This window comes from Cydia splendana, chromosome 1 (assembly GCF_910591565.1).
Source record: "Cydia splendana chromosome 1, ilCydSple1.2, whole genome shotgun sequence".
Taxonomy (NCBI): Eukaryota; Metazoa; Arthropoda; class Insecta; order Lepidoptera; family Tortricidae; genus Cydia; species Cydia splendana.
The window spans coordinates 8,947,334-9,019,422 of NC_085960.1; the positions used below are offsets into that span (position 1 = coordinate 8,947,334).

The 72,089-nt window shown below is 39.7% G+C and overlaps 9 protein-coding genes across 10 annotated transcripts; 4 read left to right on the forward strand and 5 right to left on the reverse strand.

Moving 5' to 3' along the window:
* Nucleotides 1–2,612: 2,612 nt before the first annotated feature.
* On the forward strand, nt 2,613–3,721 carry LOC134790435 (cuticle protein 7-like). The gene is made up of 2 exons (XM_063761220.1): nt 2,613–2,788; nt 3,138–3,721. The coding sequence occupies exons 1-2, from the start codon at nt 2,774–2,776 to the stop codon at nt 3,681–3,683; spliced, it is 561 nt and encodes a 186-aa protein (XP_063617290.1). The 5' UTR covers nt 2,613–2,773; the 3' UTR covers nt 3,684–3,721.
* Nucleotides 3,722–7,881: 4,160 nt separating this feature from the next.
* Nucleotides 7,882–9,614, reverse strand: LOC134794904 (cytochrome c oxidase subunit 5B, mitochondrial-like). 2 transcript variants are annotated; one of them, XM_063766859.1, is made up of 3 exons: nt 9,482–9,614; nt 8,762–8,931; nt 7,882–8,091 (listed from the first exon to the last, which is right to left on the reverse strand). In XM_063766859.1, the coding sequence occupies exons 2-3, from the start codon at nt 8,922–8,924 to the stop codon at nt 7,910–7,912; spliced, it is 345 nt and encodes a 114-aa protein (XP_063622929.1). In that variant the 5' UTR covers nt 8,925–8,931; nt 9,482–9,614; the 3' UTR covers nt 7,882–7,909. The 2 variants fall into 2 exon arrangements, with proteins under 2 accessions (XP_063622929.1, XP_063622863.1); XM_063766793.1 differs by having other exon boundaries at nt 9,489–9,594.
* Nucleotides 9,615–10,106: 492 nt separating this feature from the next.
* On the forward strand, nt 10,107–11,387 carry LOC134796147 (larval cuticle protein A2B-like). The gene is made up of 2 exons (XM_063768123.1): nt 10,107–10,208; nt 10,747–11,387. The coding sequence occupies exons 1-2, from the start codon at nt 10,197–10,199 to the stop codon at nt 11,314–11,316; spliced, it is 582 nt and encodes a 193-aa protein (XP_063624193.1). The 5' UTR covers nt 10,107–10,196; the 3' UTR covers nt 11,317–11,387.
* Nucleotides 11,388–22,863: 11,476 nt separating this feature from the next.
* Nucleotides 22,864–24,837, forward strand: LOC134796084 (larval cuticle protein A3A-like). Its single transcript, XM_063768024.1, has 2 exons — nt 22,864–22,948; nt 24,123–24,837. The coding sequence occupies exons 1-2, from the start codon at nt 22,937–22,939 to the stop codon at nt 24,774–24,776; spliced, it is 666 nt and encodes a 221-aa protein (XP_063624094.1). The 5' UTR covers nt 22,864–22,936; the 3' UTR covers nt 24,777–24,837.
* Nucleotides 24,838–25,518: 681 nt separating this feature from the next.
* Nucleotides 25,519–27,453, forward strand: LOC134795126 (outer dynein arm-docking complex subunit 4-like). The gene has a single exon (XM_063766962.1). It carries the CDS (start codon nt 25,644–25,646, stop codon nt 27,435–27,437), a length of 1,794 nt encoding a protein of 597 aa, XP_063623032.1. The 5' UTR covers nt 25,519–25,643; the 3' UTR covers nt 27,438–27,453.
* A 900-nt stretch (nt 27,454–28,353) lies between these two features.
* Nucleotides 28,354–29,749, reverse strand: LOC134796112 (larval cuticle protein A3A-like). Its single transcript, XM_063768075.1, has 2 exons — nt 29,519–29,749; nt 28,354–29,043 (listed from the first exon to the last, which is right to left on the reverse strand). Exons 1-2 carry the CDS (start codon nt 29,528–29,530, stop codon nt 28,441–28,443), a joined length of 615 nt encoding a protein of 204 aa, XP_063624145.1. The 5' UTR covers nt 29,531–29,749; the 3' UTR covers nt 28,354–28,440.
* Nucleotides 29,750–35,811: 6,062 nt separating this feature from the next.
* On the reverse strand, nt 35,812–41,408 carry LOC134796188 (larval cuticle protein A2B-like). Its single transcript, XM_063768185.1, has 2 exons — nt 41,331–41,408; nt 35,812–36,329 (listed from the first exon to the last, which is right to left on the reverse strand). The coding sequence occupies exons 1-2, from the start codon at nt 41,340–41,342 to the stop codon at nt 35,892–35,894; spliced, it is 450 nt and encodes a 149-aa protein (XP_063624255.1). The 5' UTR covers nt 41,343–41,408; the 3' UTR covers nt 35,812–35,891.
* Nucleotides 41,409–44,874: 3,466 nt separating this feature from the next.
* Nucleotides 44,875–46,321, reverse strand: LOC134795896 (cuticle protein 18.6-like). The gene is made up of 2 exons (XM_063767830.1): nt 46,158–46,321; nt 44,875–45,891 (listed from the first exon to the last, which is right to left on the reverse strand). Exons 1-2 carry the CDS (start codon nt 46,167–46,169, stop codon nt 44,962–44,964), a joined length of 942 nt encoding a protein of 313 aa, XP_063623900.1. The 5' UTR covers nt 46,170–46,321; the 3' UTR covers nt 44,875–44,961.
* A 20,374-nt stretch (nt 46,322–66,695) lies between these two features.
* On the reverse strand, nt 66,696–67,625 carry LOC134806063 (uncharacterized). The gene has a single exon (XM_063779357.1). It carries the CDS (start codon nt 67,623–67,625, stop codon nt 66,696–66,698), a length of 930 nt encoding a protein of 309 aa, XP_063635427.1.
* Nucleotides 67,626–72,089: the final 4,464 nt, after the last annotated feature.

The following is a 72,089-nucleotide window of genomic DNA, read 5'->3' on the forward strand; positions in this document are numbered from 1 at the left end:
TGTATACTGTTAGAACCTAAAACAAATAAGTACCTAATTAAAGTACCGGCCAATAATATATCACCTCCATGCTTTTACGGTATAACTTTTTTTATATTTGTGAGTGACTTCCACAGCTTTAGGTAGTTTAGTAGTATTCCTTGTCCAGTGATGAGAAAAATTGGTCTATGTAATGATTTTTTCATAGAGGTTTTTTGTTTTAATGTATGGTCAACTTCATTATTTTTAAAGAGCTTTTTTAGTAATATGCTGAGTCTCTTATTGTAGTTCACAGTATTTCAGTATTCATAATATCTTATACCTTTAAACGAGCAATTCTTGTATATTTATTTATTTATATGTATATATATTTCGGGGATATCGGAAACGGCTCCAACGATTTCGATGAAATTTGCTATATGGGGGTTTTCGGGGGCGAAAAATCAATTTAGCTAGGTCTCATCTCTGGAAAAACACGCATTTTTGAGTTTTTATATGTTTTCCGAGCAAAGCTCGGTCTCTCAGATATTATTTATATAAAATGACTAGTAAAATATGAAATCTACAAACTAACCTACTACAAGTTCATACAAAAACACACAAAGGTGATATGTTATTGACCGGTACTGTAAATCTAATTTTGTCAAGTAGATTTTCCCCCTTAGGTTCGGAGGTTAGGATATGAATGTTGAAGTAAATAGTAGCTTAAGTAACCTCTGTTAGTAGGTTAGTAGCATAAGTAAGAGATTGTACAACAGATATCTTAACATACTAACTTTTACATATAGTAATGAGGCCGGTACCTAGTATTGAAGAGTTTAGTAGCATTGTCATTAAGACGTCTGTTTTACATAGAATCAATGATTTCAAATATAATAGGGTCTATGCATAGAATACATATTAACTTTATAAGAAACCCTGCAATTTTATAGCTTTACCTTTGAGATGTTTTGGTAGGTAACCCATCACCGTTTTGAAGCTCGGCGTTAAATTCGGCACATAAGTAAATGCACTGCACACTCCTTACGCACTCTGTAAATATGCCGAAACTCTTCGTCCGTCATATCAAATGGGCTGCAAGTGTTTCTTAAAGCTGTTTACGATATTTTTCTTCAACAGCAGCCGCGAGTAGGAATAATAAAATTTGACTTCCCTGCGAAGAAAATATTGACAATATTATATACAGCGGAACATTGTAACTAATAACTCTCAATATAATCATAGAAAAACTGATATTTACCTGTAATTTATACCTTAAAATATGATTATTCACTACTTTTGCTTTCACGACAAGGCTTATCGTCATCTAAGAAGCACGTAGTTAAAATTAACTAAGTTGAACTGTCAAAATGGGATAATCTGTCAAATTATCCACATCTTATCCAACGACCATGTTATGCAAATTGTCTTCTATCATCTACCGCTGTCAAATGTGGATAACTCCATATATCGTCTGCAACCATAGTATGGACGATAAAACCGACGATAACGGCCGTTTTATCCACACCTATTGCGTGATAACTACCTTGTCGTACAACCTTGCTAAGCCCGCAGTTCACACTTTTGACTGCGACATATATATGTATATGTTGTTGTCAGTTATCGGTGAGGCGCCAGGATTAAGGACACAATCAAGAACTCGGTTTTAAGAACTGTAAAATATATAGTATATATTTTTTTCATTATCGACCTTATTGTGTTCGTCTTAGACATTATGTTAGGTACCTAAGTATAAGCTTGCGTCGCGGGTGTCTTATTTCGGAAAGGTGCCGGGAAACGGATCTGTCGCCCAATGCCACTAGTGCTACAAGATACCGACAACTATAGCTAATGAATAATAATATGGTACTTATTTATGTAATGAATATGTAAATTAGTGCAGATAGGCACAGATCATATCGCTTTGTATTGTATTGTAATGGCGTATTTAAAATATTACGCGGTGCTATTTGGATGACGAATTAAAATGGCGAATAAAAAAATTACTTACGCTAATCTATTTAGTACCTGACCGACGAAAAAAGGAAATGTTTGTCTACCTTCTGGACGATTGGACTTATGATTATTTGATTAATCAAATTTAAATTAATGAATACACGAAACGAAACAAAGACGTCTGATAACAGTGATAACCTGATTCCACGATGTTTGAAATAAAGGAAAAATGGGGCATTATCTATGAAAAGGGACCTTATTGTCGATGGCGCTTACGCCGCACAGGGTCGCGCGGCATTGTATTAATATCGGAGCATCGTTGATAATGGCGTAAGCGCCATCGACAATAAGGTCCCTTTTCATAGATAACGTCACAAATGGCTACATTCCCTGGCTTAGGTTAGACTCAAATTCGCGACTCCAGGACACGCGTCCGACGCTCTACCAACTCAAATACCTGAGCTCGAGAGCCGAGTTTGAGTCCAGGCTAGTGTTCAATTAACTTTGAACACCTCGCCCGCTTAGCAACTTCTGCTGCTGGCTTTACTTACCAACTTTTTTGAGCCTGTATTTCCTGCAGGTATACCGTTCTGTATAAACCAACACGAGCGACTACGAAAATGTTGTCGCAACCCTCTAATTATTGGTTACACAAGCTGGGACTCCACGGGTAAAAGATAAAAGCTCTATGTGTTATATTCACGATCGCGACAGACACGGCTCGTTCGACAATCCGGAACGTTCGAGTGAATGCACTGCAATGCTATAAATACGAGCTGTGACTTGACTGCGATTTACTTCGAACTGCCTCCAAGCCCATTGCTGACGGAACCGCGGATAACACACAGAGACACCTGCTATGTACGCGTACGGGGTAAATGAAAAGTTACAAAATTCTTATTTATTTCATGACAATGAGAAGGGTTTATGATTTTAGGAGTCTTTATATAGTCTTTATATAAGTATGTACCGACTTATATCTGAGGGTATGTTTTTAACTTTTTACCGTAACGTCAAAACCACTCAGCCGGATTCATGTGCTTATAATCACTATAATCAGTGCTCATTGGAAAAAATTGGTTAGCCTTTTAATATACGTCGGTCAACATTATTTTTATGTACTTTCATATGACTAAGAATTAATTCTTATTGTTAAGCTGACTTTCTTTACCCCATTTACTCACTCTAGATACGCGGCTTAAGCATTTTATTTGTAATTGCAGCCGTTGCTGTGCCTTTTCCCCATGGCCGTGGTCAGTATCGTGGTAAAAGACTCACCCCAACCAAACGAATATAAATATTCATATGAAATTGAAGACCCAACTACCGGAGACACCAAGAGCCAGTACGAGGTGCGGCGCGGAGACGTGGTCAGCGGCTCCTACTCCGTCGTCGATCCGGATGGGACCCGGCGAACTGTCAAGTACACTGCGGACCCGAAACACGGCTTCATAGCTGTCATTCACAGGGAAGCAGCAGCCGCACCGCCTCCGCCATATCTACCGCAATCGTACACTTATCAGGACATCGAGCCTCAACATCGCGTCCCACCGCCGTACGACAACGACGATCTCGTTGTGAAATCCCCGCCGCCTATTGGACCGGTTCTTTATACCAAACTGTACACCGAATTGTCGTATCCTAAAACAAATTACGAAGACAAACCGGCCTTCTATTTCACTCCCGCGAATGAAATCAAATCTGATCGTGAGAGTTTCGCACAAGGACAGTACTTTCAGCCGGCTACCGGTTTTAAAGACTATATTTAGATTAATTAGTATACCGACCGATGTACCTGTTATTTTATTTTACTGTGAACGTTTTTCCTATGATTGTGATAACTGTAGCAATAAGTGTGTTGAATAAATTATTGATAATTTAAGAGAGATAATGGCGGTACCTAATTATATAAGTTCATAAACAATATTTTTTCTTATATATTTTTTGTAGTTCTGTGTTTCTACATAAATAAATGAATAAAACCCACAGCATAATATAGAAATAAAATTGATTGATTAAGAAAAAATAAAACAGATTTCTTTAGGTAAGTATGTTATCTTTGTTAGTATGTATATTATATATGTACAGCAGGTTATAAGAACTGTATATACATGACCAGTAATATGGATTTATGTATCTTTTATTTCATGGATAGGATAACTAAAGTGTGCTTCAATTATATAAGTAAAAAAATAAATATTAAAAGGAAAAACATACAAACTAGAACGGTATGGCAGTTATAGAAAGAATCTATAATCTATTCCTAAATAACACAAAGAAGTTAAAATATTCATAGAGTTAGGTAGGTATGTAAGTATACCTATATGTATCGACATTTTTCCCTTGACCAAGACCACAACACCGACAAAGTAACGAATTTGCTTAAAAGCCGGTATTAAATAACATTGGTAATAATGATAACTGAGTTGCAAGTTAAGTGTTATGTGGTTCCGGAGCAGGCGGTTGCAGCGCCGCGGTTCAAGGTCGGCAAAGTGGAGCGAGCGGCACTAAGCCACTTACTACAGCGACATAATAGGGCTCAGCAAGGGATTTGTCAACATTTAAGATGTCTTGGATTTGTATGCATTTCAATAGCATTATGTTTCTAGTAGTGTTCTGTATATGTGCCTGTAAATAACTAGCGACCCGCCCCGGCTTCGCATGGTAGGTAGGTAACCCGTACCTACACACAACCTTAAGGGGCTACCCGAGGTTTTCATCGATTTTTGACAAGTTTTGAATCGTATCTCCTTTTTTTGCGCTACAGATAGAATTATAAGACAATCGGTTATCGGTTCTTCAAACTTTTCTCTCCGTTTTGGTCTACCGGATTTTGAAAGAAATTAATACTTATTTTTTTATGAAATTTTTAAACATTGACTAAAAAAACACTTTTTTAGTATCTAGTTTGCTGTGAAGGATGTTATATATACAAAATCTACATATTTGAGTTCGTCTTTGACGTCTCGAAAAATCTGTCTAGGGTTTTAATTTTAAACTAATTAACACAAACGTTATGGCCAGAAAACCAGTTTTTTTGCCTAAAATTGTTCAAGTTTGATGCCTAATATCTCGAAAACAATGAACTTGTAAATATGGGATACTATATTGCTTAAAGCCGTTGCTGTTAATATGATAAGCTACAAAAAACATTAGAAAACTAAGGGATTCAGATCGAAGGTCAATGGCGTGGGGTAGCCCCTTAACGAATTATACGAGTACGTCCAGTACTTACACCCAAACCTTCCTCTAGAATCACTCCTTTGATAGTTGAAAACGGTTTAGTGATACGACAGATCGATGAGAGTAACGTATTCATCGATACACCTCATAAGTACCTATACCTACCAGGCACATCGTAAAGTAGGTAGCACGATGATGATGTTAGCTGCGTTTACTGCGCGTAATAGTAGAAGAGCCGGCCGCAAATTTTCTAACCGACTTGATACCACGATGAAATGCACAATGGTTTCCCATAAAAGTGATGCTAAGACCGAATTCGATAGTCTGCCACGGCGGAACTTGCCGAAAGTACGAAAAAGAAGGCCACTTCCGGTGCGAAAAAGGGGGCTGATTTAACCCATCTGATACCGAAATAATAGTTATGGCAGCAGTTAGAAATTTACATGTAGACACATAAAAGCGAAGTCTGCCAGTATTTTTTTTGCCGGAAGTGCTTGGCAGACGCTCTCAAAGGTGGCCACCAGGACCCCTAATTTAACCCATCTGATACCACCATGAAACCAATTCCAGTCGGTAGGTATGAACCCTCATGTCAGGAATAAATAAGTCGGCCAAGGCTTTTCCTGCCGAAACACCTTGGCAGACGAGATTATGTGAGCAAGGTAACCATCGGTTACCCTACACTAACCCATCTGATACCACCATGAAACCAATCCCAGTCGGTAGGTATGACCCCCGATTTTAGGAATATATAAGTCTGCCAAGGTTTTTCCTGCCGAAACACCTTGGCAGACGAGATTATAAGCAAGATGACCATCGGTTACCGTACACTAACTCATCTGATACCACGATGAAACCAATTCCAGTCGGTAGGTATAAACCCTCATTTCAGGAATATATAAGTCTGCCAGGGCTTTTCCTGCCGAAACACCTTGGCAGACGAGATTGTGTTAGCAAGGTGTACATCAGTTACCCTACATCAACCCATCTGATACCACCATGAAACCAATTCCAGTCGGTAGGTATGAACCCCCATTTTAGGAATATTTATAAGTCTGCCAAGGCTTTTCCTGCCGAAACACCTTGGCAGACGAAATTATAAGCAAGATGACCATCGGTTACCGTACACTAACCCATCTGATACCACCATGAAACCAATTCCAGTCGGTAGGTATGAACCCTCATTTCAGGAATATATAAGTCTGCCAAGGCCTTTCCTGCCGAAACACCTTGGCAGACGAGATTATGTGAGCAAGATGTACATCAGTTACATGAAACCAATTCCAATCAGTAGGTATGAACCCACATTTCAGGAATATATAAGTCTGCCAAGGCTAGGTCTTCCTCATCTGATACCTTGTTTGACAAGTCCAGTCTGCCAAGACCTTGGCAGACTTATATATTCCTGAAATGCGGGTTCATACCTACTGACTGGAATTGGTTTCATGTAAGTAACTGATGTACATCTTGCTAACATAATCTCGTCTGCCAAGGTGTTTCGGCAGGAAAGGCCTTGGCAGACTTATATATTCCTGAAATGAGGGTTCACACCTACCGACTGGAATTGGTTTCATGGTGGTATCAGATGGGTTAGTGTACGGTAACCGATGGTCATCTTGCTTATAATCTCGTCTGCCAAGGTGTTTCGGCAGGAAAAGCCTTGGCAGACTTATATATTCCTGAAATGGGGGTTCATACCTACCGACTGGAATTGGTTTCATGATGGTATCAGATGGGTTGATGTAGGGTAACTGATGTACACCTTGCTAACATAATCTCGTCTGCCAAGGTGTTTCGGCAGGAAAAGCCCTGGCAGACTTATATATTCCTGAAATGAGGGTTTATACCTACCGACTGGAATTGGTTTCATCGTGGTATCAGATGGGTTAGTGTACGGTAACCGATGGTCATCTTGCTTATAATCTCGTCTGCCAAGGTGTTTCGGCAGGAAAAACCTTGGCAGACTTATATATTCCTAAAATCGGGGGTCATACCTACCGACTGGGATTGGTTTCATGGTGGTATCAGATGGGTTAGTGTAGTGTAACCGATGGTTACCTTGCTCACATAATCTCGTCTGCCAAGGTGTTTCGGCAGGAAAAGCCTTGGCAGACTTATATATTCCTGACATGAGGGTTCATACCTACCGACTGGAATTGGTTTCATGGTGGTATCAGATGGGTTAAATTAGGGGTCCTGGTGGCCACCTTTGAGAGCGTCTGCCAAGTACTTCCGGCAAAAAAAATACTGGCAGACTTCGCTTTTCTGTGTCTACATGTAAATTTCTAACTGCTGCCATAACTATTATTTCGGTATCAGATGGGTTAAATCAGCCCCCTTTTTCGCACCGGAAGTGGCCTTATTTTTCGTACTTTCGGCAAGTTCCGCCGTGGCAGACTATCGAATTCGGACTTAGCATCACTTTTGTGGGAAACCATTGTGCATTTCATCGTGGTATCAAGTCGGTTAGAAAATTTGCGGCCGGCTCTTCTACCATAACATGTCGGCGTCACGAAAAATGCATTTCTTATGACTGTAAGGTTTAATTTATTTTTTTATTTATTTAATTAGGTAGGGAAAGTAAATATTATAGGTACCCTAATTCTTAACGTTTTCATTTGCTATAACTTTGGACACCCTATTTATTCGATTGCCTATAAGTCGCTAGACAAATAAAAACAATAAACGATGAGGTTTAAACGATAAAGCGGGTGGTGATGGTGCAGGTGTATTATATAGTGTATAGATGTATAAAAAAAAAGCATTACTTAATCAAATTTAAAGGCTTTATGTTTATTGTTCTACGTATACATCACGTGACGATGGGCGCGATGGGGCAGAGCTCGAACCAGTAGCCGCAGGCGCAGCGCTTGGGCTCCGACGCGTGCAGCCACATCCACTCGATGTGGTACGTGTCCGGGTGGCACTTGCAGCCCACCAGGCGCTGGCAGAACGCGCTGGGCACGAGGTTCGGACGCTCGCGAGTTCCCGGACCTAAGCAAATTATATACACTTATTAAGTAAGACAATATATCGGCCACAAGTTTCGTCTACAATCGGCACAAACCTTGTCAAGACCGCAAGCTATTTGTACCCTAAACAAAAACTAAATCGGCAACAACCTTTATCAAAGTTCTTACATACCCCCATCACCACTCTGCTCCACAAAATAATAAAAATAATAATTTATTTAGCCTATATACGTCCCACTGCTGGGCACAGGCCTCCTCTCAAGCATGAGAGGGTTTGGGCTATAGTCCCCACGCTGGCCCAATGCGGGTTGGGGACTCCACAAAAATAATATAAATTCAGTTATAGTGGTTATGGTAGTCACGATCCGTACATGAGGATTAGTTATGGAAGAAGATTCAGTAAAAGAAGCGCTAGTAAGTTAAGTGATAATGAAGTATTGTCTGTTTCCCCAGTAGTATATAGTCTTATAGGTATTATACTTTAGATATTGTGCTAAAAAAAACTCTTTACACGAGCAGGTAATCCAGGCCCACTCCAGATAATTGCTGATTACTCTATGTAGTCTCGTAGTCTGCTGTCATGCCTCTTTCTTTAATCAACTGTTTTTTCTGAACTGTATAGATGAGTGTCCCATATGTCTAGGTCAGTCAAGCAGTAAATTGAATAGATCGATGACGATAATGATACCTACCTCTTTTAAAGCTCAAGATACGGAAAGGGTCACATTCGCCCGCGAGGTGGGCGAGAAGTTCCCTCTTCTCCAGCCCTGTGACGAGGTCGATAGGGTCGTGGAATGCAGAGTACAAGCGTGTGCCCGCGCACCGTAGCGGCAGCACACGGCTTAACTTCAACATCACGTCTCTGAAATGATTTGGTTATCACACTGATGCTCCGGTGTGTGACGGAGGCAGCGCTATGCACGTGGCTCATTTCTCAGCAATCTTATGCCCTGGCTATACCTATTCGCAAATTCCCAGGAGATTCCGCTTAAGCTGTTTTGGTTGTAGATGGAACTTGGCACGGGTTACACAGTCACCAAAAATGAGATGCTGCCATGCCTACCATGAAAGTCTCTCCTTTACACATCTGAGCCATGAAAATAAGTCCATACCTCATATCGTACCCAGCATAACATAAGGGTTCATACTTGTAGCTGGTTATCACAAGCTAGAAAAGCCTGTCGTTTAACTACGATAGGTACCATTTTTGCTTATTGATAGATTGTTAGGTTAAATAAGCAATAGAGGTTGGACCCCTAAAAGATATAATGGTAAGGTCGGTAATGGTATGGTAAGGTAATGCTAAAGAATAGCTAAATATAGCAATCTTATTTTATACGAATTTTGAAGCAGAGCATCTTAAATTTCAGTAATCCTTCTGACACCCTTCATGCGCCACGAGTTATGCTTACTTTTTACGTGTAATTTGTTTCTTAATCTGAAGCCAAATATCACGCTTAAAACAGTTAATTATTTTTGCAAATATTTTCGGTTGTAATCACATCAAATTATATCTGACAATAATGACGTACCTACCTAATAAAATGACACAATTATATTTTTTTAAGTGTCGTAAAATTTCATTAAAATTTACACGACAGTAGTTGTTGTTCCTTGTTTAAAACCTATTTTCTCCAAAAACTCAGTGAACGTGTTAAATATTTAAAATATTGGTTATCAGTTATCATAACTTTTTGTTCTTCCCTTAAGAAACCGTGAATCATTAGAATACATCCCGGCGATTTGAGAACAGTCTCCTTTTCTCTGGAACCACATAATTAAATTATTGTTTTGGTCAACGATTACATGACAAAGCAAGGACGAGCCGCCCAAAGAAAGCCGCCCGCCATGCAAGTGATCTTTCCAACTACGAAATCCATCAAAGATTGATCTTATTTAAATATAATACTGCCTGATTCAGAATACTACCATATCAAAGGAGCTCATACCAAGATGTTCAAATTGAGCAACTCTTTAATGCAACCGGTTTATACCAAGTCATACACGGCACAATGATATAATGCAACGCCTCAGGCGTTTGGACGGCATATAAAAAGTCCGCAAGATTCAAGTGCGGTACATTCAACTTGAGGTTTACTCACGGTGAAGTCACGCATCTCATCTAGAATGGCTTTCAAGGTACGAGCGAACTTTTAGCGTGTTGTCAATTAACGTCAACCACCTTGAATTAACATCCTCCAACTTTAATTGATTGATCGAGCTTTAATTGATTTGGATATTTCATATAATTAACATAAAAGTATCTAATTGGTTTATGCATTACTAAACTAAAAACTCCAAAAATTTAATTATTCCAGGATGGTGCCATATTATGCTGGCACTCACCCTATACTTTGTTACTATTCTTCTTCCTCGCGCTATCCCGGCATTTTTGCCACGGCTCATGGGAGCCTGGGTTCCGCTTAACAACTAATCCCAAGAATTGACGTAGGCACTAGTTTTTACGAAAGCGCCTGCCATCTGACATTCCAACCCAGAGGGTAAACTAGGCCTTATTGGGATTAGTCCCTATACTCTATTATTGTTATACTTTATTCCTTATTTTACTGATTTTCCAGTCGTAAATATACCTACCTACACTATCCTTACCTTCATGTAAATATATAAACTAGTTCAAACGTGCATTACTTAGGTACTTATTTATTGTACATTTCAGCTGGTAGTGCTGGTGTGTGCGATCGCGTCTGTACGTGCGGGAGTGGTTGCCCCCGCCGTGTACTCGCACGCCGCCCCCGTGGCCTACGCCGCTGCACCCGTGGTGCACGCCGCCCCGGTCGCGCACGCCGCCCCAGTAGCCTACCACGCCGCCCCCGTCGCCTACGCCGCACCCGTCACCAAGGTCGTTGAAGACTTCAACGCGCACCCGCAGTACAGCTTCGCGTACGACGTTCAGGACGGACTTACCGGCGACTCCAAGACCCAACACGAGTCTCGTGACGGCGACGTGGTCAAGGGCTCCTACTCCGTTGTGGACCCCGATGGCACCAAGCGCACCGTTGAATATACCGCTGATGATCACAACGGCTTCAACGCGGTCGTGCACAAGGAGCCACTCGCCGTCAAAGTAGCCGCCCCCGTGGTCGCTAAACTCGCCGCCCCGGTAGCCTACCACGCCGCCCCCGTCGCTCACGCCGCCCCCGTCGTGCACGCCGGCCCCGTCGTGCACGCCGGCCCTGTGGTGCACGCTGCTCCCGTAGCTTATTCCGCCCCTGTTTACCATCACTAAATTAGAACAAACCCTAGTCATTTTTATTTATTGTCAAAAGCAACCATGACATGAAAATAAAGTACTCTTTTATATCACTGTTTTATATTTATTCTATTTAGGCTTTAATTAGGTATACTTATGGAAATATCTTCTTCTTAATATCATAAGGAACTACAATCGCCTCGCGATTGATTATAGGTAAATCACGAGTACATAGCGAGAATCATGGGCGTAGTGAGGGATTCTAATGCATGAAATGGATAAACTTTGGTCTCGTGAGGTTCAAATAAGGTTGTAAAATACAAAAAAAGACTATATAAAATCAACACTATATTTTACAATAACACAATTTAAATACAAGAAATACCATTAATACCCCCAAAAATGAACACATGGGGGATGTTAATTATAAGATGTAATGTTTTGAAATATGTTTCCCGCCGAGTTTGTTGACGGTCCCATATTGGGATACCCTCCTCCAATTGAGGGGGGGATTTAAACCTTCTCGAGGCAGAGGTGTAGGGTTGGAGCCGGTGTAGCTTTATTTGACGTTCATAAGCGCATTGTAATATGCCTACTTGAATTATTAACTATCATATTCGTATTAGTGGTATTTCTAACTTTTTTACCGTGAGTACAAAAAATATGAAAATTTCAAAGTAAAAAATTTGATGATTGTTTTTGGAAGGAGCCACACATCCAATACAAATCCATACTAATATTATAAATACGAAAGTGTGTGTGTCTGTCTGTCTGTCTTTCAGTCTGTCTGTTACCTCTTCACGCTTAAACCACTGAACGGATTTAGTTTAAAACCATATCCATACTAATATTATAAATGCGAAAGTGTGTCTGTCTGTCTGTCTGTCTGTTACCTCCTCTTCACGCTTAAACCGCTGAACGGATTTAATTTAAAGGCATAGAGATAGTTTGAGTCCCGGGGAAGGACATATAGTATTTCCTACTTTTCGCACTTGTATCGTAATGTAGAGTCGGACCAAGAAAAGTCTGAAGCAGTTTTGATAGCCTCCACGCAGTGCAAGTGTTATTTATACGTCATAATATCATAGAAGTTTGACGTTTAAAATAACACTTGCACTGCGTGGGCTATCAAATCCGCTGCAGAGTTTTCTTGATCCGAATCTACCTACTATTTCATCACACTTGCGCAGTAAGCGTGCTATTACGAGTCTGCAACGGGAGTTAAAGTCTATTTCACTCCTACGGGAGGCTTACAGTTTTTTAACCGACTTCAATTTCATAGAAGGAGGAGGTTCTGTATTCGGTTGTGACTATTTTTTTTTTGTACGTTCACCGATTACTCCGACATCCGTAGTCCGATTTCAGTAATTCTTTTTTTGTTTGAAAGGAGCTACCTCCGAGTTGGTCCCATTTTAATTTGGTTCTGTTCTGATGATGGGATCCATGAGGAATTGAGGGAACTCCTCAATTTTTAAAGGCACATGCATGGTGTTTTGGGCGTTTTCTTAAGCAACTCGAGCATTTTCTCCCGAAAACCACCAATTTGATGAAGTAGACTTGATGATGATGATTATTTTGATGATAATGATGATGATTTTTTTTAAATGTAAGTATGTTCAGCGATTACTCCGGCACCTGTGATCCGATTTGAGTAATTCTTTTTTGTTTCGAAGAAGTTACGTCCAAGGTGTTTCCGTATTATTTGTGGTTCTGGTCTGATGATGGAATCCATGAGGAATTGAGGGAACTCCTCAATTTTTAAAGGCACGTGTTAAGTGATTTCGGGGTTTTCTAAAGTAACTCGAGCATTTGCTTCCGAAAACCACCAATTTGATGTACTGCAACTGTAGCATTACCACGAGTTTAACATTGACATATTCGCTAACGTCTTATGCATCTAAATGTAACTTTTTATGCATCTCGCTCACACTAAGGTTAGTACGAACGAGATGCATATGAAGTAAGTTACACACATGTTAGCGAATATATCAATGTCAAACTCGTGGTAAGCTGGTAAGGCTACTGATCGGGGGTTAGGGTTAGGTGTTAAGGGGTCAGGGATTAAGGGGTCGGGGAATGGCGGTTGAAGGGTTGCTGGTTCAGGATCGAGGGGTTCCTGGATCAGGGGTTGATGTGCTGTGAGGTTGAGTGATCGGGGGGCTGAGGGATTGGGTCAGTGGCGGGGCGGGCGGATCGATTTAGTTGACAGGAATTATAATTTCCCAGACGGACTCGAGAAAATTTCTGATTACATATTTCTACACGAATTTTGTGTTAAACATGATCTTGTTTTTCATTCATGCGTCGCGCTCTTAACAATGCGTTAAAACTAAAAATGGTAAAATAAAAACTTTTTACAAAAAAAATTAAACCGACTTCAAAAAGGATGAAATAAAATATTATCCTTTTTTATGTCTATGCGTTACCAACTGATATGTTTGAAGTCGGTGCCAAGCCAAGTAGTAACAATACCAGTCAAAAATAATCAGCCTTATGGCTATAAATCCCATTAGAACTGTACTAATAACTATTATAAATGTGTAAGGAATTCTGTCTGCCTCTTTGTCGCCGTCTAAACAACTGAACCGCTTTAGGTGAAATTTGGCAAGAAGGTAAATTCCTTGAATTGTTTTATATTTTGAAATGTAGTCCTTTGGATAGAGGACGGGAAATAACTCAGTCCCAATCCCACACTTGCGTGCTATAGACTGTTCGAGCATTATAGTTCAGTGAAATTAGCTAAAATTACGGCATAATTAATAGAAGACTTTTTTTAATTGGGATATGTACGTTGTCGACCGAGGTTATTTTTCATCAACCCTCCCCTCCCCTCCCCCCTCTGCGTCACCCCCCCACACCCCCGCAAAGGGTCCAAAACCTAGTTTTTCTCAATTTTGAAGAAATCCGTTCAAGATACAGAAAAAGGGTGTAGGAACGAAGTGATCCTTATTAAATTTTCTATTTATCTCTTATACACACTATATTGCTATCACTTATAGTTTTTGCGCAATACGTCACGGAAGATGCTATTTTTAGCATTTTCAGTGTTTTTTTTCTTCTAATGACTTTTCTCAAATAACACTTACGATATCTTTCACGCTTTTAGGGTTCCGTACCTCAAAAGGAAAAACCGGAACCCTTATAAGATCACTCGTGCGTCTGTCTGTCTGTCCGACCATTCCCCCCCCCCCCCCCTTTATCTCTGAAATTACTGGGCCTAAAATTTTGAAAAAATACACAAAATAGTACTTTACCTATAGATAATAGGAAAACCTATTAGAAATGTGCAGTCAAGCGTAAGTCGGACTTATGTACGGAACCCTTGGAACGCGAGTTCGACTCGCACTTGACCGGTTTTTTTATTTAAGTAAATAGTTAATATGTTATTTAAAATGGGTATTATTTATTGAAAGAGTTTGTGTATCAGGGAACCTTGTTCACAAGGGACGGTAAGCATGATAAAGACATTGAAAGGAGAGTGAATGCTGGAAAACGTATGAATGGGGCACTTAACGCTTTTATGAGCAGCCAGAAGGTGTCGCAAAAAGCACGGTTGGCTGTTCATAGAGGGGTGTTGGTGCCTACACTTATGTATGGTAGCGAAAGTTGGGTATGGCAGAAGAGGCATCAGAGCCAAGTGAATGCAGTGGAAATGAGAGCGCCGAGAAGTATGTGTGTGGTGTGAGATTGCAAGATAGAATTAGGAACAGTGTGATAAGGGAAAAGTGTGGACTGAATGTTGATGTAGTGACTAAAATTGAGAAAGGTATTTTGAGATGATTTGGACATGTGGAAAGAATGAGTGAAAGAAGGCTAATTAGAGAGTGTATAAGGGAGAAGTGGAAGTGGGAGTTGGAAGGGGTCGACCTCGGCGGATTTTCTCTGATCAGATCGGGGAAATCCTGAATATAAAGGCCAGGTCAAGAGCACCCTAAACCGGCGAGCGTATATGAGGAATTTAATGAAAACGAAGGAAGCGAAAGAGGTATGTCAGGATCGTAGCAAGTGGAAAACCGTGGTATCTGCCTACTCCTCCGGGAAATAGGCGTGATTATGTATGCATGTGTTATTTATTATTAAACTAATTCATTTGAAGATCCTATGTCATTAATAAAATACATCGCCTTCAAATATTTTTAATGTCAGCTAATATCGTTATTAACCACTTGTCTGTATATGAAACGGATCCTGACCGAAATTTATAGGTACCTACAGCACAACCGAGGGTGAACCCACGATTTTTGATCACCACACACATCTTCTTCCTCGCGTTAGTTGTCGCTTTTCGGTGAAGGAAATCATCGTGAGGAAACCGGACTAATCCCAGTAAGGCCTAGTTTCCCTCTGGGTTGGAAGGTCAGATGGCAGTCGCTTTCTTAAAAAGTAGTGTCTACGTCAAATCATGGGATTAGTTGCCAGCGCACCCCAGGCTCCCATGAGCTGTGGCAAAATGCCGGTGGTGGTCAAAAATCGTGGGTTCACCCTCGTTTGTGTTGTATAAAATTCGGTCAGCGGGCGCAGCACGGTTCCATTTTTATCGCCTATCACTATGCGCGTCCCTTTCGCACTTACATACTTGTTAGAGCGTGACAGGCATGGTGTGGCAACATAGAGGTACAATAATAGAGAGGAAACGGGGGAGGGGCCAAATGACCGAACGAGATACACTTATAGAACTTTCAGTAGGAGTAGCAAGAAAGCGGTACTGCTTTGCTTGTCCTTGTCACAGTCTCACTTTTTGTTTGTTCCCCACCATAAATTTAGTATGGGTTATGGTGGGCAACAAATAAAAAAATTCATTTCATTTCATTTCATTTCAATAACCCGACCGAAATACGTAGATTATTGTTTTTGGTATATTGTCAGGAATGTTAAAATGTGTTTTTAATATTGTCGCATTGCGTATATTTTGTCCCTCACGGAGGCACGCGCACATCACTTCTATAGGCTACCTTCTATGTGAGGCAAGCTATAAAAACGCGACCGTGCGATCTGTTTCACAGTCAAGTGGTTAATAGTAACGATCTTCGGTGAGCTTAAAAATGTTTGAAAACGATGTATGTTCAAAATGGCATAGCATCGTCAAATGAAGGAGTTTAATAATAAATAATACACCATTTTAAAGAACATATTAACTTTTTATTTAAATTAAACAAAATTTGGCGATATCGTAAGTATATTTTGAGAAAAGATATCTTACAAAAGAAAAAAAACGTAAATTCTAAAAAAATTGCATACATGGTGACAGATTTCACAAAATCTATAAGTGATAGCACTATAGTGTGTATAAGAGATAAATAGCAAATTTACTAAGGATCACTTCGTTCCTACTCACTTTTGCTATATCTTGAACGGTTTTCTTAAAAATTTTGAAAAACCGCGTTTCGGGCCCTTTGCGCGGGTGTGGGGGGGTGACGCAGAGGGGGGAGGGTTGGGGAGGGTTGATGAAAAATAACTTCGGTCCGTAACGTACATATCCCAATTGAAAAAAGTCTTCTATTAATTATGCCAAGTTTTCCATATATTTTTTTCCAGAAGCAACGTACTATTAGTAAGAAATGCTCTTTAAAAAATACGACGGCAAAAAAATGCATATATATGTCGAATACCGATGGTCCTAAAAGGCGGTGGGCGCGTGGGGTAGTATCTCGATGTATTACTTCACAGCTAAACCAGTATGCTACCATGCTACCGGTGCATGAAATAAACCTTAGGACTCGTTAACCATACTAGTGCCTACTATATTTCAGAACTAAATGATGAAAATAACTAATTGCTATTAGAATGTTGACTGGTTAAATTGAGAATGAAAAGATCACATGAAACCGTTCAAATCTTTATTCAAGTCAAGCTAGGCCGGCTCCAACCCTACGCCTCTAACATGAGAAGATTTAGCCCTATATGGGACCGGCAACAAACTCAGAGGGACAAATCTTTTCAAAACAAGTTAAAACAACACATAACACATCATTTCTTTATTTCACAAAAGTAAGCTTCTAATGAAACATAAGAAATCAAAATAACACTTGAAATAAAACACTTAGCTAAATGGTTAAAGAACGCGGGATTCTATAAGCTATCAGAATAATCCTTCAGGTATAAACCTTCAGGAACGTAGCGAGTTAGGCACGAGGTTGGCTAACGAGTACGTCCGATCTCTAGCGCGGGCCGATCAAGAAGAACTACCAGCGGCGGAGCCTCTCCGCTCCCGCCTCAGCCAAGTTGGCAAACCTGCTCGACCAGTCTACCAACATACCGACAAAAACGCCAACTCGTGCCTACGCTCACTCGAGAGAAACCTCTCGACGTTCCAAAGCCTTCTACCTGTCATCTCAGTTCAACAACACGCCAATAGATGGCGTTACTCTCTACGCAACTTTATTTCAACAATGCGCCAATAGACGGAGTTACTCTCTACACAACTTTATTTATTTTGTTACAACCAAATAATACGTAGCTCAACATTGCTAATCGATTTTATACAGGCGTCTAAAAGAATGAACTATAACGCTGCAATACGTCTTTCTGGTGTCAGGGTCCGACATATATATATATATATATATATTTACACTAATGTGCCGACATACATGGTACGGACTGCGCCAAGAAGGTTTGATCGTGTGTTCTTAGCTCCAGTCGACGTCAATGATATGTTATGTTTACACTTTTGCACCTTACTTCTTTGTAATAAGGCGAAAAGAGTAAACATATTTTTAACGTCGACTGTACCTACAGAAAGTACGTTCATTGTCGTCGTGTAAGGCAATCTAACGTAGGTAAATCCTTATCGAATCGCACCAAAGTCATGGTATGCTTCAAAATTTGGCTTGGCACCGACTTCAAACATATCAGTTGGTAACGCATAGACATAAAAAAGGATAATATTTTATTTCATCCTTTTTGAAGTCGGTTTAATTTTTTTTGTTAAAAGTTTTTATTTATTATTAATTATGTCACTAACTCATATACGAACCAACCAACTAGGTTCAACATACTTGTTAAAAGAAAACACTTTATTGTACAATTAAAATAATGAACTCAAAAAATGCACAGATTATCAGTTATATCTTTACTATGGTTGACAAATAGTAGTATAGAAGTTAGACCAAGAAAAGTCTGCAGCGAGTTTGATAACCCACGCAGTGGAAGTGTTATTTTAAACGTCAAATGTCTATGAAGTTATGACGTATAAATATAAATAACACTTGCACTGTGTGGGCTATCAAAATCGCTGCAGAATTTTCTTGGTCTAAATCTATTCGCAATTCGGACTGTATCTTGCAATTTTTTTTTTTACAGAAAAAAGTTGTCGATTGAAGTGTCAGTTGATGTTCGTCGTTATTTCCATATTATTTTACAGAAATTTATTTCGTTATGTATTGTGATTTGTGTTTGATTGCGGTATTTAAACTTAATTGTTAGAATATCTTAAGAAAAAATTAGTGAATAAGTGATAAAGAAGGATTTACCCACATTTTTCAGGTTCGGGTTGTCTAATATGTTCTCACTTCTGAGGTGAAAACTTGTATGTACTGTACAACACGACATCAAAGTTATTTACATCTCGTACGCTTTTGAGTCCCTTACTACGCTCAAGATTCTAAATTAGATATTATAGAATTTTTCGCTTGCACGCGACTCAAAATAAGCACTCGAAGAAAATCAAACTTTGATCTCTTGTTGTACAAATAACTATTAACAACAAGTCTCTATTTAAATTATCAAAGAGAATAGAGTGTATAGAGAGTTATAGTCATAGTACTTACATTTTGTAATCACAGTAAATTTACTGCCAATAAGCGGTGGTGGCCGAGAAGATATGACCGACTTTCAATCCGGAGGTCGCGGGTTCAAATCCTGGTTCGTACCAATGAGTTATCATTTGATATTTTCCACTAGCTTTTACGTGAAGGAAAACATCGTGAGGAAACCTGCATACATCTGCGAAGAAATTCAAAGGATATGAACTTATATTCCCGTTACTGGCTACATGCCCATCCTTCGCCCAATACTGGTACTTTCTTGGACCCGGCCTCCCTTAGACTGGCGACTGGTTTGCGACTCGGGGTTTCGGTGTGTACGCCACACATATGCTCTTGTGGCACGGACGTGGACCGACTGGGACACCATGGATTATCTTGTCAAAAAAGTGCAGGCCGTTTTTCGAGACATGCGTCGCTTAATGACATAGTCCGTCGGTCTCTTGCCATCATCAATGTGCCTGCTCTTCTTGAGCCGACTGGCATTATCAGAGATGATGGCAAGAGGCCCGATGGAGTGTCCTTAGTTCCTTGGAGCTTGGGACGGATGTTGGTGTGGGATGCCACCTGCGTAGACACACTGGCACCGTCCCACCTCCAACGGACTACTGAAAAAGCGGGCGGAGCGGCGGAAAGCGCCGAAATTCTAAAACGTAACAAATATAAGAGCCTCGGTAGAGAGTACCATTTTGTACCATTTGGAGTTGAAACTCTAGGTCCATGGGGTCCCAGCGCGCATAAGTTGTTCGCAGAAATCGCGAAGCGTCTGGTTGACGTAACTGGTGACCGAAGAGCTGGCGGCTACCTCGCACAACGTATCAGCATTGCGATACAGCGAGGAAATGCCGCCAGCATCCTTGGTACAATGCCTCAAGGGCCTATTTTAGATTTAAGCTAGTTATTAATTGCGTTTAGTAGTACCACTGTGTATATATTGTAAGCAAAAATTAAATGTAAGATATCAAACAAAATCAAACCAAATCAAATCCAAATGAATGTTACTTATTAAATATTGATCATCCAAAATCATCATTTAAAAGTCAATTCTACCACCAAACATAAGAAAACCACTCAACATTTGCATTTGATTACTTTGCCTCACATGTGAATAAAATGCAACTTTGCTATTAGTCCGTGGCGCTCACGACAAAAAAGTGGGATATACGGCAAATGATGATGATGATGATGGAATTGCCTTTTGCAGAGTTGCTCCTTTTGACTCACAGATTGATTTAGGAAGGGGAGCCAACCGGATTTTTGAAACAAAATATTGATTTAAGGGGGGTGCCCTCCGAAATTTGTAAAAAAAATTGTTGGCTATGTGCGCAAGTTTGGTGTCATTTTCGGGTAAATCAAGGATGCTAAATTCATTTTCACATCACCTAATCAGAAAATGGATTTTTCTTCCCTGCTAGGAGGGATCAAAGTGGCACTTTTCTGTTCAACGACATTTCATTGCCAGTATAAAATATTAATATAATTAACTATGAACATCGTATGTTGTACAGCCTGGCAAAAAAGAGTAGAAATTAAAAAAGTGGCAACACTGTAGTGTCAACAGTAAAGGCCGTAACACACTATCGCACCGCACCGCGACCTTGGTGCGTCGCACCCATAAGTGAGAGCGAGAAAGAGATATCTGTTTCTCGCTCTCACTTATGTGTGCGACGCACCAAGGTCGCGTTGCGGTGCGATAGTGTGTTACCACTTTAAGATTTTTTTTATTTTCCTCATAGTTGATGTGAAAAGCAGTATGTGTCACACGGTATCAAAATTATTTCTTCTTGGGCGTTAACACTTGAACCCCTCATTACGCTCAGGATTCTACGTTCGGGATTCTAAAGTAGAATCCATCGCTTCATTCAGGATTCAATGTACGCCCTTGACGGAAATATATCATTTTGATCCCTTGTAACACAAACTACTATTCTGATATTTAATTTATACGGTTTCATATAAATAATTTGAAAAAAATGAAAAATAAAATTTTTCTATTTTTTTTTCGAATAAATGCCATAATTTTTCTTATTTTTATATATACACAAAAAAAAAATGATGAAAAAGCCCTACTATTCCTCGTTATAAAAAGTATCACATGGCATATTTATGTCTAAAAACATAGAGAAAAAAAAATGAAATGTATACCTACTTTCGACCACCAGCTCACTGAATAGTATACAAAGATATGAGTTACAGCTATGATAATTACGGCGTTTGATATATGATGATGAGATATAGATTTTTGGTGCGGTGTGCTTAAAAGGGTGGGGATGATTTGTCCTATACAATCAGAAATTTATGAAAGCATCTGTTTAGGTTTCTGCATTAAGTTTGGTGTCATTATCGAGTAAATTAAAAGAAAAAAAAAGAGAAATGGACTAATAGTTACATTATTTCGTATTTAAAAGATTTTACTGCCTAATATATTTGTAAACACTCTTTAACATTGCTTATGCTCGGTGCACAACGTAATCCGATTTAAGGGACATAGCTATACGGAGGAAAATAATTTAAATATTAGTCAATATTTACATTATTAATTTGTATTTTGAATATTTAATTACCTAAATGATTTCTGTCTTTTGATTTACTCGAAAATGTCATCAAACTTATTGCAGAAACTTAAAACAGGTGCTTGCGTAAATTTATGATTGTATGGGACAAATCACCCCACCTTTCATCCCGACTGTATCAAAAATCAAGGTGGATCTCCTTCCTAAAATGATCTAAGGGTTCTAAGGACTCACTATGTATAATAAAAAGGGATCTCATCATCATCAAACGCCATAAATTGCTTAGCTGTATCTCACATCGTTGTATCTTGTTCAATGAGTAGTCGAAAGTAGATCTACATTAAATTTTTTTTGGTCACATTAATGTAAATAAATAAATAAATGTTATAAGGACATTCTTACACAAATTGACTAAGTCCCACGGTAAGCTCACGAAGGCTTGTGTTGTGGGTACTCAGACAACGATAAATTTAATATAATATACAAATACTTAAATACATAGAAAACACCCATGACTTAGGAACTAATATCTGTGCTTATCACACAAATAAATGCCCTTACCGGGATTCGAACCCAGGACCATCGGCTTCACAGGCAGGGTCACTACCCACTAGGCCAGACCGGTCGTCAAAAAAAATATCGTAAAATAAATATGCCATATGTATAAGTACTTTTTATAACGAGAAATAGTAGGGCTTTATTTTTTGTGTGCATATTAAAATAAGAAAAATATCGGCTTTTATTCGGAAAAAAATAAAATAGAAAATTTTTATTTTTCATTTTTTTTCAAATTATTTATATGAAACCGTTTAAATTAAATATCCGAAACGAATTTAGCATCCTTGAGTTACACGAAAATGATACCAAACTTGACCACATAGCAAAACTTTATTTTTTACAAATTTTGGGAGGCACCCCCCCTTAAGAAAAAATTTTGCATCAAAAATTCAATCGGCTCCCCTTCGTCAATAAATCTGTGAGTCAAAAGGAGCAACTCTGCAAAAGGAAATTCCATCATCATCATTTGCCGTATAATTAAGTGAACACCAGGGACTATATCAGTTTTTGAAGTGCAAAGTAAGCCTTTCCGGGCTGGTGTGGTGAAATACTAATTACACCCTCTTAAAATAATGATCTCTCTCTGTGTGAACACTGCATTTCATAACGGTGTTGGCCCGTGCTCAAGTAAACGGCCGAATTTTCCGCCATTGACAAATTGCAGCTCATTTCCAATTGCGTGCACATCCATAGTGATGCGCACACATAATACTAAGTGCGAACTTGAGCTGTGTCACAACCCGTGGTCAGTATATATATACTGTGCTGTATTCCTGGGGATCATAGTCGCACTTGACTGCACTCGACAACCCATCCCCAACAACAATGGCCTTTAAGGTAACTTTTAACTTCTACGGCCTCTTCTTCCAACCCATCTATTATATTCAAGTTCATTTTTGTTAAGTTAGAAAAACACTTATAAAGTAGTAGAGTATGTGCGGAAAGAGAAGAGTTGTGTGGAATGTATGGGCCCAATACATTCCACGACTCTTCTCTTTCCGAACAGACCCTAGTGTTAATTTTTTTCTGTGTCAATAAATTTATTTCGCCGTATACAATTAGGGCCGGTACAGATGGACTGCACCCGACTGTAACTTGTATGAGAGCTGCAGGCCGACGTTGCAGTTGGCGCGCTGTCGGCTTGCATATCCCATACAAATTGCAATCGGGTTGCAGTCCGTCTGTATCGGCCCTTAGACAAATAGACATGGAGATGGAGAATTAATTGTTTTTTTCTGTAATGAGAATAGTTTTTGGCGACACCCTCGCTATCAGCTGTTTGTATTTAAGTAGTAAGTACCTTATGTTTTTAAGACCCGATGTCTTTCCTTCCGGAGCTTTGCAATCCCCATGGGGTTCGCGATATACACCAATTGTAAGGCGTTGGCGAATTTTCTTCTTTGCGATGAAAGGAAAAGGAGGAAATGAGTCTTTTTCTCATTTTACTAATATTTTATAAAATCAAAACTTACGATTACGAAACGATGAGATAAGTAAGATAAAATATGAAATCATAAATCAACAAGGACGTATCCTGTTATCATATGGCATTAATCTCATTGTGATGCAGCGGGCAGCGTCCAGCGTCCTTGACGGCCGGTATCCTCGGCTTGTTAGTAATTTCTCCGCGAAGCCTTACGCAACCGCTCTAGTCTCGCCCTCGCTAAACCGTGTCACTGTTTCAAGTACAACTATTATGACTTAAATTAACTCAGGTGTCAGGCATGCGGAGGATCTTTAAATAAATATTCCGAACGAGCCATTCCTGTCATGATATCTTAAATCACTTAGGTGCTTACTTTAGGCTTTAGGTACCTATTTCACATATATAAGTATTCGGGAAATCAACATTATTGAATTTTAGTTTACCCATTGTATTGTAATTAAAGCATTTTGATTTGCATACCTACATTTTATCACGTTACTTGCCTATTACCTACGTTTTAATAAACAATTAATGTCTGGTAAAGCATATATGATTTACATAGCTAAAACTAAATTTTAATTACAGTTGGTCGTCTTCTCCTGCCTTGTAGCCTGCGCTAAGGCTAGCGTGGCCCCAGTAGCAGTAGCTGCTCCCCTCGCAGCGGCGCCCGTGGTCGCTGCGGCGCCAGTAGCGGCGCGACTCGAGGAATTCGACCCTCTGCCGCAGTACCGCTTCGGATACGATGTGGCGGACTCACTCACCGGCGATTACAAGAGCCAGACGGAGCAGCGCGACGGCGACCTGGTGCAGGGCCAGTACTCGCTGGTCGACTCGGATGGCACGCGTCGCGTCGTAGATTACTCGGCCGACTCAGTAAACGGGTTCAACGCTGTCGTGCGCAAGGAACCGCTCGTAGCCGCTGCGCCCGCTGTTGTCGCGGAACCCGGCGTCGTGCCCGCGCGCTTCGCCGCTGCTCCAGTGGTAGCCCAGCCCGCCTACGCCCGCTACGCTGTCGCCCCTGCCGCTTACACTGCTCCCGTCGCGAGAGTAGCCGCTTACACCGCCCCTGTGCCTGCCGCTTACACCGCGTCTGTGGCTGCCGCGTACACCGCGCCTGTGGCTGCTGCTTACACCGCGCCTGTGGCTGCCGCTTACACAGCCCCGGTCGCCAGGGTGGCCGCATATTCTGCACCGCTCGCGTACAGATACGCCGCACCAGCACCGGTCGTAGCCGTATAAGGATCTGCTCTCATCGACAATTTATTTTACAACTATGGCCTATGTTATTAAACATTTTTATACGATCAATTCATTTTTACTTAATTTATTAATATACTTATGAAATAAGAGCGCTGGTGGCCTAACAGTAAGAGCGTGCGACTTTCAATCTGGAGGTCGCGGGTTCAAACCCCAGCTCGTACCAATGAGTTTTTCGGAACTTATGTACGAAATATCATTTGGTCTTTACCAGTCGCGTGAAGCGCGATGAAGGAAGGAAAACATCGTGAGGAAACCGGATTAATCCCAATAAAGTAGAATCATATACTCGTAGGTAAACAAACCATAAGTTTATACAGCTAAGATACGCGAGCGGCCGCGATACCTTCATACTCGTACGCGCCCCGCGTAAATATCAAACAAAATCAAACCAAATCAAATCCAAATGAATGTTATTAAATATTTATCATCCAAAATCATCATTTAAAAGTCAATTCTACCAGCAAACATAAGAAAACAACTCAAAATTTGCATTTGATTAGGTACTTTGCCTCACATCACATGTGAATAAAATGCAACTTTGCTATCAGTTTTTGAAGTGCAAAGTAAGCCTTTCCGAGCTGGTGTGGTGAAAAAGATATTATATTGTAGGTACAGGTACCAGTAGTAGTCATAGTACCTCTACCTTCTATACAACCTACGTAGGTTGGTACAGAAGGTAGAGGTACTTTCTAGACGCATTTGTAGTAGACGTCATTGATTGTCATTTATGGTTTTAAAACGTCTTTTTTGTTCGATGATATTAGAAGTCCTCTTATGGTTATTTCTTATCATACCTATTGTAGTACTTTACATTACATTTAGAAAAGACTATATTTTTCATTCAAAATGCAAATGGAGGAGAAACAACTTTTCGGCGCCTTGACGGTGTATCGTGAACGCGGATATTATCTAAATCGACTTGAGCAGTTTGAGAAATCCAAAGCTTCGTTTGATGAAGCTTTTAAAAGTACGCCCGAAGATGTGCGCACCCTGACGGGGCGCAGCAAAGCCTGCGCGGATGCCGTGCAGCCTGTACAGGCATACTCCGACGCCGAGCTGGCGCTCAAGCTGGCTCCCCACTTCATACTCGCGCGCAACATGCAGGCGCGGGCGCTCTACACCATGTCGGACTTTGAACGCTCGCTCGTCATGAACTATCGAGGATACAGGCAACGTCGACAACCTCCATATTTTTTAGAAGGCATTAATCAAGGAACAGAAACAATAGAGGATTGTGTTGGACGAAATGCGGGTAATGTTATGTTAGATTTTTTGCCTTTAATTAAACAAAATGAAGCAAAGAAAGTAGACGAAGACGCCGCAAAGCCAAAATCATTGCATAAGTGCCGTATACCCCGACCCATAAAGAAAAAGAAACTAACACAAATGCAAGCAAGAAAACACTTAACATTGGCTCGTGTACTTGCAATGAAATATTTAGGTCCTATGGCGTACGATAAGTTTTTTTTACAAGAACTTACTGAGGACCCTCGTGTTCAATCCGCAAATGCCCCAGGTAGTCGTGAACTTAAAGAAATTATCCACGAAGCTCTCCGGTCTTTAACCGAGCGACAAGATATGATGCGGTCGCAGAGACCTTATTATACCATCAAATTAGCGGAAAGAGCAGAATCGAAGTACCAGAACAAGTACAAGGAGGATGTGTTAGTAAGTTGTCGTGAAATTGGAGCAAGGACTGCTGAGCGCCTTTTGAGACAACTAGAAAAGAGCATGCGCGACAAACGAATCATGGACCTAATCTCGCAAGCGGAGAAAATGCAGCGTTTCCTTGACAATAATACACCACGGACATTACCGGACAAGGATCTTTACATAGATCGCTTATATAGAGCGGTTGGGGAAGGATACCTTTCTCAGCATCGACTATCGTACACTCTGAGTGAGCGCGGTAATCGCCGCCGTATCGCTTTCCTCATGGGCCTTCCGACCGGTCGACCTACTTCTTTCGATTCTGTTATGGCAAATTATCCGTACAAATTCATTGATATTGAACAAGCAACAGCCAAAGTTATGGCAAGCTTAGAAATGTGTGAAAATGCTACTCAGAAATGTTGGCTTCAGTATGAAATAGCTCGTTTACTTAATACACAAAAGAATTATACATTGGCTAAATATTATGCTAAACGATGCCAAAAAGATGCCCACGAAATTGCGAGCACCGTTTGGTGGCTTAACGGATGCTTCGTACTAATGAGTGGTGATATGCAACAGGGCAACTCAAACGATGTTAGAATTGAAATTGAAGAAGCACATGAATGGACAAAGAAATTACAAGATCCAGAGCAAGTCCAAGCTTTCCTGGTCAAGTGTCTTCAGGTGGTATCGGAAACCGTGACAGCGGACGAGCGCAAGGCGATCGTGCAGCGCGAACGGCAGATCGTGCGCAACATCGACGACGCCATGACGCGAGTGGAAACGGAGGTACTGTTCAAGCGCATGTCAACAGTGCCGACAGGGCGACGGTTCTCGGTGTTGCCGTGCAAGCAGGAACGCGTCAAGAACGAGTCGGAGCGACGTCTCCGCAAGCAGCCCCGCCTCACCGTCGTTCCAGGTCCCGAAAAAGCATTGCCAAAACCACCCAGCACATTAGTCCCTGGTTTGCAACGATTCGACATTTAGTATCGTGTATTTTTTTTGTATACGGCAAATTATTTGATTTATTTGTATCTATATTAAATTGATTAAAAATATTCTTTAATAACACCCTCCTTCTTGTTCTGAAATCAGTTAAATAACTGTAACTAATAATAATTAACTCCTTCGATTATATTAACATTTGAGGTAATATTTTTAAGGGCACCTAAGGGGGCCGGTTACCGTAGAACAATGAGCGAAGAATGAAAATATGCTTTTTAAAATCAATTATCAGGCGATGTGTCAATTATATCTCACTTCCACCCCGCTTTTCACCCTCACAGAATTCGACTCAACTCTCGTCCTCATCCTCATTCTCATTCTCATCCCTATCCCCATACCCATCCTCATCATGCCCCTGACCTGTCTTATCTTATATGTAACTAGCGACTCCGGGCCGAAATTTGCACGGATTTAAATACACAAAACCTCAAAAAATTATACACTTAAACCTAAACCTTCCTCAAGAATCACTCTACTGATAGATGACAACCGCATGAAAATCCGTTCATTAGGTTTTCAGTTTAGGTGTCGTCCAGAAATTATGTTGGCTGTTGGCCTACTTTTGAGCCCTCCCTAGCCTTGATACCTAGCTAGCCTCGTCCCGGTACCGTTAAAAATCATCTGTTAAAGCTTAGAAATAAATGAAAAATGGGAAAATTCACTGTCTCGGGCGAGGCTTGAGCAACTCTGGATCACTAGCCCATCGCTCAGCCAACCGGGCTACCGAGAAAATTCCACCATTCCACTTTCCATTTATTCCACTTAAATGTTTCTACTTTTCATTTATTTCTAAGCTTTATGGTATCGTTTGCAGACGTTTCTGATTAATTAATACAATATTTAAATAATTCTGTAAGTACTGTGGGCTATTACTATGGATGATTAATGAAAATATCCCTTATAATAAAATAAATACTTTATTATTTACATGGCATTTGTGTGTGTAACCGTTACCTAACTAAACGAGGTAAATAAAGTTATACAATTAGTGATGGTAGATGGGAGCAGAGTAGGCGGCGGGGGCAGCGTGCACAACTGGGGTGGAGTGGTACGCGACCGGGGCGGAGTGGTACGCGACCGGGGCGGCGTGGTAGGCCGCTGGGGCGGCGTGGTAGGCCGGCGGCGCGGCATGCACAACAGGGGCAGCATGGTAAGCGACAGGAGCGGCGACCTTGGCGACTACGGGAGCAGCAACCTTGACGGCGAGGGGCTCTCTGTGCACAACCGCGTTGAAGCCATTGTGGTCGTCAGCGGTGTATTCGACGGTGCGCTTGGTGCCATCGGGGTCCACAACGGAGTAAGAGCCGTGGACGACGTCGCCATCGCGAGACTCGTGCTGAGACTTAGAATCACCAGTGAGTCCGTCCTGTACGTCGTACGCAAAGCTATACTGCGGGTGAGCGTTGTAGTCCTCCACAACCTTGGCGATGGGGGCGGCGTGGTAGCTTACTGGGGCGGCGTGCGCGACCGGCGCGGCGGCGTAGGCCACGGGGGCGGCGTGGTAGGCCGGGGCGGCAGCGTACGCCACAGGAGCGGCGGGAACTACGCCAGCAGTGGCAGCCGCGACCAAGCAGGTGAACACAACAAACTGTTGAAACAAAGCAACCAATTTAGTTTATGTTCTCGTGATTGATTAATAATTATTTTTAACCTACTTAATAGTAACTTCGGCTTAGTAGTTAGGTATTATGATGGGGGATCATCATCTGCAATCGGGTTCAAACTTAAAATATTTAGCCACAAAGTTTCGGACGTTGGCTTTAAGTTACCGAATTAAAAAAATAAGGAAGTATTATTATGGTGAATTTTTCCTTGTTGACATTTCGATGTAAACATTTCGTGAAATTACAAAGACAGTTATTCTCTTTATGCAAACTGATTTTTACCCTCATTCTAAATTTAAGCCATTTGATTAGTATTGACATAAACTTATCTAAAAAAAATTAATACTTTAAATTTAATCAGTCATCGTTCATCGATGACACAATTATTTAACAAAATATTTTTAATAGGTACCTACATAGGTTTTGTCTTTAAATGTACGTATCTATCAAACAACCTACCCTGAATGCCATTTTGAGTAGTGTTGATGTACGGAGTTACGATTGAACTGCCGAATTGAAGGAGTGCTCTCGTTTTATACCGGCCGCATGTGGATCTATGACGTCATGGCTGCCCTGGTAATCAACCCGCACCTACGAAAAGCCTTATGGAACTTTCGCTTTTAATTGACGAGAGGCAAGGTCGCGGTCGCAGGCATCCGATAATGCCCGGGGCTTTGGCGCTCCCACTCCTATACACATGCGTTTGTTAGATAGTGTTTTACGGCTTTGCAGTTTTAGATAACTAAATTATTAACATGATGATCAGCATTGATCCGGATTTATATCCTTATGCCTTTGGGCTTTTACGAGTAGGTACTTTAGCGCATACGAAGCCATATACTCGTAGGTATTTGGCAGTGATAATATTCAACTCTATTCGCAGCTATTAAATTTAAAATTCAATTCAAACATTTTCTTTTTTCGGAGCGATTATTTCAAAAAATATCATTACTAAATATACCTCGACCCCTATTCCTTTTGAACGACCTATCCAACAACACCCCACACCATAGGGTTGAAGCGAAAAGGGGAGGTATTACCTACCCTAAAATAATGTTTTCTAGTTTTTATTTTACCACTTTGTTGCCATAATAAACCGGGAGACAGTGACACATTTTACTGGGTCATTTGTACCAGTATGGCGGTTCGTCAGGGGTCTAAGTACGTAATGAAGGAAAGAAAAATGATGGTCATAGCGCTGGTACCGGCGGCCCAATCGCGTGGGCGTTAGTCGAACGTGTCGGATAAAATACGAGTGTCGAACGATTTGTTCCACAAAAATCCTCGTATTTTCCGATAGTCCATAAAAAAGAAGTAGGCGGTAGCGTAATGCCATACTACTCCAGTGTGACTTACAGCCCGCCATACGACATTAATTTAAAAAAAACAATTCAATCATTTGTGCCAAGCTAATTTTTGCACAGGTGATCATCGTCGAGCAGCCATTCATGGACATCACCATGCCATACTTTTCGGATGGTTCCAAATGGCCGTCATACCACCGCAAGGGAGTTAATTTCTTTTTGCTAGACGATTCAGGCTGTAACTCACACCGGAGAAGTATGGCATTACGCTACCGCCTACTTCTTTTTTATGGACTATCGGAAAATACGAGGATTTTTGTGGAACAAATCGTTCGACACTCGTATTTTATGCGACACGTTCGACTAACACCCACGCGATTGGGCCGCCGGTACCAGCGCTATGACCATCATTTTTCTTTTCTTCATTACGTACTTATACCCCTGACGAACCACCATACTGGTACAAATGACCCAGTAAAATGTGTCACTGTCTCCCGGTCTATAATTGATTTATACATCCATATTTTGCTTCCGGCAGGACTTGAACTCGCAACCTCCGCAATCCGTGCGTTTGCGTGGTTTTTGACATTGGAAATGTCTTTTCGTTCGCTCCAGTATACGGTCCGATTTCACGAAAAAGTGCGATCCCCTTATATCTCGGAAAGTTGTGAAGATATGATATTAAAAAATAGGCTCAAAGGACGCATAATCACGAGAGCTGTAAGGTGCAAAAATAATTATTCGAGAAAGTCAAAAACAAAAAAAGTTATGGTCGAAATAGTAAAAATAAAATTCAATTTTTTCCGAATTTTTGATTTTGGTGCTCGATAATTTGGAAACGAAGAATGATATCAAAAATTTGAGAAAAACGGCTCTGGACAATTTAGTCAGCTACAATTTGAGCCTAAAACAAAGACGATCGGGTTAAGGGTTTGCCCTGTAGCCTAACCTTAAAATAGTCAAAAAGTCAGGACGACATTTTTCACAGGACATTTATGACTTCATGTTTCGCAGAGTTCGTTATCGGTGTTTGTTGTGAATTATCGGGATTATGACGGCAGAATAACACTTGCACTGCGTGGGCTTTCAAAATCGCTGCAGATTTTTCTTGGTCTAACTCTATCTATCCTGTTTGAGACGGGCGTAGATAACGCACTATTCGACAAGGGAGAGGGAGAGGGAGAGGGAGAGGGAGAGGGAGAGGGAGAGGAGAGGGAGAGGGAGAGGGAGAGGGAGAGGGAGAGGGAGAGGGAGAGGGAGAGGGAGAGGGAGAGGGAGAGGGAGAGGGAGAGGGAGAGGGAGAGGGAGAGGGAGAGGGAGAGGGAGAGGGAGAGGGAGAGGGAGAGGGAGAGGGAGAGGGAGAGGGAGAGGGAGAGGGAGAGGGAGAGGGAGAGGGAGAGGGAGAGGGAGAGGGAGAGGGAGAGGGAGAGGGAGAGGGAGAGGGAGAGGGAGAGGGAGAGGGAGAGGGAGAGGGAGAGGGAGAGGGAGAGGGAGAGGGAGAGGGAGAGGGAGAGGGAGAGGGAGAGGGAGAGGGAGAGGGAGAGGGAGAGGGAGAGGGAGAGGGAGAGGGAGAGGGAGAGGGAGAGGGAGAGGGAGAGGGAGAGGGAGAGGGAGAGGGAGAGGGAGAGGGAGAGGGAGAGGGAGAGGGAGAGGGAGAGGGAGAGGGAGAGGGAGAGGGAGAGGGAGAGGGAGAGGGAGAGGGAGAGGGAGAGGGAGAGGGAGAGGGAGAGGGAGAGGGAGAGGGAGAGGGAGAGGGAGAGGGAGAGGGAGAGGGAGAGGGAGAGGGAGAGGGAGAGGGAGAGGGAGAGGGAGAGGGAGAGGGAGAGGGAGAGGGAGAGGGAGAGGGAGAGGGAGAGGGAGAGGGAGAGGGAGAGGGAGAGGGAGAGGGAGAGGGAGAGGGAGAGGGAGAGGGAGAGGGAGAGGGAGAGGGAGAGGGAGAGGGAGAGGAGAGGGAGAGGGAGAGGGAGAGGGAGAGGGAGAGGGAGAGGGAGAGGGAGAGGGAGAGGGAGAGGGAGAGGGAGAGGGAGAGGGAGAGGGAGAGGGAGAGGGAGAGGGAGAGGGAGAGGGAGAGGGAGAGGGAGAGGGAGAGGGAGAGGGAGAGGGAGAGGGAGAGGGAGAGGGAGAGGGAGAGGGAGAGGGAGAGGGAGAGGGAGAGGGAGAGGGAGAGGGAGAAACACAAAATAAAAACATATACAGAGAAACATAAAAAAGAAAAAGTGCCACGAAATGGTCTCACCTCAGCATGTTGCTGGCGGCTGCTACCTAGTGGAGCTCGGGTTTAATACAACATAAACACACGCTGTTTTGGTCATCGGACTCGTCTCGATGAGCACTTAGGAGAGTAGTACCCAAGATAGAGCTGATGCTGAACCCTGGTTGTACCTAGCGGAACTCAGGTTTGGTGCAACATATGCACACGCTGTTTTGGACATCCGATTCGTCATGATGAGCACATGGTAGAGCATTACCCAAGATAGCTGATGCTGAACCCTGGTAGTACCTATTGGAACTCAGGTTTGGTGCAACATAGACAAACGCTGTTATGGTCATCTCTCGTCGCGTCAAACTGCTGTCAAGAAAATTTCATATCTTGCAGCAAATGGGCCGCTGCCGATCACCACTTCTCGAGTTGACTACGGATTGGCCGTGTAATAATTTTCTTGTACTTTGAACATTAATATATCCTGCTTATTAATCGAAAAATGAAATATGTACCTATACTTAAGGTAAGTACCCCTATTAACGAGGGGGTTAAGCAAGTTTTCCAAAAAGAGCCAAAAATTAAGCATAAACCGGCGGTGTATGAACCAAGACATATTTTTTTATGTTAGTTTGTTAATTAAAGTTTATATTATTTTAGTTTCTGGCCTTGTTTTAGAAACTTATAAAGGAAAAAATAATTATCAAAACTAACATGTCTAAATCGCCTATTACCGTGGTAATGGACCACTGTTACCCAAATACCGCGGATGTGGGTTCCTTTTTACGAGGGTGGATAACCCGTCACATTTTTAGTTCCATAATTATGATAAATAATATTTATTTGACAATAATGGATAAAAAATTTAATGGTATAGGTATTCAGTACAGTACGCTTTTCATATTATAAGACTTAATTAATGAATTTAAATTAAGAATAGTTGGTTCCTTTAACGCTAATAACATCGTGGGTTACCTACCCTTTACGAGCAAGTGTGATGCTGTCGAAATTCTTGTTTAATTTATTACCTATCTACGTTAAATAAATAGGTACTTAATTATTTCAACCGGACGTGGAGGGCAAGTTGCGCCAAAAAGTTTAAGCTACCACAATTATATTTTACACAATACACCGTGTTTTTTTTGATTTCCGTTAATTTCAAGGGTGCATTCCTGAGCTTAAATCAAGTAACTTTCTCAAAGACACCGATGTTCTAATTAAGTCCATTTCGGAGATAATCCATAATTTATTTTTTTCCTATAAGGCCTCTACAAGCGTGTACACTTGCCTTAGGGTCGGCTTACATATTGATTAGTGTTTAGAATGAGTTCATACATTTGCTACTAAACTTAAGTACAATCTCGGTCGATTGATGTACGAAATGACATTGATATGTCACAGATTTCAATTGTTTGGTTGAGTTAAATGTAATGCCCGTGTTACAACAACGCTATATGCTACATTTAATTACTTTTTAAACAAAAAAAAAAACAAAAAAGAAAACAAAAAAAAATTTTTTTTTTTTAAATTAACTATGCCATTTAGTTCTTATGAACGTACTTTAACTATACCCCGAAGTTAACGGAATTCAATAAAAACACGGTGTATATAGATCTGTGTAAGTTAATGTTAATGTTGTATGTTTGTGTGTCTATTTTGTTATTAAAATAACATAAAATTTATTTTTCTACTCCAGCACTTCTATATAATCCTATATGATTCCTTTGTCTATATGATCAATTGATCACAATAGCCAAGTGTTGTATAAAAAAAATGCTTACTTCTAGGCAAAGATCTAAAACCAATATTTACTTTGACTTTATTTATAATTACATATATCCTTTTATGTTTGCTGCCTTTGAAACAATATTGTGTGCAACGGTACCTACATTAAAGTTTTGGGTCTGTATTAGGTTCTCATACAGCTTATTACCGAGTGATGTATTTTCTAACCATCGTTAAACGGTTCAATTCAAATAATTTGAAAACGCATTTACGACTAATAAAAATAAATAGTTATCTCGTATTTATTTAATACAATCAGTATAGATGATTCCAAATATTACAAAACAATGGTTAAAATTAACTTTATATCCAAACTTCTGTTTTTATATGAATACTTGAACGAGTTTCTCATATAAGGGTTTCGAAGAAAACGTCTGAGAAGGTGTCTATAATTGTAACCAAAATTAAGAGTTCTTGCATAGATTTCATACCACGTTAATAGCTCTTTAGCTTTATAGGTGGTTAAATATTTCAATAACATCAAAAGTCAAGGAAATGTGCATTTATATATGAATATAAGATCGCTCGAATCTAAAATACCGTTTCCGTTATTACCGAGGTATACCTCGAAATTAGGTGTCACACAAAGAAAATGGAACCTAACACCGAGGTTTTTAATTTCCATTTGTTTTCCTATTGGCGAGCAAATATCACAAATAAAGTATTTGGGAATCATAAAGATAATAACTAAGAATCAATCTCAAGTCTTAGTCTTTCCATAATATTTACTATTATTACGCTAATCACTAAATAGAATACGCGTTTACTTACTTGAGGTGTTGCGTGTTAGTATGGAGCAACCAAATCTTGCGCTCCTGATGCGCTGGTTTACGATTTTCGACTTTTTTGTGTCATGTTTTCGTAGTAATGTTGTACTTATTCGACAGTCAAAAGATAAGGCTTTATTTCTGTGTTCTTAGATTCAAAGAAAGTTAGTAAGCTTTCTTATTAAACGCTATTTCGTACATACCGCGGTAATGAATGCCAATTTTAATGGGGTCGTTAATAGGGGTACTTACCTTATGCGCCACGGCGACAATTATTCAAACTTGGATACGCGTGTGGAAATTTTGCAATTTGTTTGTTCACATGCGTTATGTCCAGGATACTTGTGTTAGTCTAAGAATAAAATAATTATCATTCAACGTTGTAGTTTTTTTTGTAACTTTTTCCTTATCCAGACTTTCTCGTCGCTCAGCTACAATATTTTTTCGAATTCCGTAGATTCATTTCCAATGTGCTCGATAGTCGTGTGAGGCACGAAATCTGTGAATTTTTTTATACATCCATACCAAAATGCAGCTTTCTAGCACTAACGATCACGAAGCATAGCCTCGGGCGGACAGACCGACAGACGTCTTGGACAGACATGGCGAAACTATATATAAAGGTTCCTAGTTGACTACGGAACCCTAAAAATGTGAGTGTTTCATACAAAGAGCAAACAATTAAATAAATTTCACAATTCATTTAATAACATAAATAACAATTACAAAAATACTTAACTAGTCAGTACAAAAACAACAAGATCGTAATATTTTATCTACAAGAAGTACGGGCTGGGTAGTCTGGGGGCAAACAGCGGCGCAGGAGCGGGTGCGAACACCGGCGCTCGTGCTAGGACCGGTGCGGGCGCGGGGGCAAACACGGGGGCCGGGGCCACGACCGGCGCCGGGGCTACCACACGAGCGGGCGCCACTAGCGGCTCACGGCGCACCACCGCGTTGAAGCCGTTCAGAGGATCCGCGGCGTAGTCGACTATCCTCCTTGTGCCGTCGGGGTCGACTACACTATATGATCCGGTCACGACATCCCCGTTCCTTTGCTCCTGATGGCCTTTGTAGTCGCCGGTGAGCGCGTCCTGAACGTCGTAGCCGTACGAGTACTGTGGCAGAGGGTCGAACCGTGCTACTGGGGCTAGCGGTGCTGGTACTACCACGCTCGCCGCCGCGGCACCCAGCACGCAGATCAATACTACAATCTGTAAATTAATTAGCCATATTAATATTTGTTATCCAATGTCTAGGTCAGATCGTTTATCATGATTTACTTCAGTGTTCCAGCTCTTATAAAATATAGACAAATTATAGGTAGGTACCCAAATGGTTTAGAAGCCTAATGTGAACGTATAATTAAAGCGCGCGGTTGTTTTATGCGATAAACGCAGCGTTGAACGCATGCGTTATATTACATATGAAAAATGACAATGCGCTTACCGCTGCGTTTACCGTGTAGGTAAAACAGTAATAGTTGGTAATAATGCCATAAGATTATCTAATGTAAGATGTAATTTTTCCCACATTCCGTTGATCGCATGCGTTCAACGCTGTGTTTATCGCATTAAAACAACCGCGCGGTTACTTCCTCCCACACTGCTCTTTTGAAGAATTGCATACTAAATAAATGTATACCGAACCATATAGTAGGCAGGTATACCTATCTAATATAAACTAAAATAGATTGCCTTGACCGACTTAAATTAACATAAGGAATCAAAAATAAAACTGGAGCAATAAAACTTCAAAATCCAGTTTTAATTATTGTACCTATATTTTGTTTTCTTCCGGTAATAAAAATGTACTTCGCATTTTGCGTCCTATAGAAAAACAATTGAAACTAATTGGTATTGTACACAAACGTGTCGTGTGATTTATCAATGTGTCACAACATGTAGACGGCTATCTATTGTGTTGCCAAACACCAATTGATATTACCAAGCGGAGTACAATAGCTTCGCGCATTGCGGCTGGTTCACTAGCATATCTACTTTCATGATGAGTAATGGACATCATCAAACTTTGGTAATCGGTAAACTCACAACAAAACTGATATAAGCGTTTGGCTGTGCATGACGCTGTATTAAAATGTTAAGTGAGTAAAAAGTAGTTTTGGTCCCAAAACTGAGCTAAGTAATACCTTCTCCTAGAAAAATTAACGCGCAGTTTTGTTCCAACCGTCTGAGTGGTATGTAGGTATGCGTAGACGGCGTAGACCTATAATTTCGGCTTTAATTTTTGTACCAAACTGGCAAATATTAAAGTACCTACTTATAACATAATGCAAATGTCAAAAGAACTTCCCTTTTCGAACGAGCGAGCGAAGCGAAGAGAAGTTCTTACATTCAACTTTGAACACGCGGCTGGCTAGCGGCAGGTCCCGGCATTTCGATGTTTTTAAGCTGAACTGTCAGAAGATAGTTTGATACACAATAACTTAAGTAAATTTGTTCTAATTTAAATGAAATTGCGTAAACGTGTAGTCGAGGGCATTATATTATAGTCATTAAATTATGAGCAGAGGGGCTACCGCGAAAACCGAAATTCGCAAATTGCGGGGATCTTACTCTTTTACTCCAATGAAGGCGTAATTAGAGTGACAGAGAAAAATGCCCGCAATTGACGATTTTCGGTATTGGCGGTAGCCCTACAGGCTCGATCAAGGTGTTATTGAGCTAGAAGACCTTAGAAGACCAAAAAGCTGTTTGTGAGGGATCTTGCAATTCTGGTCATTTTATTTGCAAGAAAGTATGGTCGAGTTTGGTATTTTTTGGCAAACCGCGAGTTCTCAGTTCGGGGCGAACTACTAGTAATTATAATAATCAATTACATATCGACCACATTGCGAAACGTCCCCCTTATGCGACTACAGTTTTGTATCCATATTAATGAACATCGGTATGCGTAACGCTTCTAACATCCACTCGTTGCGACAGCTATGTGCTCCTGTTCACCCCTAATGATGTTAGTTCGTCCATTGAATATCAAATACCTACATATGCTGTTTGGAAAGTTTGTTTCCTAATAAGTCTTCGAAATATGCATGGGCTACGATGTCTGCAAAGTTACTGATAAGCTTAAAGCACTACAGTAGGTATTTTAAAATTCGACTTATTCTTATAGAGAGACAGAAATTTAAATGAATAATCCGATTAGTTAAATAAGTGCGTAATTGTGTAAGTTTCATTTAATATAAAAAGTTGTACCGTTCCTGGGAATCCCTAGAAAACTAGTTATTTCACGTGCAAATTAAATTTGGTAATTTGATAAATTCACGGGCGTAAAGGCGTAGTATATGTAATTTCGTCCAAATTTCATCATACGTAACTTAATTATAGATTTGTCTCCTTTAACGTTGAAACATTATTATTCCACTAACAGTGCTACGAGTAATTCTGTTGGTAAATAATTTCACACCATTAGGATTCGTTATGCTCACCACTGCAACGCTTGTAGGCACGTCATTACCATACGATATGCATACAATGATCGATTGCGACCACGACCGATTGCAAAATTATTTTTTATCTAATTTAGATTCCAGATATCTCAATTAAATTAAAATAACTAAGACACTTACACAGCTTACAGGCCTATTCGGATTTCGAGATAATCACAAGATCTTGACAGGCCTATTCGGATTTCGAGATAATCACAAGATCTTGAGACGATTTAGAGATCAACTAGATCTACATTAGATATCGACTAGATGTGACTTGGATATCTAAGTCATAACTTGTCGAAATCGTTCAAGAGGACCTCCAGAATCGCGGAATCGTCAAATTTGACATATCTATCTTACAAATATCTTTAAATTATCCGTATCGTAACTTGTTGAAGTCTAGTAGAAATCTAATTCATTTTCCGAATCGAGCCGTGAGACGATTTAGAGATCAACTAGATCTACATTAGATATCGACTAGATGTGACTTGGATATCTAAGTCATAACTTGTCGAAATCGTTCAAGAGGACCTCCAGAATCGCGGAAACGTCAAAATTGACATCGTATCGTAACTTGTTGAAGTCTAGTTCATAAGCGCATTGTAATATGCCTACTTCTTAGAGGATATAACCAACGGAGACGCCATGTCTAAAATTCTCGGTACAAAATAGTCTGCCGTTTTTTGCGGGGGAGGGGAACATCAAATGTATAGGTACGTCATGTCAGATAAACGTCAGTCCATACATATGGTTGACATGTGGTTGACCATTGGCCGCCTATTTTCGACAGAGGGGAACGCCTGTTAATGGCGGCTCCATTGTTAATTACTCCGAGGCCTACTTGAATAAACTATTTTTTATCTTATCTTATCTTATTTAGTAGAAATCTAATTCATTTTCCGAATCGAGCCGTTGATCCAAATGCACACAAAGAAAGCACCGAAATTTTATAGAGAATGAAACGAGTAAAACAGATTTTAAGATAAATTTCTGTAAGAGAAAAGGATATTAATTATAAATGTAGCTTACTCTTATATCAATGTATCCGGAAACGTTGGTAGATTGAAAAGAGCTAGTATCAGATGTCACAATCCAGATACGAATCGGTTGGTCAACGTCAAGAAGCATGCAGGTCATGCGTCGTGCGTGCAGCAATTGAGGGATCCAGAGTTGCGTCGCGACAACCGGTACACAAAAGCTGCGATTGCATTACTAACAGAGACTAACGAATAAATCTTGACAGCTTGATTATTTAAACTACAGAGGATTAAAGTTAAAAAACTTAATCATTAAATGTAGGTATATTATACCTAAGTACATTTTATTAAAAAATCAAGTAGTCTGCCAAGGTGGAAGAGGACTTGCCACATTTAAGGAGACAAAGCTCAACCATGAAGGAATTGTCTCTAACACTTACAATTTTCTTGCATTTCTATATTAGGCAGGGTGACTTATCCCTAACTACACTTATACGAGGACATGGATACGCAGGCACGCGTGTCCTACTAGACTTTACATCTATACTAAAAAATATTCTATTAATTATCAAACCTCTTGTTAAATAGTTATTTGTACAACAAGAGATCAAAGTTTGATATTTCTTCGAGTGCTTATTTTGAGTCCCGTGCAAGCGAAAGATTCTATAATAATTAATAATCTTAACTAATTTAGAATCTTGAGCGTAGTAAGGGACTCAAAAGCGCACGAGATGTAAATAACTTTGATCTCGTGTAGTACACAAAATTTTTCACCTATTAGACAACTTGAAAAATGTAATCCTTCTTCATCGCTTAATACCTGCACTCATGTTTTCTTAAGATATACAAACAATTAAGTTTAATTACCGCAATCGAACACAAAAACAAAACGAAATAATTCAGTAAAATAATATGGAAATAACGAACATCAACTGACACTTCAATCGACAACTTTTTTTTTGTAAAAAGAACTTTGTAAGATACGGTCCGAATTGCGGATACGTACTATTTGTCAACTATGGTAGACATTCTTAAAAGTAAAATAATTAATTTTGAGTGATAATCTGTGTATTTTTTGAGTTCAATATTTAATTGTACAATAAAATACCTAAAATATAGCATTTTATCAGTTTTTATCAAATCTTAAACTTTATTTTTAATAATTAATTATTAAGAAACATACTCGTACGTGGTTTGGAACGATGCGGTCTGAAGTTTTCGGGGGTATATTATAAACCCTCAATATACCGTTGAATGTCGTTTTAACTTTTTTTTGTCTGTTTCTTTTTGCTAACAGTGTGAAAGGGACAGAGATAATAGAACCCAAGTATTTCGAACTTGTATTAGACCCCGCATGTTGAAATGACATTTGACTATAAAGGTCACTTGAATGTCATTTTGTCTCACTCAGTGAGCAAAATCGCATTTTGCTCACTGTTTTTAAGAAGCAAAGTACCCTTGTTCGAGCTGCTGAGGTGAAAAAGTATTTAGGTACTTAGTAGTAAGGTAAACGTACTGGTGCTCAACGCGGTCCCAGTACATGTCATCTTGAAACTTAAGTCATTGTCAATAGAGGTGACAGCAAGGTGTCATCTATTGGGCATTAGCATGTCGAGCACTAGTACGTTTACCTTACTTACATTCTAAAATGCAGGGGCATTCAAGAAAGAAGTTTGTAAAAGACAATAAATCAACAATTACGAAAACTTGCTTAGGTTTGAGCTTCCTGGGTAAAATGCTGCAATTAAGGTTATCCCGAAAATCCCTGCAAACAAAAGTCGACTCACCTTGGCGTCCATGTTTGTTGGCGTGGGTAGATGTGCAGGTTCCAAACGAACTGTGCCAGCCCCCGGGCCCCGCCGCGTTATATATCGGACGCTACGTAACTCGGGACGTGAGCTCCATACGATAGGGCTCATTGTGGACTCCCGCGTAACGATACTCTTGCGATACTCGCTACATGCTCCGCTTCCGAAATGCTTTCTTCACTCATCGCGGCGAAAATGTAGGGAAATAAATAGGTAAGTACATGTAAGTATTTATTTATACTTACTTAATTTTTAGGGTTTCGTAGAAGTCACAGCGACAATTTTGGGTTGAAGAAATGTCACTTTTGACACTGAGAGATCGGTATCGCACCGCTGTGTCTTCTTATAAACATTGTTCGAATAGGGCCGAGTTTCACAATGTCCATCGGTCTGTCAGTCCGTCTGGCCACCAGCGGCTTAGCTCAGGGATCAGTAGGTAACTACACTAGAAACCTACAAATTTACGTCATGGGTACATCAATATATATCATCAAATCATGCCGACAAAATAGTAATTTTAATAATTTTAAAATTTTAAGTAAGTAAGGCTTAATAAAGACTTTTCATTGCCAGTTGCCTTTCGGGATAAAAAAACACCTTGAGGAAACCGGGCTCATCCCAATAAGGCCCAGGCTCCCATGCCATGAGCCATGATCCGTGGCAAAAAGCCGGGATAAAGCGAAGATGATAAAGGCTAGTATTAATTATTTAGTGAACTATTTTGAACTTTTGTGAAAACCAGTTTTCGCAAGTTTTTGTGAAAACCAGTTTTCGCAAGTTTTTGTGTAAACCTTACTGCCTTTTTGTGACGGACGGACAGAACCATACATGCACTGCGCAATGCGCATGGCGCGACATGTTCTTGGCCGGTTTTCAATACAAGCTGTAATACCTGACGAGAGTCTGTGCGAAAAGAGAAGAGTCGTGGAATGTATTGGGCCCCATACAATCCACAACTCTTCTCTTTCCGCACAGACTCTATCTGACTATCCCCTTTTTGCAAAACCATAGGTACACGTAATTAATTACCTAACAATTGCGATCCTAATAGGAACCTAACAGACCAATTACAACGTACACTCATACACTGACATCAAAATTATATAGTGTCAATTAGTCATCGTGCGTCTCGCTTGCGCCAATACATGTCCCGACAAGTACTAGCGAAATACAGGATAACTAAATTACATCTTTTAGATATTATTTAATTTGATATCAGATTACATTCAGATTGCCCCTGTAACTCGATGAAAGAACACTGTTTGTTACACGGTTCTTTAATTCCGTTTCTTAACCCTTTACCAGGCGAAGGGATATATTCCTCCCACATCTTATATCGGTTACCGTAGTCAGGTTACTTCAGGTTCAGGTTACGTCAGGAGACTTATGAATACCGAAATGTGGGCTCCAAACAACACTGCCAAACTCCAAAATACTATAGACGAAAGAGTAATACAAGACTTTTAACGTGAACGTACTTTTGAATGGTTTACTTAAACGCAAGATCAAGCCTAACTTTTTATATGCTCTCGTCACAATATTATCTATATGTTCATTAAAGGAGAGTTTAGCGTCCAGAGTAATCCCTAAATCTCGAATCGACGACACACGTGAGACACTGCTACCAGCTAGTTTATAATCAAAAGTGATAGGATTATGTTTACGGGAAAACGTGATAGTATAGCATTTCTCAGCGTTTAGAATTAAATGATTTCGCTGACAATAGTCCTCAAATTGTGACAAATCGGATTGTAACGCAACACAATCATCATAATTTCCGGTAATAGTCTTATATATTTTAGTATCATCTGCGTAAAGAATGTGGGAAGAAGACTGAAAAATAGTATCAATATCATTCACATATAAAACAAATAGAAATGGTCCCAGATGCGAGCCCTGGGGAACTCCTGAGGGAATGGGTAGAAACTTTGACCTATAGCCCTTGAGTGCAACCGCCTGACTTATATTACTAATGTAGGACTTTAACCACCTAAAAAGGTCACCGTGTATACCGATCCTGAAAAGCTTCTGAAGTAAAATAGAATGATCTACTCGTATTTTATCGAAGCATTTAGAGAAATCGGTATACATATACACGGCGTCAACTTGATAACCGGCATCCAAAGCATTAATAATATGGTCGGTATAAGTGACTAGTTTAGTGTCGACGCTTCTACCCTTGAAAAAACCATGTCAAACCACTACAGAAGTAATTTCATTAGTCACAATTTTTTCAATACAATAGGCAAAATAGTCTAGGACTTATTATTAGACTTGAATTACATATTATGTATGTATGTGCAATTGTGCATGAATTCACTGCCCTTCAGGAAAAAAAAGATACAGCGTTATTTTAAATAACCCTTAAACCATTTGACAATCCTTTCTAATTATTCGGTTTCGAACCGTAGTTCTTATTATATTTAGCGTTGCGTTTTTGTTTTAAGTATGATGGCAAGTATGTTGCCGCTATGGAATTAAGGGTTAATCTTACTTATTCACTTTCAGTAGGTAAGTACAAGTTATGACACAATTCTATGGAATTCCACAATATATATTTTACGGCATTTTACGATAAAGGTGAATCACTTTCAAATGACTTATATATTTGCTAGTTATTCGCTTCTACCCGCGACTTCATTTGCGTGGATTGATGATGAAAATTGATAAAAAAAACCGGCCAAGTGCGAGTCGGACTCCCCTTCGTGCGCAAGTCCGACTGCGCCCATTACGCAAATAACGGCAAAAAAAAAAACATTTGTTGTATGGGAGCCCCACTTATTAAATATTTATTTTATTCAGTTTTTAATATTTGTTGTTATAGCGGCAACAGAAATACATCATCTGTGAAAATTTCAACTGTCAAGGTGGAATTTGGAAAATCACGGTTCATCCAGCCTGGTGACAGACAGACGGACAGACAGACAGACAGACCCTTCGGGTACGGAACCCTAATCCTTATACTATCATATGTCCTTCCCTGGGCCTCAAAACTATTTCCATTCCAAATTAATATTTAGTCTATATATAAATTGGGGTTCAATGTTCCCCAATGTTCAAATAGTTCATGCAATTGTTATCAGTAACAAAGTTCTTTTAGATATGTAAACGGCTTGCATCTATATAAAAAAATAACAAAATGTATTACAAGATAGCAAACAAATAGATTTTGTTTTTTATTAAGTAACTATCTACTACATAGTTTAGTAGATTCGTTGATGTCTTTTATACCACAAAGTTGTACATTCAGTAAAAGCTATGTTCATAATTATATCGTGAGAAGTTAGCTAGCAAATCGTATGTAAATATTATTTTTCATAAATAAAGAAGTATAAGTACCTATACAGAGTGCATCTAATTATTCGACATCTTTTGCTAATGCTAACGCTTGAGATTAATTTGTCTAAATAAGACAAAATCCAAATCTATATCAGACAAAGTTGCTTAGGAAAGCAAGCTATTACAGTAGAGTTCCAGATAGTACGATTATTAGGGTTGGTTTTTTAATAAAAACGTAGAAAAATAAAAGTAAACAAAAAATATATTTCAATAACTTAAATATAAGTAAGTCAAGTCTTTAGTAATGAGCCATCAAGTCAGTGATCATTGTTCAAGGGTAGTAGTATCCGGCGGCGTTGGGCGCCACGAGTTTCGCGGGAGCCGTGCGCGCAAACACCGGGGCGGGAGCCGCGGGCGCAGCATATGCCGCTAAGGGCGCGCCGTACGCCGGCGCGGAGTAGGCCGCGGCCGCGGGAGCACTATAGGCTGCCAGAGGGGCGGCGTACTGAGCATACTGCGCCGCGACGGGACCTGTGTAGGCAGCGCTGTACGCAGCTACTGCAGTTCTGTAGGCGGCGGCCACTGGCGCAGCTGGTACTGGAGCAGCGGCCACTGGGGCAGCAGCGTAACGAGCGGCTACCACAGGAGTGGCGGCGGCCACTGGAGCGGCAGCGTACCGAGCGGCCACCACGGGAGCAGCGACGGGAGCGGCAGCGTAGCGGGCGAATACGGGAGCGGCAGCGTAGCGGGCGAATACGGGAGCGGCAGCGATCCTAGCGGGAGCGACGGCAGGTGCAACAGCGTAGCGGGCGAAGGCGGGCTGGGCGACGACTGGAGCAGCAGCGTAGCGTGCGGACACGACGGCGGGCTCCGCCACTACTGGAGCGGCGGCGATGCGTGCGGGCACGACGGCAGGCTCTGCCACGACGGCGGGCGCAGCGGCCACTAGCGGCTCCTTGCGAACGATGGCGTTGAATCCGTTAACTGGATCGGCAGTGTAGTCCACAACACGACGCGTGCCATCCGAGTCGACCAGCGAGTACTGACCCTGCACCAGGTCGCCGTCGCGCTGCTCTGTCTGGCTCTTGTAATCGCCGGTAAGTGAATCCGCCACGTTGTAGCCAAAGCGGTACTGCGGCAGCGGGTCGAACTCCTCGAGCCGCGCCGCCACCGGGGCCGCTGCGACCAGGGGCGCCGCTGCTATGGCCGCTGGGGCCACGCTGCCGTAGGCGGCCGCGACCAAACAAGTGAAGACCACCAACTAAAACCAAAAAAATATCACATTTAACTAGTTATAGCATATTCATTAGTTGTTCAACTTTGATTTTGTTCAATTATTTAATCCAGATTATGTAACAGTTATTCGATATTTAGACACGTTCAGAATTTTAAATATAACTGCTGTCCGGATGATAAACTGTATTATTTTAATTTGATCCGATGGTCACAATCCATTTCACTTGATGCACTTTTTCACGTTCACTTTTTTTCACACTTCACATTCCACAAATATCCGATGTTCCGTACCTTGAAAGCCATTTCGATTGTTTGATGAGATGTGCTCGGGGTTGCTTAGAGCTGAGAACTGTATCCCTCAGTCGGCACTAACAGCATTTATAGTAGACAGTTTTGCTTGCCTCATCCCGGTCGCATCTCCAAATTTAAATATATTCAAGTACGCACGTACGAACCTGGCCGACGGGACGGCTGGACAATGTCACGTAAACAAAGCGCTACTTGTGCAACCGCCGCGCTGCGCCGCAGCGACGACACATCGCGGTCACACCGATATTTTGCACACAGTCGACAAATATCAAATTTTTCAGGAGTTTTTCTGTATAAATTTCACACGCCACAATCTGTGAAATGATACTCATGGAAATATGATAATCAAGACCGGAAATTATAAAAATAAATATATTGTAAATACCATGTTTAATACTGTCAATATACCTATCTACTCGTAATAAAGTAATAAAAATTGTCATTTGGTATTGATACCATACCAATGACCGTGAAATACATCTAACGTAAATTAATAAAATGGCTTTACCTTGCTAGACACTATTTTTATAATAGTCATAAATCTTTTTTAAGCGAGTTGTTTAGCGTAAGTGGTCTAGTTTAGGTCGACGAGTACGTCTGCGGAGCCGTCGACATTTGAAACAGGCTTTGCACGAGACGTTTCAATTACGACATTTCTAATGAACTTTACGTATGGCTGCTTAAATTTGGTCACAGTATCGTTCAATGATATCGTTAATGATATTGTGTGTTTAACTTTAAAGCCCATGTACAAGCAAAGAAAAAAATTAATTTCAATAATGTTGCTGAAAATTTTGTGAAATATACAGTCTGTGGACCAAGGCTGAATTTGGTGTCACAAACAGCGTGATTTTAATTTGTTTTAATTAAGTAGTCTTAGGGTCAGTTGCACCAAACTGTTCGTACCGTTAAAGAGTTCGCTAATTTTTGATGTATGGAAAGTTTCATAGTAAGGCGCCGGGACGCGCCGGCTGACGTTGATCAGTCTGTCAAATGTGGTTGGTGCAACTGGCCCCTATTGTATTTAATCAATGTCGTTTAAATAGCGCCGCTGCTGGCGGATGCTGGCGGTTAACATGCGTTTTCATCAACGAGTTTTCATAGAGATCGCGGATTCAAACCACGGCTTGTATAATATAACTATTATATCAATTGGGAATATTACGCGAAACTGAGCGTAGGAGGCGCCACTACCACTATCCGTCACAATCTGGGGTCTAACTCTACCGCGAAACAAGAAAATCGAAATTTCGTTATCTACCTAACCTCTCTATCACTCTTGCATATTCGAGCGATAAAGAGGCAGAAAACTAAATGACGATTTTCGCGTTTCCCGGTAGGCCCTTGTGTCATATTTTATTGTCTGTGAAAAGTTGTCAAAAAACAGTTTAAGGCACAGTATGTATAAGTTACTCTATGGTTTACTAGAGGAGCTAGTGCTGTACTCTGGCGGCAGAACATTGCAGTATTAGCCCCCTATTAGTTTTCGGAACTTAATATGAACACGCTTTCGATGAAAGAAAACATCGCGAGATACCTAACCGGACCTTTGGGTTGAAATATCAAATGGTAGTCGTCGCTTTCGTAAACTAGTGTCTATCTTTAGGTACCAATTCTTGGGATTCATTTGCCAACCGGACCCGAGGCTCCCATGAACCGTGGCAAAAAGCCTAGACAACGCGAGGAAGATGATGTACCTATTCGTCATTGTTTTTTAGGGTTCCGTAGTCAACTATTTTAATAATGCTCATTACATCCGTAAAATCCTTCATAATTTAGTACATATAGTATTTCGTAACTATCATATACTCGTTATACCTATTATACCTTCGTTCATGTTTTGGCTCATTCTATAAAAATAATTCTTAACAATCTAAATAAATAAAGATTCATATAAAACTTTGTGGACAGTTCAAGAATCATCTACTGCGTTAACTTCTCAAAAAACACGTCAAGATTGTTTACCTCTTTTGCTAAAAAACCGGCCAAGTGCGAGTCGGACTCGCGTTCCAACGGTTCCGTACATTAAGTCCGACTCACGCTTGGCTGCACATTTCTAATAGGTTTTCATGTCACCTATAGGTAAAGAACTATTTAGTGTATTTTTTTCAAAATTTTAGACCCAGTGGTTTCGGAGATAAAGGGGGGAGAATGGTCGTTATTTGGCTATTCTTTTAAATAACTTCTAACCTATGTATTTTAAAATTATAAAAAATATATATTTGAAATCCTCAAAATGAGCTCTTTCATTTGATATATATATAACACCATATAGTTTGAAAAACTTAATTTTTTAACTTCCCTTTTAAAAGTGGCCCCTATGTTTAAAATTTATTTATTTACGTTATATGTCCAACTTTCCGTTCCAAGGGTTCCGTTTTTTCCTTTTGAGGTACGGAACTATAAGCCTGCAGTTAATAAGTTTTAAATTATAAACTGTTATTAAAAATAAACTTTTTTAGCAGTTAAAATATGGTAAGTAACTAAGTTTTAACGTTTTTTTGGTCAACATCCAACTCGAAAGTAGGCCAGTCTATTTTAGGCATGTAGCGAATAATTTGTAAGCCGTTCGCGTATTTGCATTAGAATAAACGGTTTTCGAGTAAGTGTGGACGAGCGATGGCACAAGGACACAAGGTCGCATACCAGCGGTGACAATGGGCATAGTCCAGTGCTGACAGCAACCGAAGCATCGTGACTGACACAATACTGCTCGTTGACAAATATTCTGTCAACAATCACGAATCACGTGCATCGTGTATCGTGTATGCCCTACCATATATCAATGGCGGCCATACGAGTACACCTATTACCATCTCTGCCCGGCGGGGACAAATGGGAATACACCAACAATCAAGCAATACATTAAGTATAGATAGTGTTTAATACAAATGGGTAACTATAAATACTACTATACTACTATAAACTATAATACTATAATGAGGGAAAATGGGGAACTATAAGATATAACTATTTTTTATTAAGAATCACGAGTCCGATTAGGTATATACTTAATACTTACAACAATCCCTGGCACTTATGTAGCGAAATCTTATACTTATGCCCTTCTAGTTTTTAGGTAGGTACATGCCTCTCTTCCTGCTAATTTGGTTGAGGTTTAAAATGTAAATTACTTTTTATTTTAATACTTAGGTATGTAGGTATATAAAAATTATATACTTAACAATTTCACAGAAAAGGTTCCCTGATCTTATCCTTTTCTAGATTCTAATATTATGTGGAATGGAGTATACATAGGTAGGTATACTCCATTCCGCATAATATTAGAGTGTACATGTTTCAACTAGGGCTCGCGGTCGTGTCCGGGTTTCGTGTACACGTGTTCGGTACCCGTTTCCGAACTACACGTACACGGTTTTCTGACCCGTTCTACACGTGTAGTCGTGCACACGTGTAATTAAGATCCGTGTATCCGGGTACCCGTGTACCCGTGTACACGACGAAACGGACCTTAAATACACGCGGGCCTAACCCGTCCTTGGCGTGTAGCGGAGATTGTAGTAATGTATATATGGATGTTCAATGTGATTGATATGTGTTGTACCAATTTAATTTATTTTTCACTTCAGCAGCTCGAACAAGGGTACTTTGCTAACAGTGAGCAAAATGCGATTTTGTTAAAGGAAAATATAACATATTCCGTTCGTGGTAGTTTCAGACAGAGATGGGCAAAATTTATTTGAATGACGAATTACGAATGAGAATTACCAAATCATTCGCGAATGACGAATAATTTTTTCGAATGATCATTCGTGTTCAATTCATTCGCGAATAAAATAGCCTATATAAATAAGCCTATATATATAAAATAGTTAGCTTACAAAATAACTATTTAGCTGTTTTATATCCCAATAGTAAAAAGAAAATGTTTTCTATCGGTTTATCTGGTTGGTTGATTTGAGGTGTGGAAACTGGGAATACGCCTCATGTATTGGCGGTCACGTGGGGCGAGAACAACTGGAAATACACCAATAATGGGGGTATTCCCGTTTGTCCCCTTCGGGAACATGTGGGAAAAGACAAACAATCTTTCCCATTTGTCCCCACTTCATTGAAGCAGGGACAAATAGGAACACACCATTAACGGGTGTATTCTTATTGTTCCCCGCCGGGAACAGATGGGAATAGGCGCTGCATATAAAACATTTCCATTTGTCCCTCATGTATGGCGTAGGTCACGTGGATAGGGGACAAATGGGATTACATCAATAATGCACCCATTATAACCAATAATGGGTGTATGCCCATTTGTCCCCGCGGGGAACATATAGGAAAAGAAGCCGCATATAAATATTTCCCAGTTGTTCCCACCTTATTTTTGTAAGGACAAAAGGGAACACACCATTTTCGGATGTATTCCCATTTGTCCCCGCCGGGTACAGAAGTGATAGGATTTGCATATAAATATTTCCCATCTGTACCCTCCATATTGCTGTGGGGACAAATGGGGACACACCATTTTCGGAAGAATTCCTATTTGTCCACGCCGCGAGAGACATTTAGGAAAAGACGCTGCATAGAAATCTTTTGTATCGGCACCAAATGGGAACACCAATATCGGGGACAAATGGGAACACCAAAACTCATATAAAACATTCCCATTTGTCCCCGCCTCATGTATGGCGTAGGTCACGTGAATCGGGGACAAATGGGAATACACCAATAATGCACCCATCATTACCAATAATGGGTGAATTCCCATTTGTCTCCGCGGGGAACATATGTGAAGACCCTGCATAGAAATATTTTCCATTTTTCCCCACCTTATTGGGGTGCGGATAATTGGGAACACAATTTTCGGATGTATTCCCATTTGTCTACGTCGGGAACTGATGGAATAGGTGCTGCATATAAATCGTACCCATTTGTCTCCGCCTCGGGGACAAATGGGAACACCAATATCGGGGACAAATGGGAACACCAAAACTCATATACAACATGCCCATTTGTCCCCGCCTCATGTATGGTGTAGGTCACGTGAATCGGGGACAAATGGGAATACACAAATAATGCACCCATCATTACCAATAATGGTCGAATTCCCATTTGTCTCCGCGGGGAACATATTTTAAGACCCTGCATAAAAATATTTTCCATTTTTCCCCACCTTATTGGGGTGGGGATAATTGGGAACACAATTTTCGGATGTATTCCCATTTGTCTACGTCGGGAACTGATGGAATAGGTGCTGCATATAAATCGTACCCATTTGTCTCCGCCTCACGTAATTATGGCGGCGGTCACGTAGGGCAGGAACAAATAGGAATACACCAATAAAGAGTGTATTCCCATTTGTTCCCGCGAGAAACTTATGGGGAAAGACGCTGCATAGAAATCTTTTGAGGTGGGGACAAATGGCAACGCCAATATCGGGGACAAATGGGAACACCAAAATTCATATAAACATTCCCATTTGTCCCCGCCTCGTGCATGGCGTAGGTCACGTGAATTGGAGACAAATGGGAATACACCAATAATGCACCCATTCTTGGTGTATTCCCATATTACTAATAATTACCAATAATGGGTGAATTCCCATTTATCTCCGCGGGGAACATATGGGTAGACCCTACATAATAATATTTTACACAAATATCGGATGTATTCTCACTTGTCCCGGCCGGGAACAAATGGGAATAGGCGCTGCATATAAACAATTCCCATTTGTCCCCACCATGGATGGCGACGGTCAGTTGGGGCCTTTCCCAAAATTTTCCTTGGCTCTAAAATACGCTGCAGTTGCATACCTATTCAGATTTGCCATCTGAGTGTGTATTACAAAAATCCTTCGTGTAATTTATTCGAATAATTCATTTCTTATTCGAAATTGTAAACGAATGGTTTATTCGCGAATATTAATCTCACCATAATTATTTAGATTAAAAATGATTCGAATAATGCCCAACTCTGGTTTCAGTAAGCATAACTATCTACTTTTGTATTAAATAATCATTTAGGTTTATATAACATTATAAACTCTCGCGTTTTATACACATATTTAATTACACAAACGGGTCTACCGCGATATAATTTCATTGTTTTTACCTTTAATTCCGACGTTTCAGCTGAGTTGCACCAGCTGTGGTCACGGAAAGACTGACGTCCCAACAAATGGTAACATGGTGGTGGTGGTATTTAGGTTTACTTTAATTATCAAAAAACTACATCAATGAAGAAACTGAAATACCAACAATGAAGTCAACGGTTACTGAGATATTGTTTATTTTAATCTTATGATTATTGAAACAAATTGTACTTACCTACCTATTATTGACATTACAAATCAATCCAGTAAAACTGCAAAGTAGGTAATCGAATCTTCCTAACCTTCCACATATTCAATCGTATGTCTTCATAGCACGAATCTCCGCTACACGAGAGTGAAGGGTCGAACCGGCGGGTAAATAAGATCCGTTATTTCGTGTATCCGTGTACCCGTGTACACGGGTACCCGTGTAAACGTTTCCGAATCCGGGCGGGTTCGTGTAGTTCGGGTTCTTAAGCCCGGCGGGCTTAAGAACACGGGTACCCGTGTCAGCGTGTAACACGTGTATCGGGAGCTCTAGTTTCAACCGTAATATTAAGGCATTACGGTCGACTTCTATCCATGCACTTTTGAACGCCACGCGGTCACGCGGCTGCCGAAGCTCATGAAAATGCGCTCGAGCATTTTCTCGGCGAGCACGCGCGCGCGCAGTCCTTCACAAGGCTGGGGTGGTTGCACAACTTAGCGCCTGCGTCGTATAGACGCGACAGCACCGTGATCAATCAAGATCATAGATATTGCAGGATAACGTTTGTACGCCCAAGTAACACAAAAGTAGCTGAATATTGTTTGAATAATAGAGCATTCCGTACTGTATGCTGAATAAGGTAGCTGTATAACGTCTGTATAAGCGCTTATACAGACGTTATACAGAAGGTTTGGGCGCAAAGTGGGCTAGCCCACGCCGCTTATTACTGAATAACAGTAATGTAATAGCTGTATAAGTGTGTGCCCACACATTGAATCGCTGAATAACACTTGTATAGAGGCTTTCAAAAGCTTCTATACCGCTTTTAAACCAAAGTTATCCAGCTTTGTATAGAATGACTCAGTTAGTCACACGTTATGCAGCTTTTGGTTCAAAAGTGCATTGTTACAGAAAATATATTCAGCTATTTGTGTATGATTTGTCTTCCATTTTAATTTGTGAACTCGTGTCAAAGTGTAGTGTCTGAAGTGAATACAAAATAAGGAGGACATTACCCATATATTGATTTGATGTTTACATAACATCAATTTCATTGCGCATGCGACTTTACTGTTAATATATATATACATTTTATTTAAAATTTTAAAGAGCCGCGTAAATAATGCACTGTTTAGAAAGTAAATATAGAAAATGTAGTACTCCACTTTTAAATTTGTAATTTTTTTGCGGTGTTTAGATGTTTTAGTGATAGAAAATGTACTTTAACAAGTTATGCTACGATAAAACTAGTTTTATAAATGAATATAAATGGGTTTTTCAGTTCATTTTAAATTCCTATTTAATTTTAGAGGTTAGAATATGAGCAACCGTAATGGCGTCCGACTGTGCTGAATATAAGCTGCTGCCACAGCTATTATGTGCTAAATTTCTGAATAGGCATTCACATTATTCGCGTTACTAAGCTACATGTTAGATAATAATGGTTTTAGAACAACAAGTTTTGAATAACATCAGTATAATAGTAATTGTTTTCGCAATCTTAAAGCATATTAGGGTTCTATACACAAATGGTAAAAACCACATAGATCCTCACTAGTTTGATGAGAAACATTATAGGTATGTAACAAGGGCAATATTCAATCCTACTTCCTACTAATATTATAAACGCGATATAATATTTAAGTTATATGATAAATCTGGGGGCACGGCAGACTACACAGTTATTTTTTCCGTTATCAGTTCCGACAAATATGTAGTAGGTAAAGGTATACGCAAAGATGTACGAAGTGAGTACGAAGATGTGTATAGTATGAGTATGGTGTGGTTACGAGTATGGTATGAATATGAATATGGTATAGGTGCGAAGGTGCGGGTATATTAGTAGCGGGTATCATGGATATGAGTACAAGTATAGTTTGGTATGGGCAGTATTGTTTAGGTATGAGTACGAGTATAGTGTGGGATGGGTATGAGTAGACCCACTTGAAACCTAAAAACAGTCCGTTCAAAATCGACAGGAGAACCGTTAATGGGGGTGATTATTTTATTTTTCACATACCCAGTCCAGTCTACAAGTTTTTAATGCAACAATATCAATAACTAGCATTTGCCACCTTGTTTGCAAACGAGCAACTACCTTAAATGGCCATTGGTAAACTTTATCTCGTTGCAGTAAGGTATGCAAATGGTCACCCAACTAGCAAAAAAGTCTCAGATTGCGCACTTTATAAGAGTAGTGAGCTTATAGCGCTCTTATTTTTGTTTTGAACTTATCATCGCTCTTATATTAGTCTTAGACAAGCTAATACGCACTTTAGTAAGTTTAGTCTTATTACCTAGTCTTATATATGTATATAAGAGCATTTTATAATACCATTATAAGCCTCTCGCTCTTACAATAACATTTACTAAGTCTCATTGAACTTGAGAGTACCTGGTCTTATATCCACATTCTCTAAGTTCATTTGATCTTATAATAGACTTTCTAAATGCTATTATAAGAATGTAAGACTAATATCAACATGGCATAATACTATTATGAGCCTCTCGCTCTTACAATAACATTTACTAAGTCTCATTGAACTTGAGAGTACTTGGTCTTATATCCACATTCTCTAAGTTCATTTGATCTTATATTAGACTTTCTAAATGCTATTATAAGAATGTAAGGCTAATATCAACATAGCATAATACTATTATAAGCCTCTTGCTCTTACAACAACATTTACGAAGTCTCATTGAACTTGAGAGTACGTGGTCTTATATCCACATTCTTTAAGTTCATTTGATCTTATATTAGACTTTATAAATGCTATTATAAGAATGTAAGACTAATATCAACATAGCATAATACTATTATAAGCCTCTTGCTCTTACAACAACATTTACGAAGTCTCATTGAACTTGAGAGTACCTGGTCTTATATCCACATTCTCTTAGTTCATTTGATCTTATATTAGACTTTCTAAATGCTATTATAAGAATGTAAGACTAATATCAACATAGCATAATACTATTATAAGCCTCTTGCTCTTACAACAACATTTACGAAGTCTCATTGAACTTGAGAGTACCTGGTCTTATATCCTCATTCTCTTAGTTCATTTGATTTTACATTAGATTTCTAAATGCTATTGTAAGAATGTAAGACTAATATCAACATAGCATAAGAACACTGTAAGTACGTACTTTTCTGATCTTACTAAAGCTATAATAAGATCAACAGCAGCACTTTAGTAAGATATTAGAGTGATATAAGATCAAGACACTTATATCACAAAAGAGAAGATCAATATAAGATGGTTTGATCTTAAATCGTTTTTGGGAACACTATTGTTAGTATAAGTAAAGCAAGGAACCGTCATTTATTCAACATGGCCACATCATTTGTATTCAGAATGCTTAAAATACTCTAATAGTGCGCTTGAAAAATACACCTACATCAATGGCTGACTATCAATACAAAATAAAGAAATAAAATAATTATAAAAATATTCAAATACCATATTTGAGTAGGCGCATGAAGTTTGAAGTGTAAAACAGGGTCTACTTTACAATAAATAATATTTTCCCATGAGAATACTTACCCTGAAACATAAACAGACGATGATAAACAGCACGTTATTATATTTAAACATAATTCATAAAAAGTTTGATAAACACTTACACTAATATGTTTTTGACACGTTGCAGTTAATTTCACCCGTATATTTATACTTCACAAATAGAATATTTCAAACCAAAATAAGCTTATTTAGGCTTACAAGATTCTAACGTTCGACCAATATAAGCCTATGTAGGCTTACAAGATACTTAAGTTCGACCAATATAAGCCTATGTAGGCTTACAAGATACTTACGTTCGACCAATATAAGCCTATGTAGGCTTACAAGATACTTACGTAAAAGCGATATTAGCCTAAAGCAGCTTAATATAGTTTTGAAAAAGATTACTGTGAATGCAAACAACATTCAATTAGACTGATATTAGAACGATATTAAAATAAATACGCTTATGCTTTGTGCCTAAACCCGGGCTTATACGATGATATAAAATCAATATAAGAGCGACAAAATTGTAGTCTAGAGACTGTTGTTAGCGTGATTTTGCTAGTTGGGCAGTTAACAGTGTTTACGATGGTAGCTAGCAATTGTTTTACGTCATTAAAACGACAATGCATCTTGTGTAAAATAACCAATCGAAGAGAATTGTTAAGAAAACTAAACCTCGATTTTTTAAATAATAGTTGGATTAAAGAATAAATACGCAAGATGCGTTCAAAATAAAATAAGAACACGCTCAAGCTCAAAGCAAACAGGCTCAAGTAGCACTGTTGACCGTGTATAAACTTATAAAGCTACGGAACCCTCTCCACCGCGCATTTGTTGATACTAAGCAGTAGTTTGAATAGCGCTGCTCATTGCGTTCATTTTGCAGCTTTTAGCAAGAAAAGATAGTATATGTGTACTAAAATCGCTATAACTTAAGTATAAGTGTTGTTTTAGTATTTATTATTTAGACGTTATGTATATAAAAGCCATAACTAACCCTTATATGCAGCTACTGAATAACAAATAATATGTGGATTTCATTACAGCTTCCAGTAATAGCGTCCACCTTTATTCTAGAATTAAAACAGAAACTGCAACCGCTTTCATACAGTTGAAAGTCATCACCGACGCTTCTTTTCAGCATTTAGTAGCCACTATCACATTTTTCTTAATATTGTCTGCTTAATATCTCACGACACAAAATATATACAGCTAATTGCTGCTAATGCTGCTATTATGCAGCTTTTAGTAACCACAAATGCTTTAAGCTGAATAATGTCTGACTAACTGTGTAAGAAATAAGTATTATTCAGCTTTAATATGCAAAACCGATACTATGCAACATTTATTCAGCATTTAGGCCCCACTAGGCCCACATATTTTCTTATTCCGAATTTAGTAATTTCCACCGCTTATACACAAAATTTATGCAATCTTAATTTGAATAAGATGATAATTTTACTCTATTATCCTGCTTGTGTGTTACTTGGGCGAGTACTCTCCTATTTAATTTACCATATTAACGTTCTTCTCACTTGCGATCGTTTTCTATTTTTAATCGGCTTCATAAAAAAAGGAAGAGGTTCCCAAAGACTCGAAAACTGATTTTAAGTTTTTTTTATTTGAAAGGGTACTTAAATGCTTTTAAAAAGTTGGCCCCATTGTCTATCATTAAGTCAGGATTTGATTACGGGATCTTGGAGAAATCTGGAATTCGATAATTTTTAATGCATTTACTCTGTATGATAGTATTTTTACCTTCGTATTGTGTACAAATTAAAACTTAATTAACTAAATATCTACGTAATTAACCTGAAAGCTATGCATTTTTTTATACCAGCCTAATAATAGGCTAATAAAAGTGTATTTAAATAGATGAATTGAAAGACGTGCGCCGCGACTAGCGCGTGTCCTTTCCGTTTCAAAAGCATGCAAGACGCTTGGAGCTTACTGAACAGTTTACTTTCCATTGTTACAATTATCATCATGCCTTGCTCGCGGCTAATTCACTTTCAATTGCTATTCAATGTCATGGTTAAACGATTTTAATAGACTTCCAAATAAAGAAGGTTTACAATTAGACTTTATTTTTATCCAGAATGATTGAGTCATTCAGTTAACATTGCCTAAGTTAAGTACTTGAATATTCTTTACTTTTAGTAGGTAGTTGTGTCAATCCCAAGTTAAGTTACGTATATACATACCTAAGTATTAGGTATACATAGGTAATAAGTAACTTGTCAAAATGACCACTTTGGATTCTGAAACCGACGAACTAAGACCTAGGTATTTACATATTTGCGGTTTTTTGTAAAAGATTTGTATCAACGGATTCCAAATATAGGTATAATATAACATATAACTAAAATAATTTATTATTTTATGTCGTTTGTAGCTACAAATTACTTCCGAGAAGTGACTACCTTTACCTACCAAAATTGTGATTAGTGAGCATATCATAATATCCTTGGAAGGAATATGCTCTAGTGACCCCGTTCTGAGGGCTATCCAAGGAAAGTGTTCAACTACCGACGGGGAGGGGCCATGCGGCGCGCACTGCGCATGTCAAACAGATGTGACTCAGGCGCCGAACAGCTGACGAATTTTGCGCAACATGACGGGCATTCCGCCTCAAAATTAGGTCACCGTATGGTTCCGGTCACACGTTATAATTTCCTTTTCAGTCCTCAAATAAAAAAAAAACGGACAAGAGCAAGTCGGACTCGCCCACCGAGGATTCCGTACAAATTTAACTTATTTTGTTTTTTACATATTTATAGTTTTCAGATTTTTTCCAGTACTTGTAGTGTAAGACGATATTACCTACTTGCCACATTTCATATTATAGTTCTAGGTCAATTCTAAAAAATATTTAAAAGAATGAAGAAAAAGAAACACCTGAAGGTTGACCAACTTCCTTCTATTTTTTTATTCAGGTGTTTATCCTATGATTATGAGTCATAAGATAAACACCTGAATAAAAAAATAACTACAATCTGATAAGTAGGTAATTATGCGAAATCTAAATAGTATGTGATCAAAAGGTCAGGTCAGGTGTTTGTTTTATTAACTCGCATGAAAAGTCAAGTTCAACAAAAAGCAGGCAATGAAGTCAATAATTGATAATAACCGCTGACCTTACGCCTTGGCTCACGGATTTATCTACCGCACGATTTTACTCCCGAAGCAAAACTGACCAACCTTACTGTTTTGTAAGGTTGCGCCTTTAAAATACCCGGAGGTTTTGAATTGGTCTGTCTGTCTGTCTGTCTGTCTGTCTGTCTGTCTGTCTGTCTGTCTGTCTGTCTGTCTGTCTGTCTGTCTGTCTGTCTGTCTGTCTGTCTGTCTGTCTGTCTGTCTGTCTGTCTGTCTGTCTGTCTGTCTGTCTGTCTGTCTGTCTGTCTGTCTGTCTGTCTGTCTGTCTGTCTGTCTGTCTGTCTGTCTGTCTGTCTGTCTGTCTGTCTGTCTGTCTGTCTGTCTGTCTGTCTGTCTGTCTGTCTGTCTGTCTGTCTGTCTGTCTGTCTGTCTGTCTGTCTGTCTGTCTGTCTGTCTGTCTGTCTGTCTGTCTGTCTGTCTGTCTGTCTGTCTGTCTGTCTGTCTGTCTGTCTGTCTGTCTGTCTGTCTGTCTGTCTGTCTGTCTGTCTGTCTGTCTGTCTGTCTGTCTGTCTGTCTGTCTGTCTGTCTGTCTGTCTGTCTGTCTGTCTGTCTGTCTGTCTGTCTGTCTGTCTGTCTGTCTGTCTGTCTGTCTGTCTGTCTGTCTGTCTGTCTGTCTGTCTGTCTGTCTGTCTGTCTGTCTGTCTGTCTGTCTGTCTGTCTGTCTGTCTGTCTGTCTGTCTGTCTGTCTGTCTGTCTGTCTGTCTGTCTGTCTGTCTGTCTGTCTGTCTGTCTGTCTGTCTGTCTGTCTGTCTGTCTGTCTGTCTGTCTGTCTGTCTGTCTGTCTGTCTGTCTGTCTGTCTGTCTGTCTGTCTGTCTGTCTGTCTGTCTGTCTGTCTGTCTGTCTGTCTGTCTGTCTGTCTGTCTGTCTGTCTGTCTGTCTGTCTGTCTGTCTGTCTGTCTGTCTGTCTGTCTGTCTGTCTGTCTGTCTGTCTGTCTGTCTGTCTGTCTGTCTGTCTGTCTGTCTGTCTGTCTGTCTGTCTGTCTGTCTGTCTGTCTGTCTGTCTGTCTGTCTGTCTGTCTGTCTGTCTGTCTGTCTGTCTGTCTGTCTGTCTGTCTGTCTGTCTGTCTGTCTGTCTGTCTGTCTGTCTGTCTGTCTGTCTGTCTGTCTGTCTGTCTGTCTGTCTGTCTGTCTGTCTGTCTGTCTGTCTGTCTGTCTGTCTGTCTGTCTGTCTGTCTGTCTGTCTGTCTGTCTGTCTGTCTGTCTGTCTGTCTGTCTGTCTGTCTGTCTGTCTGTCTGTCTGTCTGTCTGTCTGTCTGTCTGTCTGTCTGTCTGTCTGTCTGTCTGTCTGTCTGTCTGTCTGTCTGTCTGTCTGTCTGTCTGTCTGTCTGTCTGTCTGTCTGTCTGTCTGTCTGTCTGTCTGTCTGTCTGTCTGTCTGTCTGTCTGTCTGTCTGTCTGTCTGTCTGTCTGTCTGTCTGTCTGTCTGTCTGTCTGTCTGTCTGTCTGTCTGTCTGTCTGTCTGTCTGTCTGTCTGTCTGTCTGTCTGTCTGTCTGTCTGTCCGTCCGTCCGTCCGTCCGTCCGTCCGTCCGTCCGTCCGTCCGTCCGTCCGTCCGTCCGTCCGTCCGTCCGTCCGTCCGTCCGTCCGTCCGTCCGTCCGTCCGTCCGTCCGTCCGTCCGTCCGTCCGTCCGTCCGTCCGTCCGTCCGTCCGTCCGTCCGTCCGTCCGTCCGTCCGTCCGTCCGTCCGTCCGTCCGTCCGTCCGTCCGTCCGTCCGTCCGTCCGTCCGTCCGTCCGTCCGTGAATGAATAACTTAAAATTAATGCCGTTAAAATAATTTTCACCGTTGGTTAAAATTCTCCCACATTTTAAAGTTTGAGAACCTGTAAACAGCATGATGACGTAGGCCCGTGTCAGTTAGGTCATACGCGAATCTCGGAATAGAGTACCAGGCGGAGTATATTATTATACCATGATTAGGAATGAAAATTGTCGAGTTACGACTTTTTGCAAAAAAAAATGCATGGAACAGGAATAAGAAATCATTATTACCGCAAAAATATTTGTAATTTTATACTACGAATTATTTGTAATTATTTGGCATACTACATATATCCGTCACGGGTGCGTTTTTTTTTGAAATCATTAATTGTTTCTATGGAAAAAGCACAAAAACCAAAGTCAACATTTTAAGATTATTTTGATTGAAATGGGGTTTGCCCAGTGTGTTTATGCTAAGTTATAAGTTTCAGGCGATTTGAGTTGAAAATAGTAGAGTTATGATTATTTTTCAAAAAAAAATCTATGGAGCCGGAACAAAAAATCAAAATATCTCAAGAACCGCAACAACTCTAAAAGTACCATTGCGGCTGTGGGCCAGATACAGCCTAGTCGCATTTTTTGTTTTCAGTCCGACTCACGCTTGAACCTAATAAAGGCACGCCTCATCGGGACGCTTCGGGCCTTCGGTCTTATTCGGCTATCGGCCTAGGACCTTCGCAATAGTTATCTACACCACGTTTCACTTAAACCATTGCGGCTGTGTCCCTAAAAAAGACTAACGGCATTTTTGTTCTTAAATCCGACTCACGCTTGACTCTAGATTTCTAATAGGTTTTCCTGTCATCTTTAGGTAAAGAACTATTTTGTGTATTTTTTTCAAAATTTTAGACCCAGTAGTTTCGGAGATAGAGGGGGGGGAATGGTAATTTTTTATCTATTTTCTTGAATAACTTCTAAACTTTTTATTCTAAATATATAAAAAAAATATATTTGAGATTCTCACAATGAGCCCTTTCGTTTGATATGTAACACGATATAGTTTGCAAAACTTTGTTTTTTAATTTTCTCATTAACCCCCCAAAAGTAGTCCCTATATTTAAAATTCATTTGTTGACGTGACATGTCCGTCTTTGGGTCATAGACTTACATATGTGTACCAAATTGCACTTTGCACTAATATGCGAGTGCGGGCGAGACGTATAGAAAGTAAATTACGTTCTCGACGGCGTTTATGTCAGTGACAAACTGATGGTAACCGTACTGGTGTATTGTGTTGTGATTTTACCACCGATGTAAAAAATTTGCAAATACAGTCCGTGATAAAAGTAAACGCAAAAGGCTTTTGTAATTGTTGTTACTTATTTTTAATGGCGCATAGTGTTTCCTGATTTGATTTTGTTTTTATTGTATTTAAAGGTATATGATATGGGGTTATTCGGATCATCTGATTGGGGGCGATTAGGATCACATTATAAAACAAGGTTTTCGGACGTTTTTTTTTGGCTTATTTTATGTTCGCATGTTTTAGATGGTGCGTACGTATAAAAGGAAGAGGTATCAGGGGGAATGGTCGGGAGAAAATATGACTACAGCTGCGAATAAGGTTTTAACGAAACCGCTGTCCCTACGTAGAGTCTTTTGTTACCAACAACTAATTTTCTCATATGGGGTGAATCGGATATGTGTGATTTTTCATGTTTTGGTTTGCAAAAGTTTACAGTTTTTGTTTATTTTCATTTAAGTTATTCGATTTTGTTGCTAAATGGCCATTAGCATGTTTTGGATTTATTGTTAAAATATATAATATATTAGCATATAGGAGTGACATTATGTTGCGCTTTCTGTAGGTGGCGTGATAAAAAATTTAACTAGAAAGGAGGAATAAAAATAATGCTCAAATGCAACATTAAAGATACCAACGATAGTTGATGTCAATTATTTGACCTTTGTGATTCTTAATCATATGATTAACATTGTTAACCATTATTAATTAAGATTTTATGACAGAGTTTTTTTGATCCGTTTTACCCCTTAAAATGGGGCGAATCAGATTTTTTAAGAGGTTTTGTATTTTATTTTTCATAAATCATATCTAAGTTTGATTTTATGTCTGAACCTTGGATTCTGTTCATTAATAACGAATTTATCCAACTGAATATAAAAACAATATCACCTTAAAAATTGTATTTATTCACCGTCAAACAAAAAATGACCCGATTCGCCTCGGTCTACCCTATTCACGGACCTAGAGAGTAAACCGGATAGTGTACATTAGCCAAAAAGTGTGTCCACATGAGAAGACAAGGTGGGCCGTTGCATCTCTTTCTAATTAGGGTGACCATAAGTCATATGTATGTGGGATATTAGGATAACATTGAATATATAGTTTGGCCAGTATCTTTTCTTATTCGTGCATAGTTATATTAGTTATAAAGAATCATACTGTCTTTTCGCTGTGCTAGTATTATGGCCTAAAAAGGGATGGATATAGTTTTTTTTCTCTTCTGTACAACGCTTCACACAACCTTAGGTACTTAATTAATTGTTCTAAAAACTTTTTTTTTTTTTTTTTTTTTTTTTTATTTTTTTTTCAGAACACATACAGTCATACATAAAAATATAGATATAACTTACAAAAATATATAAAAACAGACCTGGAGGTTCATAATGTAAACATGTAAACATCAAAAGATACAAAAGCGTTTTGCGATGAGAAAATAAGTAAAACATAACTGATAACTACCTACTACTAACTACTATTAATTATAGTGATAATTTATTTTATCAACAGCAATTTGGATCTCGTATGTTCTTTCAAAGCTGCAAGAGAGTGCATAAATGGATCGATGTCACAGAAATACTCATTATAGTTTCTTGATACTCGTTTGAAAAAAGTATGTCTAGAATAATTAGTTCGTGCGAAACTCACATAAAACAAATTACGAGGACGTAAGGAGCGATGCGGTACATTAAACATAATATTTTGTAGCAAATTTGGGCAATTGATTTCATTTTTGAGGATTTTGAAGAAAAAAAGTGTGTCTAAAAAGAGTCTTCTATTACAAAGGGAAATCATATTGAAATGTTTGGCTGACTTGGCTGATGATTCCAGAGGCGTACCGGTCCTGTAACAAAGTGCTCTCAAGAAAACATTTTGTATTCTTTCTAGGCGATTAATATGGACATGGTATTGAGGACACCAGATCACAGACCCGAACTCAAGAATACTTCTGACGTAAGAATAAAATAGTATTTTAAGAGTGCAGGGGCGTCTAAAGGGTTTGCCCATCCGTAATATCATACCTAGATTTTTATAGGCTCGGTTACAAATTTTGTCAATATGAATATTGAAATTAAGTTGTGAGTCCATGGTGATACCTAGGTCTCTAATAGAACTAACACGAGTTATATGCTTCCCAGCTATTGAATAGTTAAAATTGATTACTTTTTGTTTACGGGAATAAGTTATCACAAAACATTTATCTAAATTTAGGTACAGATAATTATTTGAACAATATTCATAAAAACTGTCAAGGTCTTGTTGTAGGCTATGACAATCAGCTTCAGAAGATATAGCTTTAAAAATCTTTGTATCATCAGCGTAAATAAGGTGTTCCGAGTTTCTGAAGCAGGTTGCCATGTCATTGACATATAATATGAAAAGAAGAGGGCCAAGGTGCGAACCTTGTGGCACCCCTGACGGTACCGGAAGAAAATGGGAAGTGTAACCCTTCAGCGCCACAGCCTGGCTCCGATTTCTTAGATAGGACTTAATCCATCTGAGGAGATCACCGTGAATACCGAGCTTCTCAAGCTTCATAATTAACTTGGAATGGTTAATTTTATCGAAACATTTAGAGAAATCGGTATACACGGCGTCCACCTGCCAGCCGGAAGAAATTTTATTTAGAATAAAGTCAGAAAAGTTGAGAAGGTTTGTGTCAACACTGCGACCGCGGCAAAAACCGTGCTGATGTTCTGATATGTGCTGATAAATCGTTGCAGTTATTTCATTTGTGACAATTTTTTCGAAAACCTTACCAAATATATTTAATTTGCTGATTGGTCTGTAATTAGTGACTAATTGAGAATCGCCACCCTTGTGGATTGGGGTTATTAAGGCCTTCTTCCATAACTCGGGAAAGGTTCCTGACGAAATAGATTTTTTGAAAATATTTGTTATGGGTATGGTTAATTCCTTCGCACATGTCTTAATGAAGAGGGGATGAATAAAATCAGCACCGCTACCTTTTTTAACGTTTACCCCACTCAAATGCTTATAGACCAAATCTTCTGTAATATGAATCGAACACATATCAATTAAGCTATCATTGGGGCAGTGCGACAACAGCGCCCCCTGCCCATCACTAGAGGCGGGTACAAACACAGAATTGAAATAATCATTAAAAAGATTGCTCATGGCTTCTCCATCACTAGCGGTTACCCCGTTAAATGACATTTGGTCGGGTATAATATTAACAGGAAATTTAGATTTAATAAATGACCAAAAGTAATTAGGTGATTTATATATTATGTCTTCGGCCAATGAGATATATTTGTTATAACATTCAGTTACTAATTTATGCTCTCTTTTTCTTAAAAATACAAACTCTGCCCTATCTAGGGGGTTGTTATAGATTTTCCATCTTTTGTGAACCAATAATTTTTGTTTACGAACTTTAATTAAACTGCGTGAAAACCATGGAGGATAACTAGAGTTGTGACTTATGCTTTTATGAGGTATAAATTTTAAAATCAGCGTATTTATAACAGAATACAAATAACCCACAGAATCGTTAGTATTTAAATTATCTAAACAAGACCAGTCGGTATCAGAAAGGGCTTTACGAATAGATTCATAATCCCCAGAATGAAAAATTGGTTTGACACCTAGATTTGGCCTCAGTTCGGTCAAATATGACGTAATTGATAAGGCTAATTCGATATGTAGGGCCCTGTGCTGAGGGTCTTCGGCGGTGAGTGGGGAAGGGCTCGCGGCAACAGAACAGTTACCATTAGACATTACAAGGTCAAGGATCCGCCCGTTCACATTAGTACAAGAGTTATATTGGCGTACACCTGTTAAGGCCATAAAATCGGACAAAAAAAGCACTGTTCTGTTATCACTAGCTCCTAGTGTTAGGTAGTTTACATCGGAACTTGTGCCCCAAATAGCGTACGAAATATTATAGTCTCCGAGAAGAACAAAGATATCATCCGGGTTATTATGCATTAAAATAGAAGCGTTATCGAAAAAACTACTTAGTGACGAGTTATGATTATCATTGTGCGGGAAGTATACGCAAGCTATATGTATGTTGGGGTGGCGCGGTGCGCGGGTGGCGGGGGCCGGGGAAACGGTGATCCAGAGCTCCTCATGCCGCGGCGCAGCGCTCCAGTCGTCGCGGCGGGTCACGCAGAGGCCCCGGCGCGCCGCCACCAGCACTCCACCACCTCGCCGTCCCCCACTCCCCGCACGGTCCCGTCTATACACATTATACCTACCATCGAAATATTCACTGCTAAAGAAGTCGGAGTTAAGCCAGGTTTCAGATAAACAGATCAAATCATAATTAGCATTTATTACACTATTTAAAAAGTCGTGAGATTTTGTCCGCAGACCCCTTACGTTTTGGTAGTAAATATCTAAACTGTTAGAAGCTATGATAGAATAAAAAGTTTATAATTTTTAGGAATACAATCAAAGTGAGTTCGCAAGTGATTTCCAAACGAGTGCACAAACTTTACGGTTTTGTTGATAATTGCAAAAGGCATATAAACAATGACATCGGCTAACTTGAATAATGACTTTAAAAGAGTAACGAAAAATAATAATATATTCCAGAGATCGCAACTTATACGAGAAATAGTAATAAGAAGTCATTTTAACTTAGCAAGATCAGATTCACTGTTAATTGCGTACACTTTAGACTTATCGTTTTTTCGCATATAGATTTTGCATTGCTTAACCCACAAATAGGTATAGTTCAATTCGGCCTTGAGATCACGGGCGCGCTTGAGTAGTAGTTTGTTGCTAGATGTGAGGTGCTCATTAACGTAAACAGCAGTAGCGGGGCCCGGCAGGCCCGCATCAGCAGTGGTGAGGTTCCTACGGGCTCGCACGGCAGCCACCAGCTCGTCCTTCCGCCGCCGCTGAGAGAAGCGAATGATGATAGCCGGGGGCCGTGGGTCCGCGGCACGTCCACCACTGGTAGAATTGGGATACCTACGTACCCTGTGAATAGTGTCAACATCCGTTTCGCGCAGTTCGAAACCTACCGTGACCGTGATATTTTTGAACACCGTTAACAAGTTTTCACCATCCCTTTGAGGGATCCCACTAATCTCAACATTATTTAACCTGGCGAACTGGTCCCTTCCGTTTTCGTTCGCCTGATTCAGAGCTGCGAACTCAGTTTCTAGCGTTTTTAAGCCGGACTCAATGGATGGTAACCGTTCTAGGTTATCTTCCACGAGGACGAGTCGCGAACCAAAACCGTCAAGTTTCCGTTCCATGTCAGCAAATTTGGTCTCAATATTATTTATTCCTTGGTTGGTCCGGTTCAAACCATCCTGCATGGAGTTAATTTGAGTTTTCAAGCCCTTTATTTCCATAACGAGTTCGGCAAGCGAGTCATTGTTCTCACGGCACGCAGTGCACCGCCAACTGGACTTTTTATCCGCTGTCCACTTCTTGTAGATGGTTTCCTGGACTTCACAGCATCGATAGTGGTAACGACCACCACAACGGGAACACTGCACCCCTTCATCGTCCCCAAAACGAATATAGCACTGTTTGCAGGACGACATGGCACTACGAGCCTTAAGCTGTATGAGAATAAGGTCCAAGTTACTACAACTTATGAGTCGCGTTGATAACTATCCGGGAGAGGTAAACAACTAAACCGGTCGCAAGCGCATTCGATCGATGACTGATAAAAACTGTTATTGATAGGCGTAGATGCTGGACCACGAACAAGGTCGATCCTCAGAAAGGTGGTCCACCGTAACGTCTTTCAAGAATACAGGTATGAGTGAGAGAGAGATAGAGAGACAGATATGCTGACAGAACCAGAGGGTCTACCGCAAACCGCGTTCGACGTGTCGCCCCTCTGTCACACTTACGTACGAAAGTGCTACAAAGAGGCAACACGTCGAAAGCGGCTCGGGGTAGGGTCTCAGGACACCCCCACTGTCCTGAGAGCTTTTTACAGTCTTTGCCGCGTTAGGTCCCAGGCCCTTCATAGCAAGCACTAGCCGCCCCTTTCTCAGCACCCATCATAAAGACTGCCACTTAAATAAAATATCAGGCCGCCCTAGGCCCGGGCCTACTCGGCCTTATGGCAAATCCGCCACTGCCACAGGGTCGCGTGGGACCGCTACGCCCGTTTGCTATAGTTTTTAACTAGGACGCTTGTCACTGGAGCATAGACACCGAAGTTTGCATCGTTTGACGAGCATCTTTCTCTGTCTCTGTAATTACTCCTTTATAGGAGTAAAAGAGAAAGATGCCCGCAATTTGCGAACCTCGGTGTTCACGGTGGTAGGCCATCTGTGCGAAAAGAGAAGAGTCGTGAAATGTAAAGAAACTAGTGAAGTGCCGTTCCCAGTAAATTTTCCAAAGAGGGTAAATTCCCAGTAACGTTTCTGGTATCGTCCCAAAAGTCAGTAAATTACCATAAAGTTCTATTTTTCTTTTATTATCAATGTGTTTTTTATTATTATAACAATGTATAAATGTGTATGTAATGTTTAAGGACTTTGGATTTCAATTTTGGCAATTATTTATTCTGTATTGGCTCTCATTTCACCAATTTAAACATGCCGAAATAAATGGGTCCATATTGGGTTGCATACAATTTTAAGTCATATCTTTGTTGCGCATAACAACCTGTGTCATAATCATCATTGCGGATACAAATGAAAAGTCATATTATATTGAGTCATACATTTTTAGCCATAATATTTGATGACATACTCGGCAGTTGTCATATATTATTTGTGCATATAGGTTTTAATTATAATGAATCAGATGTCATACCAGCTAAAAGCATATTTATCGATACTTATAATGTTTTTACGTATAACGTTTTGTGCGCATAATAATTTTCAACCATAATGGTTTAAGGCATACTTAGTTATTGATAGCCCTAATCTCCGTCCAAAAACAATTCGACGGAGCCCCGCTCACGCGGGGCTCCTATTTCTGCTTAGTTTGCCCTTCGGGCATCTAAAGAAACCTAACGAACCTAACCTACCTACTATTTGAATAAATCTCATATCTATGATTAATTTCTTTTATAAAACCGTTTCTCCTAGGGAGGCGGAGGGGGCTCCTCTCCTTGGATCTCCCCTTTTATACGGTCGTTCTGTGGTTATGATTATGACTAAAGTAATATTTGCTTCATAGGTGGGTCACAACCATAGGTACATATTTATTATTCATGCTTTGTAACATTTATGAAAAAAAAATTATGACCACTACAAATATGACTTATTTTTTATGTCTATATTAATACTATGCACTGCAATACTTCGAACGAAAAACAATTATGGATATCAAGCAGATGACTTAAAATTTTATGCGAATTAAATTAATGACTATAAAAAATATGTCATAACTCATTTATGACAAAAACCCAGTTATGCTCAGGAATAATTCTGACTAAAAAATTTTATGACTTACAATTTTATGAACAAAGTGTTATGACAATTAAAAATATGACAAAAGTTGTTATGCGACCAGAGGGACTCCCGAAATAAATACATACCTATTCATATAAACTTACTTTTAAGTAGCTAATAAGAATTGTGTAACACTGATTCTCATCGTGCCGACATCATGGTCACCCTAATGAGTTTGACAATGTTGACTTGTATTTTTATCGCAAAATGTAATAATTGTAGCTTCCTTGTGAAACAATATTACACAATTAGAAATTCTTTCACTCCTACAACCTTTAACGCAACATTTATTCACCATTTTTAAGAAATTTTTCATTCACGTGTTTTGATAACATGTCATCACACGTTAGGGATACCAATTAATATTCAAAGTTACTACAATGTCTACCATATCAAAATTAGTGTTTTTTTGTTGTGCACATGCTTGGTTAAATCAGTTAATAATATTGACATCATAATTATTTATACATTTCTTAAAAGATATCAGAACCTTACTCTAAATATAGCACTTAAATAATATAAGAAGGTATTTAATTTCAGTAGTATATTGATATTAATACTACCACAATGGTATATTTTTAACATTGGCAACATGTGCGAGTGAGACACCGCGACCCACCTTTGCTATCTCAAGTGGACCGTTTTCTCTAGTCTGGTAAGAACGTCTTTCTGGCTCGGTGATAAAGTTGAATTTAGTATGGCAAAAAAAGTGACAGTTCACTCCATCTTATAACTTCATGACCCTATTTAGGTACCTACATAGTTTAGTTTGTGTTTTCGTACAGATGTTGAAAATATTCCAAAAGCTGCAACGGAACTACATTTGAACAACCTTTTGTGGTCGTGTTCTACGCAAATTATATCTATATCATAAAATAAGAAAATTATTATCTTCTAAGTGCTGTATATCACAAACTGTAAGTTAATATTGGTAGCCTTGTTACTTTAAAAATAAATCCTCGAATAAATGTAGACTACAATTATAATCTAGAGCTGTTGGCGGCCATGGTCCACACATTTATAGGCCCGCATCGAAGGTCTGATGCTAACATATGACTTGATATGACAATATGTAACAAGTAGACGAGCGGGTGTGGCTTGCAACGGGTTGGCGAGTTAATCACCGATGGCTGTGGACACGGCCAGTCACATTTAAAGACGGGTCGATGTAGCAAGTAGATACTTACGAGTAGGTATTATAGTTATTAGGTACTGAATTTTCTTAGGTAGGTATATATACCTGTCTAAAAGTCATGTTTTCTCCCTTCCTTTCAGTAAGATTTAAATACTACGTGAGTCAAGTGAGAACTTTTGAGATTTAATAATCCACTTTACAAATACTTATTTACGTATCTTATTCTGGTGTGTATAGTATATTATATCTTATTATACACTTACCAGACTTACTATCGTTATTCTTTTGCTATTTCTACATATCTCCTTTGAAAATGATTTTGAATTACAATTTGAAGCTCTATTTTAACATAATTACAAAGTTCAATAGAGGAGGATAGAATAAGAGGATGTACCTAAAGCCTCACCATTTACGTTCCATTCATTATTAAGATAACAGGTAAGTACCTAGTAGAAGTGGAATCTAAATTAAAAGTTCGGTATCTAAGCTGTATCAATTTGCATTGTAAGTGTTAAGATATTTCTATATTAGGTACTTATAATAGTTATAATAGATACTGTGATATAATATCCAATTACAATATCAACATCGAAAAAAGTTAAGCTCGTCAAAATATTGTTTACTTCATGTACGCAACACTTTAATCGCTAGTCATCCTTCGTGCTGGCTAGCTCATTAATAACTGTCTAAAGCAGCAGGTTATGAGCAACCATTCTTCTATTCCTTATCACCGGTCATCTCCCGACTCAGGGCCGGCATTCCCAACGCTTACTTCCACTATGCTACAGACAACTAATGTTAACTCTGACGTTTGATTAGGTGAGTAAACTTAGTCAGTTAGGGGTCAAATCATATTGAAGTTGATTGAGGTTGAGCTTAAAACTCGAAAATAAATGTTTAAGAGAATAGCAGTACCAGTAGGCGATCGATGGCGATCTACTAACTAAGTACAGAATATTAACCACGCCACGTTAATGTCAAGGTGGAGCATTATTGTTTCAGATGGGTCAATTCAATCTTCACCTGTCTGTAATGACTTTTTCATATCTCATGCTCTGAAAGTGGGTCGTTGTTGTTCTAAAAGGTGCGCAGAAAGTGATACGTTTATGCTCTAGCGCAGAAAAGTGGTGTACTCCTCTGCGTCCCCGTCCCACGAACAACTGGGTGGAAACAAAATGGAAAAATAGTGTCTTTATTTCCTCGCCTGGAACAATTGGTAATTGTTTAATTTTACTAATCCCACGTTGATCCTTTTTTTTTTTATAAAAAATGATGTAAGTAAATTGTTAAAAACTAATTATTCTTGATTTCTTTCGTTGAATTCTATTTACTCGATTTCATAAGGCGGGAACCAAAAGGAATACACCAAAAATATTTTTTTAAACCTTACACTTGCGTAAATGAGCAAAGGCAGAATCTTATACAGCCACAGTTAAACGTTTGTACGATATTAA

Excerpts from the sequence above, each read along its gene's own strand:
- LOC134795126 (XM_063766962.1), top strand. The coding sequence starts at position 25,644 with ATGCAAATGGAGGAGAAACAACTTTTCGGCGCCTTGACGGTGTATCGT.
- LOC134806063 (XM_063779357.1), bottom strand. The coding sequence starts at position 67,625 with ATGTCGTCCTGCAAACAGTGCTATATTCGTTTTGGGGACGATGAAGGG.
- LOC134794904 (XM_063766859.1), bottom strand. The coding sequence starts at position 8,924 with ATGTTGAAGTTAAGCCGTGTGCTGCCGCTACGGTGCGCGGGCACACGC. Across the intron at positions 8,092-8,761 it reads TATCTTGAGCTTTAAAAGAG|GTCCGGGAACTCGCGAGCGT; the intron begins GTAGGTATCATT and ends TAATTTGCTTAG.